Here is a 71,159-nt window from a genome sequence, read left to right as displayed (position 1 = left end):
GCTAAAAAAAAAATGTAGCGGATTTCCAAGGCGCGTGTGCAGGGATTTCAGCGGGGTTGGGGTTATAGACTGTGTTAAGCGAAGTTTATATGGGGCCATGCTCCCCCAAAAAATACATTTCAATTTTTGTTTAACCTTGGGCAAGTAAGGGTTTCGGCCTCCAATACCCTCCCCCTGCACATGCACCCGATTCCTCTCTAAGATTATATGTCAAAATTACCAAATGTTAGACATCCAACAGCAGATGGAAGGAAGGATAGGATATGTTTTATTTAACGACGCACTCAACACATTTTATTTACGGTTGTATGGGGTCGGATGATTATTAAATCAATATGCTTTATCTTTGATGTCGTTAAACACCCCCCCCCCCCCCAACTTTACCCTTTCCAAACGAAATAATATTTATTTGAATTTGTCGATTTTAACACGTAAAATTAAGAAGTGAAAACGTTCATTGTCTACTTTAGTATATTTTATTTTTAAAATATATACATGATTAATGTGTTACTAGTATACAAACTAAACTTTGAAAGTTCTACTAACACTTTATAAAATATCAATTCTGAAATAGGAAGGTACGACTGTCGATAATACGTTGTCAAGATCAAACCGGTTTTAAAGTAAAGTTTGTTTTATTTAACGACGCCACTAGAGCACATTAATTTTTTATCTTATCGTCGGCTATTGGACGTCAAACATATGGTCATTCTGACACTGGTTTTTAGAGGAAACCCGCTGTCGCCACATAGGCTACTCTTTTACGACAGGCAGCAAGGGGTCTTTTATTTGCGCTTCCCACAGACAGGATAGCACAAACCATGGCCTTTGTTGAACCAGTTATGGATCACTGGTCGGTGCAAGTGGTTTACACCTACCCATTGAGCCTTGCGGAGCACTCACTCAGGGTTTGGAGTCGGTATCTGGATTAAAAATCACATGCCTCGACTGGGATCCGAACCCAGTACCTACCAGCCTGTAGACCGATGGCCTAACCACGACGCCACCGAGGCCGGTCAAACCGGTTTTAACTAAAGACTCTAGTACCGTATCCTCAACCGAACGTTCTTCGTACAGCGCAAGATTTCTCTTTTAATTTTTTGAGACGAACCCTACAATTTGAAATCGGCAAACGCACGTGTTAACTGAAACTGACAACAGGCTGTCGTTTGTGCTTTGCCGAGCTATGGTGGCACAGGCGACGAATCAAGCGTATACGTTTGACGATATCCGTTCATAGCGAACACACACGATTTTTTAAAAAGTGCATTTGAGCTTGTATTTCACATTTGTAGGCCTACATGATGTTATAATATGGTAACCAGAGAATGTAACTTTAAAGTTTTATAATTACCGTTGCTATTGTTTTATGTACACACGCGTGCATGCAGTATTGAGTTACGACATGAATTTGCAGTATGAATTCTCTGCGCAAAACATTTGTTCTGATTTGTGCTTTGAAAAGGTCCATCTCGATAAAAGCATGCGCTGACCTGAGCGTTCTGTTTATCCATAGGGACGAAATGCCCGTGCAGACAGTATTATACATGATGAAGTCCAGTTAATTTGTATTGGGTCCTGTGTGGAATAGCCCAGATAATCCTAGCATTTATCTTGTCTTTTTCTTTTTTCTTTTCCCCTTGGGTTTTTTGTTGTTTTTTCGCCCCTACATACACAAGCATTGGCAAGAATGCTTTGTAAAACTAATAACCTTGGTGTTTTAGATCACAGCTAATATTCCGTTATTACCTTTGATGCACTAAACGTAAGATCATTATATTTAACAACACCACTGGAGCACAGTGATTTATTAATCATCGGCTATTGGATGTCAAACATTTGGTCATTTTGACATATAGTCTACATTTTTGCATTAGTAGCAAGGGATATTTTATATGCACCATCCCAAAGACCGGATAGCCTTTGATATACTTATCAGTCGTGGTGCACTGACTGAAACGAGAAATAGCCCAATGGGCCCACCGACGAGGATTGATCCCAAACCAACCGCGCATCTAGCGAGCATTTTACCACTGGAAAGGAAGGAAATGGTTTATTTAACGACGCACTCAACACATTTTATTTTCGGTTATATGGCGTCGGACATAATATGGTTAAGGACCACACAGATATTGAGGGAGTAAATCCGCTGTAGCCACTTCATGGGCTACTCATTTCGATTAGCAGCAAGGAATCTTTTATATGCACTATCCCATAGACAGGATAGCACATACCACGGTCTTTGATGTACCAGTCGTGGTGCACTGACTGGAGCGAGAAATAGTCCAATGGGCCCACTGGCGGGGATCGATCCCAAACCGACTGGGCTACATCCCGCCTTGCATTAAACGATTACCATATGTAATTGAATATATGGTATTCCTTAGACTTTATTTTGATAAATTTATTACCATAAATTTGGTGTAAAATTTTACAATTAAAAATTTGACTGTGCCCCGGACACATCTACTTGTATGTCGGACAATGTGGTCGTAAGTCGGATATTTAGAGTAAAAAGTACCTACGCTATTAATTAAATTTGAATTCATTTAGTATATGTAACATACAGGTACACGGAAAATTAATATCTAAATATATAATGAAATCAACTGTACATAAGGATTATAGATAACAAACAAATTTCCATTATAATCCCTGCCTTGGTGGTGCTTGTAAGTAATAATACTTGACATTATCATCAAACGATACATTTGAATTGTCCGACGTAAAATCAACGATGGGCCCTTCAGCTTCAAACAAAATTAATTAAGCTAGTTGGCCTACATACAAATATTTTAAAAATAAAATACCATGTTTACCCAAAATATTTTAGTGTTGTTACATATGTTCCTTACAGGACACTGGAGTAATTCCTTGATTATCATCTTAGACAGAGGAACAAAACTTAAAAAATTTAGCATTTCTCGTTTTTAAAGCTCCCGCACTTTCTTCTTATGTTAAACGAAATTTAGATTGAAATATTTTCTTATTCGGTGATTCAAACCTTTGTGTTCAATTTTTTTTATATATATTCAAATCTGTTTAGAACTTAATCCTTTTAAATAGCAAGCGTTTCAAGAACAAATCTACCTTTTGTCATCTAAACTGATCAATTGCTCATTTTTACTTTCTTTGTTCCTTATCTTCATCATTCCATTTCTGTTTCTATCTATCCTCCTTGATAACCATAGTGTAATAAATTTATTTCGTTTCTGTTATCTTGATTTACTAAATAGTAATATGTTAAATATAGGGAGATAGGAATTAACCTTGGTTGCCAATCCCAAACTGCTCCATTTGATTGCGGTTGACCCATATAAATATTGTTTAAACCGAATTTAGACTGCAAACTGCAAAAGTTCTACAGCTAATCTTTATAATTTATTTATTATAGTGTAAAACTCTAGAAATACAACTTCAAAGTTGTCAGACTTCCCGGCCTCGGTAGTATTACAGTTAAGCCATCGGGCATAAGGCCGGTAGGTACTGAGTTCGCAGCCCTGTACCGGCTCCCACCCAGAGTGAATTTTAACGACTCAATGGGTAGGTGTGTAAGACAACTACACACTCTATTCTCTCACTAATCACTAACCCACTGTCCTGGACAGACAGCCCATATAGCCGAGATGTGTGCCCAGAACAGCGTGCTTGAACCTTAATTAGATATAAGCACAAACAAAATGAATGTCAGACTCCAGATAGTGTTCCACAAAAGATCAGTTTAACCTAGGTATATTCGTCAATATAACAGTTGACAGTGTTTAAGCCGTAAAGAGTTATCTCCCACTAAGTGTGACGGTACGTACTTTGCCGTTTCTAGTAAAATGCCACATTAAAGCTTACGTCAATGTGTTATTAGTGGTTAGACCAACGGTGAAGAAGGAAATGTATATCTAGTAAAACATTTTATTTTTGTAATTTATTTAAAACAAATTCTATCCAAATATTCTTTAGCATATCAAAGGTTAGCCCGAGTACTCTGACTGTAAGAGAGCTAGACGGACATTTGGACATAAACACGCTCTCATTACAATGAGAGCGTGTTTATGTCCAAACGTCCGTCTAGCTCTCTTACAGTCAATGAGAGCGTGTTTATGTCCAAATGTCCGTCTAGCTCTCTTACAGTCAGAGTACTCGGGCTAATCAAAGGTGTGCACACATTCAGTGGGGTTTTTTTTAAATCTTATTATATTGCAGTTTTATTGAGTTGCAACACTCCTCACGGGCGTAGGAAGGCACACACACACACACACACACACACACACACACAGACATACATACACACACACACATATATATATATATATATATATATATATATATATATATATATATATATATATATACTACTCAAAAGAATTTAAGGGTCAGACGATATTTTCGACATTATTTTCTGAATGTCAATTATATTAGCTAGACCATAATGTCACGCATGGTATTGTTCCATTTGACGAAGTGGGTCTAAGCAACCCATAAATGAATTAAAATCCAATGTCATTGACACTGTCGACTAGTTCTAATGGCGAAAACATGCTTACATTTGCACGTAAATTAGGGCGAAAGCGAAAGGTCTGCTAACTGCCCATAACTTACTTTTTCACAAAGGGCTTCATTTGCACGCTTTGCACGTGTATTCCATGTTCCCAATGCTGAATTTCCGTATAATTGGAGCTTGCGTTCGTGTACGGTGCACACTCCAAATTCGATAATGGTACGACTTCAACTGACTATCGAAGATCGAGGAAGGGATATTGCTTGGCTTCAGGATGGCAATACGCAAAGAAATGTTGCTCTGAGACTTGGTGTCAGTCAGAGTGTCGTTGGCTGACTGTGGCAACGGTACCAAGCAACGAATTCTGTTCGAAATCGTCCACGTTCGGGAAGACCCCGAAGCACTACAAATAGAGAGGACCGCTACATCACCAATATGGCTCTCCGTCAACGCACAACCACTGCACGCCGATTACATGACAATCTGCGGACTGCGAATGGTACTCGAGTGTCTGATCAAACCATACGCAATCGTCTGAGAGCCAATAATCTACGCTGCCGTCGCCAGGCTGTTCGACCACCACTCCTACCACGTCACAGAACGGCCAGACGTCACTGGTGCACGCTTCATCTGCGGTGGCAACGTGTTCAGTGGGGTCGAGTGATGTTCACTGATGAGTCCAGGTTTAGTCTCCAGTTCAACGACGGTCGGGTTCGTGTCTACAGACGTCCTGGGGAGCGCTTCGCTGACGTTAACGTTAGATAACGTCACCGGTTCGGTGGTGGCAGCGTCATGGTGTGGGGCGTCATCTCTATCCACCACAGGACCCCCCTCTATGTGGTGGATGGCAATCTGAATGGAATCCGCTATCTGAATGAGATTATCCGGCCGTTGGTTCTCCCAGGCCTTCAGCAGATTGGCGGCGGGGCAGTTCTGCAGGATGACAATGCCAGACCCCACCGCGCCAGGGTGGTAACGGACTTTCTCAGACAACAAGGTATCGCCAGGATGGATTGGCCAGCATATTCGCCTGACTTGGCCCCAATAGAGCACGCCTGGGACGAATTAGGCAGGAGAGTTCGGGATAACCATGCCCCTCCAGCCAATCTTCATGATCTGGGTCAACTTCTTATGGCAGAGTGGCAGGCCATTCCCCAAGAGTTCTTCAGACATCTGATCAACAGCATGAGGCAACGATGTGTCGAGTGTATTCGCGCCAGGGGTGGATTCACACACTATTAAACGAATGTTCTAATGTGTAAAATCCATGTTTGACAACCTTCAACTTTGACAGCATGTCATGTGACTTTCTTGTATACAGTGACGTTTATTTGTGGTTTTTTGTAAATATGGAACAATAAATAAAAATTTTGGTGTAGTTTACATCATCAATCTAATACACTCTGAAACTTATTTGGTTATAAATTTTTGACCCTTAAATTCTTTTGAGTAGTATATATATATATATATATATAAAAACCACATGGCAACAGTTTTATTTACCGACACCACTTGAGCACATTTATTTATTAATCACTGGCTATTGGATGTTAACTAGTAGTATTCGGTAATTCTGAGTCTTAGAGGAAACTCCTTATATTTTTCCACAAGTAGCAAAGGATCTTTTATATACACTTTCCCACAGACAGGATAGCACAAATCACGGTCTTTGATATATCAGTTGACTTTCATGATGCATTGGTCGAGACAGGAAAAAAGCCAATCAGAAAATGGGTCTACTAAGGTGATTCGATCCTACGACGCATGTACATTATTAGGCAAGCGTTCTCCCAATTGAGTTAGAACTAGCCCTCCCCAACCTCCTCAGTACGGCAAGTTACTCCATATGGATGACCAACCGAAGGAGTCGTTTGGTGTGGTTGATTATAACTGTGATGAGGTTTCACTTCAACTAAGTTCTAGATAGTAAACACAGTATATTACCAAGTAAACCATATCATAATCTTGTACATTGTTTTACTTACTTTGGTATGTATCATTCTTATAACTTTAAAATAATACCATTTCCAGTGGTAATTAGGGCCTCCACGAGTCCAAAATATTGGACTCGAGTACTCGAGGGTCAAACTCGACTTGGACTCCAGTACCCGACACTATTAGATGATGATATTAAGGAATAAAGTTAAATAGCATGATTCATCTTAATTCCAGCGCTGAACATGGATGCCAAATCGTTATTGTATTGCATTTAGAAACAGTTTGATATGTTCAACGTTGTGAAGGACAGACGGCCAGTTTAAAAAGAGAAACTAGTGCATGATCATATAATTATTGTGTAACTATCATTGATTATCTACTGCTGAAATTATTGTCCTACATTGTCCATTGTATTATAGTTGATCATTGTAATCTACCTAGTACGGGTACTCAAGTCCTGTGAACGGACTCGAATCTTTCTACACAACCCGTGCCCAAGTACTCATGGAGACCTAGTGGTAACCAGTATTGTTACATATTTCACCTAGTTAGATTATTGCAGACATAATATTCATGCCATTTAAGTTTTAATGTTTATACTTAATATTTTTTATATTGTGTATTCATCAAAACTTTTACATTGAATAATGTTAGGGTATCAGTGTGAAATGAATAACTTGCAGCATAATTAATGTAAAACCGATATTTTAATCGGATAGTATTCTGAGCCATCAACCCGAAATATTAATTTGTTCTTTATTTAAAATTATTAAATTTAAATCCCATTATCTTTTGTGTTTATTAAAACTATCAATGTCTTGTGATAATTTTAGACCCATTCTGACAGTCTATTTAACAAATTAATTGTATCATGACCAAATAAATATATGTACATTAAACTATTTATGTTTCTTTTGTTGTTCAGTATATATATACTCAACATATCATATCTATATATATATATATATATATATATATATATATATATATGTGTGTGTGTGTATATATATATATATATGTGTGTGTGTATGTGTGTATATATACTCTTCAAAAAAAGAAACGCAAAAGGGTACAAATGGGTTATAACTCCGATTTTATGTTTCCTACCGGTTCATGCTTTGTGAATATAAGGTCATTGCATGTCCCAAACACATTCCCACGGTTACATTCAATAAAACGCAGCTACTGTACAATAAAGTTCCAAAATGTGAATATTCGCAAAAACGCAGCCACGTGCAAACCATGTCACCACTGCACGTGCGTTGTCTGCACGTGCAACATGAACACCGACAGTATAAAAATGCAGGGTGTTCGCTTGCCTGGCCTCTGTATCTGGCCGACAGTTGACAATCCAGGACATGCCATGTCTCAGTGAACCGCAGAGAAACAATGCCATCGGCCGACTAGACGCAGGTGAATCCAGAACGGCCGTTGCCAGAGCATTCCATGTGTCCCCAAGCACCATCTCCAGACTGTGGGACCGTTACCAGCAACATGGATCAACACGTGACCTCCCTAGATCCGGTCGACCACGGGTCACTACTCCCGGGCAGGACCGCTACATCTGGGTACGCCACCTTCGGGAACGATTGACTACTGCCACCTCCACAGCCGCAGCAATACCAGGTTTGCGCAGGATATCCGACCAGACCGTACGGAACCACCTACGTGAGGTAGGAATTCGTGCCAGACGTCCAGTTCGAGGTGTCATCTTAACACCACAACACCGTCGACTCCGACTGCAGTGATGCCAGATTCATCGACAATGGCCTCAACTGCGATGGAGACAGGTGTGGTTCAGTGACGAGTCCCGATTTCTGCTCCGACGTCATGATGGAAGATGTCGCGTGTATAGGCGTCGTGGTGAACGTTATGCGGCAAACTGCGTGCAGGAAGTGGACAGATTCGGCGGGGGTAGTGTCATGGTGTGGGCAGCCATCTCACACACTGGCAGAACTGACCTGGTCCACGTGCAGGGCAACCTGAATGCACAGGGCTACATTGACCAGATCCTCCGGCCACACATCGTTCCAGTTATGGCCAACGCCAACGCAGTGTTCCAACATGACAACGCCAGGCCTCACACAGCACGTCTCACAACGGCTTTCCTACAGAACAACAACATTAATGTCCTTCCTTGGCCATCAACATCACCGGATTTGAACCCAATTGAGCATCTATGGGACGAGTTGGACCGACGCCTCCGACAGCGACACAACCACAGCCCCAGACCCTGCCCGAGCTGGCAGCAGCCTTGCAGGCCGAGTGGGCCACCATCCCCCGGGACGTCATCCGTACTCTGGTTGCTTCAATGGGCAGGCGGTGCCAGGCAGTTGTCAACACACGCGGAGGCCACACCCGGTATTGACTCCAGATGACCTTGACCTTGGTGGTGTGTCCTATCACTTACTCACAATGGACTAGAGTGAATTGTGAACAATCATGCAACATTTGGTAATTATCGGACTCACCATTCAATAATTAAATCAATTCTCCAAATGTTACGACAATGTGGTTTTGCGTTTCTTCTTTTGAAGAGTATATATATATATGTCTATATATATATATATATATATATATATGTATGTATAGGAGCAGGACATAGCCTCGATGCGAGGTTGGTCTGGGATTGTTCCGTCGGTGGGCCCATTGGGTTATTTCTCGTTCCAGCCAGTGCACCACGACTGGTATATCAAAGGCTGTGGTATGTACTATCCTGTCTGTGGGATGGTGCATATAAAAAGATCCCTTGCTGCTAATTAAAAAAAAAAAAAAGTAGTTCATGAAGTGGTGACAGCGGGTTTACTCTCTCAATATCTGTGATCCATAACCATATGTCTGACGCCATATAACCGTAAATAAAATGTGTTGAGTGCGTCGTTAAATAAAACATTTCTTTCTTTCCCATATATATATATATATATATATATACACACACACACACACCCCTGGTGTACATCTCGTTTGCCAGAAGTGAAACCTCAACATGAAATAGTTTTCAGGCTTAGTAGCAAAGCGATTCATTATAAGCCATTATGTTCAAGGCTAGTAGGTTCTGGGTTCACTCCAACCAAGTATGAAGTTAACAAATTGAAGGGGAGGTGTCTAGATTCTAATTCAACTTCTCACACTAACCATCAATTCCTGTCCTGGCCAGATAGACATCCCATATAGCTGAAGTGTGTGCCATAACTTCAAGTCATTGGACATAAGGCTGGTAGGTACTGGCTCCACCCAGAGCAAGTTTAATGACTCGATGGGTAGGTGTAAAGCCACTACACTGAATTCTCTCACCAGCAGCCACTGACCCACGGCCCTTGAAAGACAGTCGAGACTACTGAGGTGTGACCAGGACAGCATGCTTGAACCTAATTGAACATAAGCATGAAAATACCTATAAATGAAAAAAAGGTTATACATGATGTGACCATTGTTGCTAACTTAAGAGTAGCTTATGCAAGTACAGTAAAACCTCTCAAAACCAGACCCTCTGTAAACCGGATACCTCTTAAAACTGGATGTTTTACTTGGTCCTAAGCATGTCCAGTTTAAAGGAGTTTCACTGTAGTTTGAATTTCCTGTCACGTTGAACTGTATGATGTCATGAATTTAAACAACAGGTTACCATTTGTAAACAAGACACAGCTTTCATGTGAATTTTTTAACAAGACCCTAGACTATTGTCAACAGATGCTACTAAAACGTTTTGCAGATATATATATATTTTTAATATTGCTTGAATAATGAAACATCAGTGAACAAATTAAGCAAATTGTCAATAGTCTATACAATGCAAACTAACAATTCAGCTAAAGACAGAAATAAAACAGAACTACATGTAACACACAACATAGCCAGTGGATCAACACACCACTAATTTTTTAAAATATAGGTTTCATAAGTGCAGGAGGGTAGGAAAGCACTAACAATATGTATTGCGCACCCCCCCCCCCCCCCCCCCCCCCCCCCACTCATCCTAAGTTGAATAGCAACTTATTTCTGACCTTCAATTGTTAGCACATTCCAACCCAATGATATATATATATAAAATAATTTCAAGCCTATATCATAACCCAAATCACATCAAAATTATTACATATATCTGCAACAGGCTTGCAGGTGTTTACTCATTATTCAAGCCATTAAAAATGTCATCACAAATATGTACCAAAGGTGATTAAATACCTAATAAATAATTTAGCAATTTTGAATATCCTGATTTTCCAGTTACAAGTTGGAAGTTAAATATGAACAACATGTAATTATTCTTACATCCATGATGGAAACCGTAAATGTGTATATTAATTAAAAAGACATCTTTGGTGAAGAAGTGTGTGATTGGCATTTTATAGCATTTAATGTATTTTTAAAACCCTCCCACAATCCTATATTACACAATCACTTATCTGAAGAATTTTCTAGAACTTTATTTTATTACAAAACATTCATGATATAAATGGAAACAAAAAGCTATATAACATTCTACAAGCACATTCACTGATAATGAAACTTAAAGAACATATTTTTCAATCTATGCCTTGTAGAAAATAATGGTCAAAAGTCACTGGCCGTCTCCCTAGTTAAGTATATATATATATATATATATATACAGCAGTCATCAAAGACATAGGCATTGGAAGATGACAGCAACTAGCGGTGGGGTGGCATTAATCTCAATGCATTCTTTTGAGAACTTCCAATGACTATGAAAGGGTAAACATGTAGGTCAGTATTATTTTTAAAAGGCAATCATCATGATACAGTTTATAGATAAAAGTAATTTTTTTAAAGTTAATCAAACAACTTCAAGCTTCCAGATGTAGTGGACAATATTAATTATTTTTACATAACTGAAGTCAGTTGCAGAATTATTGTGTATAACCTACACTACATATACAAGGGTTGTGTTTTAACCCGGGTTAAATCAGTGTTGCATCTATATGAAGTACAGGGGCAGGACGTAGCCCAGGGGTAAGGCACTCACTTGATGCGTGGTTGGTTTGGGATCAATCCTCATCTGTGGGCCCATTGGGCTATTTCTTGTTCCTGTCAGTGCATCACGACTGGTATGTGCTTTCCTGTCTGTGGGAAAGTGCATACATAAATCCCTTGCTGCATTAGAAAAAATGTAGAGGGTTTCTGATGACTATATGTCAAAATTACTAAATGTTTGACATCCAATAGCCGATGATTAATAAATCAATGTGCTCTAGTGGTGTCGTTAAACAAACCAAACTTCTATATAAAGTATTGAAATAATGTGGGTTAATGTCTGGCTTCTATCACAGAACTTTAAAATTATCTGATGACATATTAGTGGTACTCTTTTTCGGAAATAGAAAAATACCATTTTGAAACAAGAGTACCGGTGAGGTACATGATATGCCCATCAGGAGTTTGATGGAAACCATATTTATATTAATGAATATGTTACGATTATGATTCAAGTCTTAATTATGTGAAATTTTTGCAATGGGATAGGTGAACAGTTTGTTTTGGACCAACCACCATCCCAAGTTGTTCCTACATGTGGTTTGATGGTCTTGTATGCAAGATATGATCTGGACAAGGATTTACTGTTATGTGCAGTAGTCCATGAAAAGTAGGTCACAGTGACCTAGTAATAGTATGTGACACACTGTCATCCCAAGTTGTTCTTACATGTGAGGTTTGATGGTCCTGTATGCATCCGTATGCAAGATATGGTCCAGACATGGATTTACTGTTGTTCAATAGACCATGAAAAATAGGTCACAGTGACCTAGTAATAGTATGTGACAAACCACTATCCTAAGTTGTTCCTACATATGAAGTTTGATGGTCCTGTATGCATCTGTATGCAAGATATCGTCCGGACAAGAAAAAGTTAACAGATGGACGTACTGACGGACAACGCCATACCATAATATGACCCATCATAGATGGGCGTATACAAATAATTTACATTCACATATAGCTCTGTTGTTATTGTTGACGTTCCATTTCTGCAAGGTTTTAACGTGATGTAAGAAGTGTCATTCAGAACATGTAACAGTTCACTGACAGTTTACATCATTTTCAACTTGAATAACGAGGGGACAATATTTCAGAAATTTAGGTAACAAGAAGTCTGGTCATATGATTTTAGCAGGTAACTGATTGTTTGGTTACATGAATAATATTTTAAAAGTAAGCTAATCAATGACCTCAAACTTGATTAATTATATATCTTAATGACAGTATTTTTAGCTGATATGTCAAGTTCAAGAAAAATAAAAAATAAAATAAAAATATTTTTAATAAGTTTCTTTGATACTTGTAAGGTGACTTTTAGAATGATTGACGGTGTACCACGTAACCAGTTGAAGGTTCACATGAATGCAGGGAACATTTTGTTTTCTAAATCTGGATTAGCCATATTTCTGGTCAATTGAAAATCGATTAGCAACTACTGTTTAATATTTTAAAATTGTGTAGCGATCTTTGAAATTTGCATAGCGAATCGCGATGCGATACTGAACAAAATGTTCCCTGGAATGTAAAGTTGCACAAACAACGCATAAAATTAGAAATAGAATGACAATTTGCATGAAATATTGTGTCCTGCGTAACCAATATGTGAACAAAATGATGGTTCACTTGATATTTTGTGTGTGTTTAAACAGATACAGACTTGACAGTTAGTTTATTCAAGAAATAGTAGTTCAGTTCAGACTTCCACAATTTGTATTTTTACAAACTTATTAGGCAATGAACTACATGCAAAATTACAGATATATTTACTCTTCTGAGCATCTAATTATTTTCACCAAATATAGACAATGGGCCCCAATTCACAAAGCTCTCTTAAGCAACATCACATTGTCTCAGGGCTCGAACTTAACGACAGCCCTGACAGCAATTGCTGTCGTTGAGATATAAATTGCTGTAGATCAGGAGCATCATCGAACGCACTTTTGTCATCGATAAAGTTTCTCAGTGTACCTGGTGTACATTATCTGCCAGTATATACCATTTGTACATTTGAAATGTCTACATATAGCAAAATAACCGTTCAGTCATTAAAAAAAAAATTGCTGTATGCAGGCTCAAAATTGCCATTGGTGGGTTGTTTCACCTACCGCAATTTTTTGCTTACTTTGCAGTGGGAGACAAATTCTTAGGTTTGAACCCTGTCGTTTTTGAAAGTCAATTTTTCATGGCACTCCAAGATTGCAGAGTTACGACAGTTTAGTGAAGTAAGCCAGTGTTACATAGCACAATCATTCATGTTAATTTATATGTGACTGTTATATTTGTAACTATCAGGGCTATAATTTTTCTTTGCCAAATTATCTATTACCGGTAAACTTTTAAAAAATGTGTAGAAACCCAGTTATATTTCAAGAAAATATCACTCATTTACCCGAAATTATTTTGTCTATTTAAAATAAAATCTGCCAAAAAATTTTTTTACATTTATAAGTGGCGAATTTGGTGAGTGGCAGAGCTAGCCCCGACTACTATGAAAATACAATAATATATGTACATGTATTAATAAACAGAACTAACAGAACATTGTAGATAAAACTACGTACAATGAACAAGAAGCAGCATTTAAACTATCATTTGCCAGATGCAATGCCATGGAGATTGCTGCAGAATTTTTAATCCTCCTTGTACTATATATTAAAAATATTTTTCAATGGCATGTTTTTTTTTGCACTGAACATTTTCTTAATTGCAGGAGTTGTTTGTTTGTAGTTTCCTACATATCACTAACATTATTTTTGACCAGCTTAAACACTGCAAGTATTTCTAAATTAATCAACAATAAATAAAGACCAGGCATGGGCTTTTCGAAGCTATGTTAGAACTACAAAATTATAAAACCATTGTTGACTATGATGTCACTACAGCTCACGCCATAGTGACATCATAGCCTGTGATGTTTTTTACGATTTCATAATGCTAAGATAGCTTCTAACATGTTGTTATTTGAATCTAAAATGTCATTTAGATGTAAAGCTTGACAAAGTGTGACAGATTTTCACAAAAAGGCATCACTCCATTCTTTAAGACATGTGTAACAGTCACGCTGCTGTTTGGCATTGGCGCCAGTGATTTCTTTCAACCAGTCTTGAAACAATTCTTCATTTTTCTTCAGGACAAGAAACTGTCCCAGTACCACATAAGCCTGGAATAATAAATAAATATATATAATAAAAGTTAAAACCAGCTTAACAATTTTTTATTTAAATATCACAAACATAAAGCTTTGCATCAAGTAAGGCACAGTTTTTATAAAACTGGATCCAGGGTACAGTATCTCAGTTCTGTTCATGTATCAGTTATGCAAATTCAAATTTATGTGAATTGCTTATCGCGTTTGTGGTAGATCTGTGTTTTAAAATTAAAAGTCACAAACTTAAGGATTATGAAAACTTTATTTATGTGTTCCAAAAATGCACATATTCTGTACTATTGTAGGCTGAGATTTGGAGGTGCAAAACATTCAGTATTTGAAATCAGCACTTGTCCATTTGTCCTGACAAGTGAAAATCTGCTCGGACAAGCCAAATGATATCTCAATGGTTGTCTAGAAGACAAGAAAATTTATATTTGTGGTTTCATTTTGTGCAATCAAAGACATTATCCTTGCACTTAAATAAAACTAACAACTTAATTGGACCAGTAAAAATACTGGTGGACAAGTAGATATCTACATGTACTTATCCGGTGGACTAGTGAAAAATTCTGTTTATTTCTATCGCTGACATTAGTTGTCAAATTGCAACTTACCAGATACGTAAGTGTAATTTACATAACCAAACACTCAGTTACAGGGCTCACCCTGTTCATTGCCAAATTAGCTAATTGCCCAGTTTTATACAAAATGGCTACCACATTGTCATTTAGTCTTTGGCTAAAACAATATTCCTTAAATTAAACACATTTTAAGAACTTTCAAGGAAATATTCTAGCTATCTGAAAACTGGCTCAACCAAAATTTGTTTCAGTGTGACCGTGAGCCCTGCATTTACCTATGTAAACTGACTTTGAAATGTTGTCCCTTGTGGATCACGACATTATGGTTTAATGGCATTAGGGTATGTATACCACATTTACATTTAAAGTTTTGTAAAGTTTTACATAAAGTCTAGTACAATTTACACAGATAATAGTATGGTCACAATACAAGCTGTTTGTACACATGTATATCGGATGCAAATTACTTATTTATAAACAATTTTCTATTAAGTTTAGGTTGGGTTTCCATAATTCACTTTTTATGTGTAATGATTCACATTTCACTATTCAAGTGTGAACAAAAACAATTAACAAGTAATTTCCAAAATGCATGCTCCATATGTGTTTACGTTTCACTTTTGCACCTTCATGTCATAGACTATGAATAAAAGAATAAAGGAACGAACATGCTTGCTTTTTCTGACATGAACAGGCGAAATGACAAGTACAGTAAGATCTCTGTAAATACCTTGTCAAAACCTTCATCGCTGAGTCGTTCTCCAAGTACTTTACCAATTCCTGCCAACTCTGTTACAGGCTTATCACCCATTGGCTCTGCCACAAAATTTCTGTGTTTTTGTGATGTTGACGACATTTTTCTGATAACTTAGTTCAAAGCTGAAATGTGATGGAACATAGATTAAATTAATGCCATACAAATAAAAACACTAGATAACAAGGCGGGTGGGACGTAACCCAGTTGTAAAGTGCTAGCTTGATGCACCGTTACTCTAGCAACAATTGGCTAATTTTATTTTAATTTGGCAAAAACTTATCATGCCATGATTGATATTTTGTTGGAAAATTACAGGTTTTAAAAACATTATTGAAGTTTAATTGGCCAAATGTTCTGTTCTGTAACATTACCATGATTAATGAAAAACATAGGTTCCAATGATCACAGAAAATGGAACTGTAAACATTTTTCCTAAAAGAAATTGGAAATCCTAGTCGAAGAATCAGTGTCTGACAAATAACACTAATTAGGCATCAGAGATGTTTTAGCTAGTTTCCTAGGTATTATAGTAATTAATACAGTTGATAATTTCCACTATCCCAGACCACAAATTCACTAGCTGGGACCGAGGGCTAGAGGATTTGTTGGCAACATAAAATTGATAAATAGAGAGTGAATCCAATTGACTGTTACATTTAAAAAGTGATTATTTACTTTCTTTGTTCAGATATTTATCATTAGTTGTCTAAATAACATTGTTAGGGGACTAGTGGGAACAGATTTCCGCTTGTTACCCCCTCCATCCAATTATATTGATACATGTATCATGAAAAAATGTCAACCGGACTACCTCATAAACTGGTCTATTTACATACTTTTTTTTAAGGAATCTACACAGCAATGAACCCTGACATTGGAAGCTTTTCTTGAATTAAGAAAATGTTCCAAAAACAAAGTGCACAAATGAGGAAAAGACAACTAGACATTCAAAATATTTTTATGCAATGGGAAATATATACACGACCACCATTTTTCACTGTATGCACTATATTAAATAACATGTAATATTAAACAAACTTAAAGAAACAACTGTTTTACACCACTGTCAAAGTCTTGTCTGCTTCGCAGATTCATTGCATAAGAGTTTTGGTGTCACTCTTGAAAAATAATAGCCCGGTTTAAAAGTGTATCTGAAGAATGTCAACATTAGATTACAACATGCATTTAATCACTTCACAATAGAAAGTGGCATGAATATATATTTTTTTAATTTGATTTTCATTATAAATTGAACAAGGTAAAACATTATTTCATCAAACTGATTCACCCCTCTTGAAGAGTATTCCAAAAACAAGTAAAATGGCAGACGGCAGAAAATTGCATGTGTTTTACCCTATAGATGCAATCTCAGTAAAGTCGTTATTGGGGGTCAGCCTATTTACAGCCAGAAGCCAAAACACACAACTCGTATGTTAATGCTGATATGCACATTGTTCATATTTGGCATGAAGATACCCCTCAGTACGATGTATTTAAATATGTTAAAAAAATTAAAAAAATAAAACATGTAGGAAAAATTACATTGTTAGTCTCGTATATGGAATTTTAGAGCAACGTGCACATTAAGTCAATACTTCTGTTAATATGCAGGGCATATTGCTTCCCTTTATTTAGCAAATTTTAAATGGCCGAGATATTTTTGAAGGTTGTCATTGGAAGATTTATTTTGTTAATAATGAATCAAGTACTTCAATCGGGATTTAGTGAAAATGGTAGGATAAAAACATTTTTGGTTTGTGTGTCCATTTGTTGCACTATTTCGGTTAAAAAACAGTTGAAACATGGTACCACAAATTTTAATACCAGCTAGGCCTATATATAGGGTAATGTACAGAGTTCTCACTGGGTAAAAATTGAAAGACGAAAGCCGCACAGCACATCCTTCAAAAAAACAACGAAAAGCAAAAAAAAAAAAAAAAAGATTACTATATATGGTTGTGTGTTGGTTGACTTTGTGGAAAGACATACTCCTTATTTTGACTCAGTATTTCGTACAAAAAAGTTGATATATAATACAAGCCGACTCATCTTTTAATTGAACCGGAGATGTTGTTGGTCTCACATTCACAGGCAGTTCCCGTTTTGCTGATCCGGAGTCCGGAGTAGACAGAATCCGGATTAGGCCTAAGATTTATACCTAACAGATAAACAGTAGCTAGACGGGACTTTAGAAAAGGACTGGTTTACCCAGAGATCCAGATTACACAGAATCCTGCTTTAGACAGTCTACTGTATATGAAAAACAATAAAGATCTTTATAAAGTGCAATCTAATTAAAATTAGCTCCACTATTACATGTGGATCTAAAGACAGCCAGTTGGAGCTCATGTCCACCAATCAAACCCTTACTTGCAGAATCCTGCCAGTGATTTAAAACTAACAACACTGCGTAGTCCCCAATGTCCAGGTAACATTTCGTCTGTAAATAATAATTTAAATATTGACCAATCACACTTCGCCTTTTATAACGTTATTTGGGAGTATACAAATTCTAAAAATATCGGGCGAGTCTATTTTAGTGGCCGCAGTACAGCGAACCATACCAATACGTACGGGGTGGGTTATCAGTCTTCAATTTTACATTAAAAATTATTTATTTATTTATAAAATAAAAAAAACCTAAATCAGTCTTCAGTTTTACATTACAAATTATTTATTTTATAAAATAAAACATGTTTTAAGGCATTCGTAATTCACACGAAACATGTCGTATACCCTCAGGATAATTCGGAATGTTTTCAAATTATTTTTAAATCACTGGCAGGATTTTGCAAGTAAGGTTTTGATTGGTGGACATGAGCTCCAACTGGCTGTCTCTAGATCCACATGTAATAGTGGAGCTAATTTTAATTAGATTGTATAAAGTGATCCCCTAATGTGGGATAAAAAAAAATGTTCATTTTATTTCCATCTTCATCGAATGAATCGATCGCTTTGATATCGCCAGCTGATAAAACGTAGTTTCATTTTTGTAAAGGCGGTGTATATATTAGTTGGCACTCAAAATAAATGATTTTAATGATAAACACCACCGCTTCTGTTGTTTTTATAAGTGGTGATATTCCTCCAAAAATTAAAAGTTTATAATATTTTATAAAGAACTGCTGAATAAACAGAATGACAGAAAGTAAAAATCATAAGTTACAACCAATTAAATCTGCAATTAAGGATAAAATATAAGACAATAATTAGTGGAAACAAAAGACAGAATGACCATTCTCATGATTCTGATCACGTGACAAATTTGGTGCCAAATAAGTGTTTTTCAGTCTGAGATTGCCGAATCCATAAACAATAAAATGTTTTCATTGTTCAAATAAAATATAACTTTTATTGTGTGTAACAAACATACAAATGAATATGGGATAAAATGGAGGAGCAAAATACTGTAAAATTATGTTACAGTAATTGTTGTAAGCTACTGAAGTTTTTTGTCAGTTGCTTTTTTGTACACACAATGAGGGGAAAGAGTTCGACCCAAAGATATCAAAGGCTCTAAAGACGGATCGTAGTCATAACGGCACCAGTACTAAACGGCCTTAACAATAATTGGTCAAAATGGCCCTAAAAAAGTCAAAACGGCCCTTAACAAAAGTCAAAACGGCCAAAGTTAAAAAGTCATAACGGCCCTTGAAAAAAGTCAAGACGGCCTTAGATATACTTTAAAAATGTATTTCATCTACACAAGTGTCGAGAAATGCAGGAGAGTCTTGATGCGTCCTTGTGACGGAACATGCTCTTATCTTTTTCGCCTGTGGCGATGTTAATTGTTTTAGAGGGCCGTGTGCAGCTTGGTTACGTAATACCTCCGCGTGACCGTACCCCCTAATACACACCCAGACCAGGTGTGGAGGCTATGTGGCCAGTAGTTACGTAATACCTCCGGTATTGCGGTTTTATGACCGTGGTTTCTGGCGAACTAGGCGACAGTAAGTCTGGCCATCTAAGAGAAAATACCGTCTCTGGGAGTTGTGGGAATATCACATGATAGGTGAGGGACCGCGTTGTGCCCCCAGGCGATATTCGCTGTCTCTGAGAGTTTTGAATAAATAGCTAGGATTTTAGATATATCGGGGAGAAAGATTGGAAGTACCCTCGGGAACGGACGTCGTCCACTGAACGAAATATATAAGTTCAGTCCGGACGTGGTAAATATATTTTTCTGCTCTGTTGTATAACCTTGATGTGATTGATGTGACTTTAAATATTTTAATACTGTATTATACCAATATTATTTAGACAGTGTTTCCGGTAATCTGACGAAGTAAACTGTAAGCTTCACTGTTCTAAAAATATAAAGCTTAGCCGGTCATCCTAGAGGACCTAGGTAAACTGTAGGTTAATGTCTTTATTGTGATAGGTACCAGTATTAATTCTGTATTACAAGGTTACTGAATGAGTAGTTAAGGGTTAATTAAAAATTAACCAGTTAGGAATAGAGTTGTAATTCCTTTTTTAATTAAGTTCCCCTGGCAGCGTTTCTCAATTATCACACGTGTGCATGTTGTATCACGGTGAAGTGATTAGAATATTGTGTAAACTAGACACCTAGTGATTAACTAATTAAGTGATTAGTTCTGGGTTGTTATATTTGTTGTTGTTAATTAACTACTGCGGCAAGTACATTTGTCAGCGTAGTGTTAATACAGATTCCAAAGTGTATTGTGTTTTGTTGTGTTTTCTAGTGAACTAAACGTGCTACATATATACTTTATATAAGATCTTATCTCTGATATTACCTAGAGCCGAGCCACTCGGGTATTGGACTGCCCGATACAGGGAGATCTAATAGATATAGTTAGGAGAGATATTTGGATAATCGTGTTTTATTCAGTTACTGGTATTATAGGATCCCCGTGACAGTCCTTCAAAATAAGGATGTGTGTTGATCATGACGGTATCAAAGATCGGTCTATCGGTCTTTTCAAATACAAGGTCAATTGGTGGTCTTAATTATATTAGTAAATTGGGGAACAGGCCCGTTGTGGCCCCCGGGTGAGCAGCGCCACTAGAAACTTGTTCAGACGATACGCACTCACCCGGAAAGCCTAGATGGTCCACTACCCTCCCCCCCCCCACCCCTTCCCTTTCTGTGATTGAATTATTAAAATAATGAATTACAGGGCGGGCACACACGACACCCCGACGAGTAGCGCCACATGGAACTCGTTCGGGGGGCACGGCCGTGTTGTTAAATAAAATGTTAATTGGTGGTCTTAATTACAATAGTAAATTGCGTTGTGTAGGCTAATAAATTGTTACCAGGGCAAAAGTACCGTATTTTCCCCACCTCTATTTTAAAGAAATATTTCTTGAAATTAGTTTAGGGTTAGGGTTAGGGTTAGCGATAGTTATATACAATATATTTTAAAACAATTTGTTCTGTAAAACCAACATGAATTTTATATTTCGTAATCCAGTATCGCTATGTTTTGCCTTTGAAAAATTAGACATTTTGACTATTCTGTACAAAATGTCTTCCACACGGGTGCTTTTGGAAGACGTTTTATTCCGTACACATTCGGTTCATTCCGTCAAAATACACCCTATGAGATTTATAAGTATTAAAATGCAGTTTCACTTGTTGATCCACTGCATGGTCGAGTGGCTACAGTCCCGATGGTCTGGAGTTCGAATCCAGGCCTAGCACTACATCGTTTGTAGTGTTTAATGCAATACCCAGTTCATATGGTTAATTCAATACCCCAATAGTGGGGAAAATACGGTACTCTTTCCACTAATTATTACTAATGGGAATTAATTTAACGTGATAGTACCTATTGGCCGTTCTGACCATTTCTTTTGTCCGTTTTGACTTTTTTCTTTGGCCGTTTTGACTTACATGTTCAGGGCCGTTTCATCATGGGGCCGTTTTGACCGCATACCCTAAAGACTAACCCTAACAATTGAAAAGAGAAATGTAGGTCTAATTCATGCCATTTTTTCTACGATTTGTGTCTGGACAAACTTAGGGGTAAATCTAACGGTAGTTTAACGTAGGATCGTAATTTATCGTAGTTGTTAGCATTTTGGTTTGGACTTTAACTAAGTAAGAGGTTTCGGTTTCTTTTTTTGCTGTTTAGTTTCATAATTTCATGACTTACTCTTAGTCATATCTTCTAAAGTGTGGAGATTTTTTTACAAAAGTACACATGTATGGCTAGATATACAGAATAACAATGAGAAGCGGAAATACAGAAAATTAAATGTAAAGATGAGATCACAAATATTCTTATTTTACCTTTATGACAATTTTCCTCAAGACAAATTGGCGGGCACTGACGGAAGTTTAAAAAATGTACTTCCGCTAGTGGTAATTTGGGTTACGTTCGAGTCTCTGTCTGGATCGTCTCTGAATGAAACATTCTGCACTTCCGTGGCTGTCATCTCACTCCCGTAAAAATTTGTCCTGCAAAAACAAAAAGGGGGGGGGGGGGGGGGGGGGGGGGGGTGTCTTTACATATTATATACGATTCTTTCCGAGTTTGTAACCGATACGTTTGTTGTTGCTTGAACTTGCTTCAGTTTCACAACCAAACTTTTACTAAAAAATATTTATTTAAACAATTTTTAAAAGGGACCATTTGTACATGGATTACAATTAATATTTTAGGTAGAATGATGGAAATACATGGTAAAATGGTTTCAAGCAAGCTCATTTTGCCTTAATATTTCTCTCTCTCTCTCTTTTTTTGGTCCGAATTTGAGTATTTGCTCCAGCACCGGGGAAGGGGGGGGGGGTCTCTCCCCCCACACACACACACCGTACGCTTATGTATTATTACATGGAGTAGGGAGCACAATTTGTAGTGAGGACATGGTCTCTAATTGGGGGGGGGGGGGGGCAAGTCATATTTTTATGTGGAGGGGGAGCTGGAAAACATCCACATTTTGTCATCAGCAGCAAGAGATCTTGTATATGCACCTTCCCACAGACAGGACTTCACATGAATGCTGGTCAACTCGCCACAGCCTTTGATATACTCAGTCGTTGGGCACTGGTTAGAACAGGAAACTCTAATGAGTCTCCCGGGGAGGTTAATTTCTATGGCTCAAGCACGTCAGGCTAGCGTTCTACCAACTGAACAAATCGAAATGGAAACCTTCGTGTCCAGATCGTAAAACACTACGTCATAATAAATGGCGTGTATCCAACATAGGTGTCATTCTATATTATATCTTCAGTAGGCCTATACTCTGAAGATTACCACCCACCCCCAGATTAACCAGTTCAAAGGCGAAAGAAAGAAAGAAATGTTTTATTTAACGACGCACTCAACACATTTTATTTGCGGTTATATGGCGTCAGGTTAAGGACCACACTGATATTGGGAGAGGAAACCCGCTGTCGCCACTTCATGGGCTACTCTTTTCGATTAGCAGCAAGGGATCTTTTATATGCACCATCCTACAGACAGGGTAGTACATACCACGACCTTTGATATGCCAGTCGTGGTACATTGGCTGGAACGAGAAATAGTCCAATGGGCCCACCGACGGGGATTGATGCCTGACCGACCGCGCGCTTTACCACTGCGCTACGTCCCGCCCCCTTTCAAACACGAATAAACGTAAAACTAAAAGACGAATGAATATGTAACTGCGTTCGATTCATGACACAGGGAATTATATTAGGTGGAACATGTTCAGGAGAGTAGACTCGAACGCACTCATTTGGCGATCTTTGACCCGGGCACTGAAGTTCTCGGCCGATTCCGTAATGGATAGAAAAGCACACGGTCCGAAACGAATCTGAAAAGTACTTACACGTTTTCAACATTCAACTTGTAAACATTTACCAAGACAATTAATAATATATTTGAGTTGGGCTGTTTATGTGTTTAAAAAGCTGTTTCAGGTTTCTTTAACTCTTTTTTTTTTTTTTTAATTTTACAAATAATTCTGTGTTTAAAATACTGAAACCTAGAAAATAATTGTGCAATATTTGTGGCCACAGATGATGTCAGTGTCCCGTTTTCGTTATAGGAGAATAGCCGTGGAAAGTAGAATCTAGGACCAGGGTTTCTGCCAGAGGATAAAATTGGTATGGTGCCATACCCAAATCGGCAAATGTTTTGCAGATTTTATTTTTTAAGTTGACCTTTTGACAAATGAATGACTTATTACTGTATGATTTTCTTAACCCTAAACCTAACCCATTTTCTTTCTGGGGTAGATCCTCATACCCCCTGTTGACTGGTTGCATTCAGTACATTCATTGTAAATGTTCACTTTCATTGCACCATACCCAAAAATGTATCTGGCAGAAACACTGAGGATATATTTCGACTCCGATATTTATTGTGTACAAAGCCATAACAAGGTTGCAAAATGTGACTGTCAAGTTCGAACCAAATTGTTAATAAGGACAATAAATTACTCTCCTACTTTTAATTACCATTAGTGTCTCACACTAGTCACAGTTTATCCAAACACAGATTGTGAAATAACCATCACAATGACACATCCACATGCTAGATTATAACCGATCACTGAAGTCGAAAAAAGTCGACTTCACACATGTGCTTGAGTTCCTGTAGTTTCATTATGGGAGGAAATGATGTAGGCCTAAACTATTATTTTTATTTAGCTGTTAAAATCACAGTAGCATGTGTATAATGAGAGGGCATGTCGAAAATCAACTTTATATTGAGTTTAAAAACATCTCTCTTTGCACCAAATTTTGCGATAATAATTTAAATCAGTGGTATTAAAAATGGGTTCCAATGACTTGTTTTCATGGAACCTAATTTAAATACAGTTTCCGATGGGTTCCCATGATCACAAGGCACGGAACCAAAAAAGTGTTTCCCATGAAATTTGAAATCCCAAGGCTTGCAATGGGGATGTGTAATGGGGTCGTTCCGTGTCAAATCACCCAAAAAATTTAAACCCTACCCTCTCCAATTTCAATGAAATCTGGTATATAGAGTTATTGTGGCCAAAAAACCTGAAATTACAAGTTTCAGCTCAATTGGACCAACGGTTTTCGAGTTATGGCCTTTTCCTTTTTTTAAATTTTGTCAAAAAAGGGCATGGCCGCCCTTTTTTAAATTGCCATAACTCAGCAACCAATGGTCCAATTTTGACAAATGAGGTATCATTGGAAAGGGGGAATTACAAGGAATCCAAATCTGGCATTATTCCTGAAACTTGGGTTACTTTTGGGCTGATGACCTTTTGACCTATATTTTGACCTTGAAATTGACCTTGTGGGACACGTGACTTTGAGATGACCGTTGATTAAAATTATAGCCCAACATGTTATCTACAACATATAAACAAATTGGAGGTGGAAAATGTTTCATTAGTCAGCAATTTCAGATTGAAATATGTTTACCTGCTGTTCTATGCTCTCTGTATAGACTGCATGCATTTCACTATTAAATATATAATATATGCATCAACACTGTAAATATCATGAATGTTAATGATACAATATAGTGTGGCAACTAGGCAACCATTTGATTAAGGAAAATAGAATCTATAAATCACTACTGGTAGTTTTCTTCATCTTTTGTTAATTTTATATATTATTGTATTTCTGTTTATTTGAGGAGTCTGACTACTTGATTGAAGTCACAAGCTTTCTAGTCTTTAACTTGGAAACTGTTGGTCCGATTAAGCTGAAACTTGGAACCTTATATACCAAATTTCATTGAAATTGGAGTGGGTAGGGTTTAACCCATTGGGTGATCTGACATGGAATGACTTGTCACTATATCTACTACTTTCTCATTTAAACTAACAACTAACTAGGGCCTCCACAAGTCCAAAATATTGGACTCCAGTATTCACTTGTGTAGGAAGCGGGATGGAGGGGGGGGGGGGGGTATATGGCCCCCACTTTTTGCATATTTTGCTTTGTAGTAGTGTAAAAGTGTGTCAATATAACAGTGTGCCCCCCCACTGTTTTGCACCTTCCTATGCCACTGAGTACTCGAGGGTCAAATTCAACTAAAATTCAGAAATTACAAACACCCAGTTATTTTCTAATAAAACAATAATTAATACATGAAATTTAATTTGACAAATTAAAATAACATTTGCCAATTATTTTTTTAATTTGCAATTAGCAAAGTTGGCAAGTGTCCGAGCTAGCCCTGTAAACTCTGAATACGGATACTGTATGATGTCACACAAAGAAGCAGCAAACGAAGCCATATATTATAGGTTCCATGGGCATCAATTCGGCTTTAAAAGTGGGGGGGGGGGGAGACGTATTAGTGTTTGTGTGTGTTTCTTACGTCAACAATGACGTTCATACAAAACTATGATAAAAGGGATGACTACTTGCCATTTTAAATAAATTTATAATTAATATAGTAATTAAATTTAGTTTTTTGTTTGTTTTTTTGTTTTTTGTTGTTGCTGCTGCTGTTGGTGGTGGTGGTGGTGTTGTTGCTTTTGCTAAACGAAAATGTAGGGGAGGACATTTATATAGATTGTCCCCCACTGTTGAAAAGTGAGGGGGACGCGTCCCCCCTGTCCCCCACCGATCGACGCCCATGATAGGTTCTGTTCTGACAGACGCATGGAATCAAGTCTATTCCTGAAGGCACTGGCCATTGTGTGAGGTGGAAGTAGACTGATTTTTACACCCACTCAGTCTCTGACATTAGCTTTTTACATGTTATATTGTTCTTTGCAAATAAAAATATTATATACTACTCAAAAGAATTTAAGGGTCAGACGATATTTTCGACATTATTTTCTGAATGTCAATTATATTAGCTAGACCATAATGTCATGCATGGTATTGTTCCATTTTGACGAAAGTGGGTCTAAGCAACCCATAAATGAATTCAAATCCACTGTCATTGACACTGTCGACTAGTTCTAATGGCGAAAACATGCTTACATTTGCACGTAAATTAGGGCGAAAGCGAAAGGTCTGCTAAGTGCCCATAACTTGCTTTTTCACAAAGCGCTTCATTTGTACGCTTTGCATGTGTATTCCATGTTCCCAATGCTGAATTTCCGTATAATTGGAGCTTGCGTTCGTGTACGGTGCACACTCCAAATTCGATAATGGTACGACTTCAACTGACTATCGAAGATCGAGGAAGGGCTATTGCTTGGCTTCAGGATAGCAATACGCTCTGAGACTTGGTGTCAGTCAGAGTGTCGTTGGCCGACTGTGGCAACGAATTCTGTTTGAAATCGTCCACGTTCGGGAAGACCCCGAAGCACTACAAATAGAGAGGACCGCTACATCACCAATATGGCTCTACGTCAACGCACAACCACTGCACGCCGATTACGTGACAATCTGCGGACTGCGACTGGAACTCGAGTGTCTGATCAAACCATACGCAATCGTCTGAGAGCCAATAATCTATGCTGCTGTCGCCAGGCTGTTCGACCACCACTCCTACCACGTCACAGAACGGCCAGACGTCACTGGTGCACACTTCATCTGCGGTGGCAACGTGTTCAGTGGGGTCGAGTGATGTTCACTGATGAGTCCAGGTTTAGTCTCCAGTTCAACGACGGTCGGGTTCGTGTCTACAGACGTCCTGGGGAGCGCTTCGCTGACGTTAACGTTAGACAACGTCACCGGTTCGATGGTGGCAGCGCCATGGTGTGGGGCGTCATCTCTATCCACCACAGGACCCCCCCCTCTATGTGGTGGATGGCAATCTGAATGGAATCCACTATCTGAATGAGATTATCCGGCCGTTGGTTCTCCCAGGCCTTCAGCAGATTGGCGGCGGGGCAGTTCTGCAGGATGACAATGCCAGACCGCACCGTGCCAGGGTGGTAACGGACTTTCTCAGACAACAAGGTATCGCCAGGATGGATTGGCCAGCATATTCGCCTGGCTTGGCCCCAATAGAGCACGCCTGGGACGAATTAGGCAGGAGAGTTCGGGATAACCATGCCCCTCCGGCCAACCTTCATGATCTGGGTCAACTTCTTATGGCAGAGTGGCAGGCCATTCCCCAAGAGTTCTTCAGACGTCTGATCAACAGCATGAGGCAACGATGTGTCAAGTGTATTCGCGCCAGGGGTGGATTCACACACTATTAAACGAATGTTCTAATGTGTAAAATCCATGTTTGACAACCTTCAACTTTGACAGCATGTCATGTGACTTTCTTGTATACAGTGACGTTTATTTGTGGTTTTTTGTAAATATGGAACAATAAATTAAATTTTTGGTGTAGTTTACATCATCAATCTAATACACTCTGAAACTTATTTGGTTATAAATCTTTGACCCTTAAATTCTTATGAGTAATATATTTGAATTTTCAGTAGAAGTACTTGTGAGTGGGCTTGTTCATTTTGTTCAGTGTCATGTTTTGAATTTCTATGCAAGTTTCAGATATTGCTACACAATCTGTAATGTTAAATAATAGTTGCTGATCAATTGTATAACCAATAGAAAATGTTGCTAACCAAAATTTTCAAAATGTCCTCTGATATACATGTATACGAGTGGAGTTATGTGTAGGTGGAGTTATCAGTGTGGGGTTATGTTCATTTACTGAAAAGTAAGTGGCTTTACTGTGCATTTGACAAGAGTTGTCATTTGTTTTGTATCACTTAATTTTATATTCTCTTTTAACAATAACAGGACTGCTAATTAATTAGATGTGTATTTGTATGTACATTGTATGAATTGTAATGTATTGTATGGAAGACGCTGTGAAATGATCAGCAATCCAAATATAAACATATTTGTATTATTGTAACAACAGTCTTTTTATTTTGGAAAACTCATGAGCAGAAAAATCATGAGCACAAAATTGTACTTCCAAAAACGTTTTCAAACTGGAATTATTAATAAAAAAAAACCCCATTTAAAATGAAATCTGGTACCTGGGTATTGATGGTCTAAACTTCTATTGTAATTATATGCATGAAGCTTTGTCTAATTTAATATACCTTATGAATTATTTTAGGTTGGTTCAAGTTTTAAGTCACAGAATAGTTTGCTGATATGTCAAAGGCAACAAAACGGAAGCATGTAACCAGAGAAGTTCTCAATGAATTTGTCACACCACAAGGAAACCAAGAGATTGTCAAAGTAAGCATTATGAAACGGATTGATACAAATTAACTGTTTCACATTTCATTTGCTATCCAGTGATTGGTAAGTATATATTTTCTTGATGTTAATATTCATGACATGTATGTCTGTCTGGGAATTTTTTATGTTAATATACATGTATATGTGTCTTTTGTGAATTTTTTATGAATTCATTAATAAACTGGACAGTCCAGCAGATGTCATTAGTTTGTTCCTTCGATTCTTGAGCCAAAAGAATCAAAGTAGAATGTGTTTTTTCTGCCCCTTCCCTCATGTTTTACAAGCACCAAGGAAAGCATCACTTTTTTCGTTACCTGTAGTCTCATACCGGTTCAACCAGAAGGGATTATAGGTTTTGTCTCCATCGTTTAGTCTGTCTGTGTCCCAAATATAGTTTTTCGGTCTTTTCTTCACCATGCTTTTAGTTTTCTGCCAATGTAACATGTTTACAGCTAAAAGAGTCTTTCTAATAATTAAATATTTTATAAATACTAAAACCATTTTTTTGTTCAAAAGATTGGTATCTGTATATTCAATGTGTTTCTGACTGCCATCATGTCTATAGTGAATAGACTGGATTTCATGCTCAATAATACGAAAACGTACAAAAAGATCAAGTTTTTAACAACTACTACAAATATTAGGTTCATCAGTTAGAAGTTTGTTTTGTTTAATGACACCGCCAGAGCACATTGATTTCTTAATAATCGGCTATTGGTCAATCATTTGGTCATTTTGTGATTTAAAATCTCACAGAGAAAACCCGCTACATTTTACCATTTGGAGCAAGGAATCTTTTATATTCACCACCCAAAAGACAGGATAGCACTAAGCACATACTGTGGCCTTTGATACACCAGTCATGATGCAATGGCTGGAATGAGAAATAGCCAAATGGTCCCACCGACAGGGATCGACCCTAGACTGACTGCATATCAGGCAAGCATTTTACCACTGGGCTATATCCTGCCAGACAGACTGTATGTAACAGATACTAATATCTACACAAGAAACTGTATTTCCTGAAATATGTAATTTTACTCGTTTAAAGGGTTCTGATAGTCGGTAATATCTTAATAATGACAACAAACACAGGACAATTCCTTTAACATGGATATAAAAAAAAAAAAATTAAGTTGTTAACAGAAAGGTATTCTCTTTATTATAGGTGACTGCTAGTCGTGGAAACAATCTGCATGAAGTTGAAACTGCTGAACAAAAGAAATATCTTGTTTCTATGCCAACTAAGTTCAGAAAAAATGTTTGGATAAAAAGAGGTTTGATATATTTTATGCTAATACTGCTGTATGTTCTAGTGTAAAATTTGTATTAATGCGTTTCTTCTTTACTTTTTTTTTTTTTTTTTTTTAAGATGGGTGATATACCACATATACTGTAAGATAGCAATATTGTGTCAGTACCAATTTACACAACCAAGCAAATCTCAAAATACTAAAATGTTGGTATTGAAAAACCCTATAAAATATATATGGCAACATTTCACTAACACAAACTGGCTGACAAGAAGAGTGTATGGACATCATATTTCCAATGAATTGACAGGAAAGCGAATGCAAATGAATGTGTATGAGACAGGAGGGCAGTTCTGGCACAAATCCTCAAATTCTAGCAAAAAATTATGAGATTTTCAGGCAAAATGAGGTGGTCTGAAACCTTTTCACCATGTTTTCCCATCTTTCTACCCACAATATTGGTTTTAATCCATGTGAAAATGCACAGTGTTTCGTTTGCAACCTTATATATAGCTGTTTGGCAGTAATGCCAATATGAATAAATGTTATTCAGATTCAGGCATTTTCGTTGAATTCAGACAAAAAGCAGCCGATCATGTCAATAGAATAGCATATAAAGCTCCTAGGGACAAAGGGAGTATTTAGAGAATACTCAACGATAAGGATGTAACGAATGCACATGGTGGTGAATACAAAGAGGATAATAAACAAGCTTCCAGTTATTATTAAATTTATGTCCCGAGTGAAATAATTTTCACTTGTCACGAGCTTTAGTGAGTGACAAATAACAATTATTTCACTCGGGACATAAATTTGGTAATAACTGGTACCGAATTTGTTATTCTATTAAATATCTGAGCTATTTTTTCTCTAAAAGCCTTTATTTTCGACACACATGCACGTACATGTATAGAAACGATATAAACCACTTTACGCACTGTTCTTAGTATTGCTCTAACTTTGTTATTTAATCACGTTCATAGATAATATCAAAAACAAAAGTACTTGTTTTTTTTATCTGGTACAGAATCTATAATGAATTGCATTAAAATGACATTTTGTTATAAATTTAGCACCAAAAACAGACAGCCATAAATGCAAACTCTTTAATCTACATGACTTCATTGTGTGTGTTTGCCAAATCGTGATGACGTCATTTTTAGTACCAACAAGGTCATTGATTTGTAAGCGTCAAATCATCCAATAGTATTGTTTGTTAGACCAATGCATGATAATTGATATTTTTATTTTCTCCGTTATGGGTGCCTGCTGGGGTAATAAAATATATTACATATCACGGAAATGAGGTGAATAATCCGAATATTTATTCAGCTCCTTGAATATAAAATTGAAAAAGTTTTGGTGAAAGGAAGAACAGTATTTATTTTAGTTTTTAAAAGTAAAAACCAATTAATCACGGGAGTGTCTATTGTCTGGTCAAGAATCACGTTGTTTTTAAGGAACAGTAACATATCCACATTTGCACAAAAAAGTGCAGTGCACAGTTTATGGCTGTTTTGTTATTTGATTTGTATTAATCAGTTTAAAAAGCATATTTGTATTGCCAGAGTTCTCGTTAAGAATTATACAAATTTATTAGGCTTTAATCAGCTAATTAAACACTTGAATATTGAAGTTACATTGCATATACTAATAAAATACTCTCATCAAAACAATCAAATTGTTATTGCGTTTTGGTTAGTGTGAATTGGAAACCTAAATTGTATTACATATATATGTATTCATGTATATCGTTACACCCCTACTCAATGAGCTACAAGGCAATATTAATTATCTTGCACAAGTGAATTAATGTTGTCCATTCCGAGCCATTGGTGAGGGAAGGACAACATCAGTTCACTAAAGGAAATGTTTTGCTTAACGACGCACTCAACACATTTTATTTACGGTTATATGGTGTCGGACATATGGCTAAGGACTACACAGATATTGAGAGAGGAAACCCGCTGTCGCCACTTCATGAGCTACTCTTTTCAATTAGCAGCAAGAGATCTTTTATATGCACTATCCCACAGACAGGATAACACATACCACAGCCTTTGATATACCAGTCATGGTGCATTGGCTGGAACGAGAAATAGCCCAGTGGGCCCGCTGACAGAGATCGATCCCAAACCGACCGCGCATCAAGCGAATACTTTACCACTGGGCTACGTCCCGCCCATATCGGTTAGCTAGTGCAAGATCAACAGTATTGCCGAGTAGCAAGTTAGGTATTCTCTTTATTACCCATTATCAATCTTTATAATTTTTTGAAGATTTTCAAATGATACTGTTATTGAAAACAAGTTTGCAAGTTGAGAAAAAGAGACAGCGTTGCGCCATAGCTGTGACGTACATATCTCTGATGATGTAAGCTAGTTGTTGACATGACTGCCACCATGGAAATATTTTTACACTTAATTAACCGTTGCACGCACTAAAATTATCAGCTGACGTTGTGACGTCAAAGCCTTTAGTGAAGCACTGATTATGACGTCAAAATATATCTAGTGGAAGACCCGTTCTCTCGCCACTTTTTTCTGCCCATATGAGTAATAAGATGGAATGAACCTAATGTGTTACGGAATAGCATGAACAATCCTTTTTTTTTTACCAAAAAAAATCCAATATGTCCAATTTTCTCAGAGGAATTTGATATTGGATTACGAAATATGAACATCATGTTGGTATTCTTGAACGAAACCTAACCCTAAACCAGGAGAAAGCCCTGTGCATGGAATTCTGTATAAATATCAGTATTGTGTCAATACCAATTACAGTACCAATACCAAGGTAAATCACCCCAAAAATACCAATATCATGCATTGAATTTTAATACCACGTACGTAGCTTCTTCTTTTCTTTTTTCTCTTCTGTTTTTTTTCTTCTTCTTCTTTTTTTGTGTGTTTTGTTTTGTTTTTGTTTGGGTATTTTGTAAAAGAAGAATATGATCATACCTTTAATCAGTTTAGATACTAAGTTTTATATTTATTTTAACATCTAGTGTGCATGTTGAGACTTTGTTATTGAAAAGATTACATTTTGAATTGATATTTAATAAGTTAAAATTTAATTGTTTTTAGGTGATTTTGTGATAGTGGAACCTATTAAAGAAGGCGACAGAGTGAAAGCAGAGATAGTCAGTATCCTGTACAAGGATCAGATCAAATATATCCGGAATGAAGGCTTGTGGTAAGAGTGACAATGAACCATTCACATTTATATAGAAGCATAACATAATTTAATGGCAGAACATTCACCCAAAGTGTGATTGGTGTGGTCTCAGCTGGACACAGAATTGCACAGAAATCGGTTAACTAGACAAGTGCAAATTTAGGTGTTCAACTCAAACTACATGTATTGATTAATGTATTCAGATATATTTTTTAAAAGGTATTTTTATTAGTTTCACAGCTGCTGACTTGTTTTTATTTAGTTGACTTTGGTTTCATCTCACATTGATTTAACCTTTCTCGCTCTAGCCAGTGCACCATGACTGGTATATCAAAGGCTGTGGTATTTGATATCCTGTCTGTGAGATGGTGCATATAAAAGATCCCTTGCTGCTAACCGAAAAGAGTAGCCTATGAAGTGGCGACAGCAGATTTCCTCTCTCAATATCTTTGTGGTTCTTAACCATAAGTCCAACGTCATATAACTGTAAATAGAATCAAATTTCCTTCCTTCCAGATTTAACCTTTAGACTACTGGATTAATTTTTGACAAAAACCGTGTTGAATGGGTACAAGTTTATAATTTTTATTGACATATATTGACTTAAATGTTTTAGAAATACATAAAATAAACTTCATATTTAAATCAGTAAGTATTTTTATGATATTTTAGATGAGTTATTTCTATAGACATTACCTGTCCTCAAACAAGTGCACCTCCCCCCCACGCAAGTGGTCTGGTCCGAACATCCCAACAGCCAATGGGATGGCCTAAATTCTTCTACTGCATACTGCTCTCTAGTTCCGGTCACATGACTGTAACTTCCTTCTTTTTCTCTTCGCTAAAGGGTCTGGACGTCCTTTTGCTTGGCTCTGTTTGGAGTCAACTTTTATAAGACCTTTGGTTTTGTATTAGTGTTTGGGTGAAATGTTTTTCACCTTCGTTTTCATTAGCTTTCGTATGTTCTTTTCGCGTATTTCACTTGACTTCCAAGCGTTTAATTACATGAAATGTTGTTTTATATTGCCGGTTGTCGTGTCGGACGCCATTTGCAAAATGGCGTCTGTGTTGACTGGCTTTGTGTTTGGGTGAAATGTTTTTCACCTTAATTTTCGTTAGCTTTCGTTAGCTTTCATATGTCTTTCGCGTATTTCGCTTGACTTGCCAAGTGTTAATTACATGAAATGTTGTTATATCGCCGGTTGTCGTGTCGGACGCCATTTGCAAAATGGCGTCTTTATTTACCGGCTTTGTATTTGTGTTATGGTTGGTTTTTCTTTCTTTTCACAGATTGAAAAATTACTATTATCATATCTGATAATGTTCAGGCGACTAGTTCGAGCGTGTTACGCTGCAAGAAGTTAGCCGGCGGCGACCCAGGTTGTCGTGTTCGTGTGGCCTCACTTCTAGATGCGACCTTTGTGCGGGCTTGTCTGATGTCGAGTTCGCGGCTTACCTGAAGGTGGTGTCAGCGAGGACCAAGAAGGTGGAATCTTCGAGGACCAAGAAGGTGGAATCTTCGCCTTCGATTGCTGACTCCGTGGCGGAAGAGTTACGTTCAATTCTACCGACCATGCTGGAAGAAACAATGGCGTCAATGGCGACCTTACCTAAATCGGCGAGTTCGGGGTCAGGTCCGGTTCCAGTCCCCTCTTCAGGGGGTGCGGCTTCTTCAGCTCCACCGTTACTTAAGACTTCGGATGACAGGCCTGCGGTCTCTACGCAGCCCTCTAAGAAGCCGGCTCATTCAGATAGACGCTCCACGGATTCCAAGGCTCACCGATCTTCGGCGGGGAAGTCCCCTTCGGCGCATCGGAGCCGGGACCGTAGCCGTTCCACATGACCTGTATGGCTCCCTACGGGTTCCACAGATCGTCAGCGCCAACCTTCATTTGATGTGGCTTCCAAGGCCTCCGAGGGCTAGACGGGACCATCCACGGTTCGGTTTAACCAGCGGCTTCCATTACGGTACATCGATTGGCCTGTGCTCGAGTTCTACGAGACTTTGGTGATGAAGCGCCTGCGGCATCTGTCATTGAAGAGCCCGACTCTACGGACCATATGACTATGAGGGATTGCTTGGCGGCTGTCTACGACATGTTGCCGTCCTTGCCACATCCAACGACGATGTGGTCATCCGTTCCTTGGTATCCACACGGGACCGCCCACGGTCCGGTTCTCCGGTATCTCCATCGGGCCATGACCAGAGCGACTGGCCTGTTCACGGGTGCTACGTGACTTTCTGATGATGTATCGGTTCATGCGGTGCTGGAAGATCTGGATGCGGCGGACCACTTGTCACTGAGGGATTGTCTGGCTGTCATATCTGATATGCTACCGCCGCTGGCCCATCCACCGGTTTCAGCCAAGAAGGGTCCGGGTTCGATGATCGCCACGGAGGTTCCACCGGCAGATATCGGCATTCGATCGTTGGCTGCCACAGGCCCCCGTCGGTTTACACGGCTACCAGTAACTGGCCCGTGCGTATCGTTGTTCCAGCAAGCAGACGGAGCCCTGTAACGAATTGGAAAATTGCGTCATCGGCTCACCGTTCGGTACCGTCGTCCCGTGATCGATCGAAGTGGTGCAGTGTCCAGGGTTCCACCGGCTCCTGCCGGTCCGTGTACATCGTACCGTCCACACCAGTCGGCAGCTGATTCGGCGTTCAGGGTTACACCGGCTCCTGACGGGACCGTCCACGGTCCGTGTTTCCGATGCAGCCAGTACATTGGATCGAAGTGCCTGTGCCAGGTTACTGACCGATTTTCCAGATGATGCGTCGGCACCTTCCGTTATAGAAGATCCGGACGCAGTGACCCACATGGCTGTGACTGTTTGTCTCGCTGCGGTGTATATGCTTTCGTCACTTCACAGTCCACTCGCACCATTCTAGAAGGTTTCCGTTTGAGGACTGATCCGATGTCGGTTTACTTGAGTAGACTTCGTTTGTGCCGTTCCCCATTCGTCACAACGAACGTATCCCGTCTTCAACCTATCCTTCAACGGTGTGACGCCGGCCTTGGATGACGCTGTTTCCGGCGGGACCAGACGTCTTCCTAGAACTTACAGATTGGCACGTCCTGTCGATGGCTTCAGTTCAGCGTACATGTTGTACATGGCGACCATAACTCCTCATGTGCAGGATGCCAGAGGATATGCCTTGTTCTAGCCGTCGACTTTGATGTTGGTCTACCTTATATCTTCCGTGACGTCGATGTGCACTACGATTGCACACTATCGTCAACCGACTTGCCTGAAGCGATCCATTCTTGACTTTCAGCACAAGCCGGTAATCTTGGCAGACCTGTGGTCTACATACGGCTCTTTGCCGTGAAGGGGTCGACGTTACAAGCGTTCCGGGTTGGTGACGAAGAAAGTCTACTGGTCCGGTCACTTGTGTTGAGATCCCGTGCACCGATATTCTCTTGTTCGAGGAAGGTTCAGCGACATTCGGCAGATCGTTCTCTATATCCGGTGGCGATGCAAGACAGTCGCTACTTCCGCTGGTTCCGGAAGTTATCCAGTTGCCATCACGTGGTACGGGGGTTTTACCGTCACCGTTTTCCTATGGTTCATTGCGGCTTATCAACTCACTGACGTTTACTGTTGTTACCGCCAGAGTTCGTGACCGATGCTGTCTAGATGGTCTCTGCTGCTGTTTCGCACCGGGTGGTGTGACGGCCGTGGATTTTAGCCGGTTGCTGTTTTGCGTTGCTTCACTTCCAGGTATATCGGGCATGTAGCGTAGCGAGTTGCTACGCTGTCTTGGCTCTTGCCTGTATCACGGGGTCGCTGTTTCCGATGTCTTGATTCCTGAATCACTCTATTACTGTTTCATGAAGTATCATTGCAAGAGTAATTTTGACGTCGGCGCAACATTTTATGCTTAGAGGTCGCGGTATCCAGTTTGTTTCTGAATCCATGCATTCAGTACAATAACGCAGATTTGCTGATCCGGTTACCAGTCGCCTTGCAGTCCAGTCCCTGTTGGTGGCTGTGGTTTCCAGATGAAGCCGATCTACACATCAACCTGTTGGAGATGTTGTCAGTTACGTCATCTTTCATTGGCGAGAGATGCTGTCAGGCGCCTCTCTCATGGTAGCCACAGACAGTACTACCGCGGTGGCTTATATCAACCGTCAGGGCGGAACCCACTCCAGCAGTCTGCTGCAGTTGACTTATCGTCTCTACAAGCTGGTTGACGAGATTCCGTTGCAACTTCGGGCTCGCCATATTCCAGGGGTTTCCAATGTACTAGTCGACACACTGTCTCGGCCGTCGTCTCCACAGCCGACGGAATGGATGCTCCATCCCGAAGCGTTTCGATGGGTGTGCGACAGACTTTGGACACCAAACATCGATCTCTTCGCCACACGATTCAACCATCAGCTGAGGGTTTACGTGTCTCCGGTGCTGGATCCCGAAGCTCTGGATCTCGACGCCTTGGCCATCAGCTGGGAACAGATGGACGCGTACGCTTTTCCTCCACGAATCCTCCTTCCATGGGTGCTTCAGAGGTTTCAGCTGTACCATTGTCGCCTGTTACTCATTGCTCCAATGTGGCCATCCAGGATGTGGTATCCAGATCTAATACGTCTTGCCGATCCACATCCTTTACCGCTGCCAGACTGGGATCATCTGTTGCTGCATCCCACGTCAAGACTATACCATCCACGTCCGCAGTTGTTCCAACTGCACGCGTGGACTTTATCGCCAAGAGTTTGAGAAAGAAAGGTTTTTCTTCACAGTCTACGGCGGCCATTTTGAAAGCGCACAGATCATCTACTACTGTGGCTTACAACGTCAGATGGCTTTGCTTTCACCGAGGGTGTGTCCGGCAAAACCTCAAACCTCAGACGATCCAGATACTTCGTCTTGCTGGGTTTTTTGGCTGTATCTGCGGACCACTTTACGATTAAAGGGGTCTACCATCGCTGGGTACGTTTCGGTCATCGCTACTGTTCGTGATGTCGCTACTGGAACGAAGTTATTGGGTATTCCTGAGATCCATAAGATGATCAAAGGGTTTCGCCTTGATGATCAAGTACACTGGTTTCGGCCACCAAGATGGGACCTGAATCTGGTGTTACGAGCGTTATCGACCGCACCTTATGAGCCGATCGAATCCTCTTCCCTGCAAGACTTGATGCGGAAGACGGTGTTTTTACTCGGTTTTGCCACGGCTGCCCGTGTCTCAGAACTCCATGCTCTTGATGTAGACTTGGTACGTTTTCACCAAGATCGGCGTGCAGTCAACTTGGGGTTACTCATGAACTTTGTTGCAAAGAATCAGTTACCAGACCAAGCGCCTCGTTCGTATGTTGTGCAGGCCCTCTCCTCTATCGTTGGTCCGGCGGACGTTGAGGACTTGGCGTTGTGCCCTGTCAGAGCCCTGCACCAGTACATCGAGAGGACCAGATCTTTTCGACAACATCGCAAAAGACTTTTCCTTTCCTGTAACCAGAGTCGGTTGAGGGACCTTACCAAGAACACGGTGGCCACCTGGATCCGGTCTTCTATCCTGACCGCCTATCAGAAGGAGGGTTTTACCTGCTCCGTCTGCTTCTAATCCGCATGAACTCCGTGCCTTGGCTGCCACGATGTCCCTGCACTGCAACACACCCATTCAGCACATTATCACTGGTTGGTTCTGGGCTACGGACTCCATCTTCGCCAACTATTATCTGAGGGATGTCTCCACAGAAGACGTTGAGGGGTTCCATCATCTGGGTCCGGTTGTTGCTGCACAGACTCTGTTGAATACAAGCCGTCCTCGTCGCCGTTGATGTCTGTCTGATTCTGGGCTGCATACCGAGATGTCCATCGAATAGACAGATGAGGATTGCTTAGACTTTTGTTCTTTTGCACAGTTCACGTACTGGTGCCGGAACTTTTGTCTCGATAACCTTTACCCTGCACTGCATGTGGTTATTGGTTGTCGTTATTGAACTAACAGATCTTTGGTGTACTAGACAGAAAACACTCGGGGGTCTGTTTTTGTTCAATGTTCTGACGGATGCACCTCATTAGGTTGTCGCTTGTTATTGAAAAACTATAACACTTCAATACGTGAGGGTTACCTAACACCTGCATCCCTGGTGGCTACGTCTTCCCACCCTGTCAGAACCAGCATGAGATGTGGCTTCCGCCTCCTGGTCCATGTGTTCTAGGAGCCGTACCTGCCACTGCTGACGGATGCCACCATTCTGGTTGTTGTTACTAACATCACCTGCATTGGTCTGTGACGGGCATCCCTAGGATGAGGGCTTACCAAGGTTGGCCTTATTCTTCCACTAGTCAGCCTCTTTCCGGTTGGGGAGTTATCACAAGCATCTACGGATCTCGGCACCCACCACCATCTGTTGAATGCTGCACTTGTTTGAGGACAGGTAATGTCTATAGAAATGGAGAAAACTTGAGTGTTTTCTCTTTTATAGATACATTACCTGTCCTCAAGATTCATCCCGCCCGGGCCTCCCCGCTTCCTGTTCTCCGTGCGATGCGCTCAGGGAAAAAGAAGGAAGTTACAGTCATGTGACCGGAACTAGAGAGCAGTATGCAGTAGAAGAATTTAGGCCATCCCATTGGCTGTTAGGGATGTTCGGACCAGACCACTTGCGTGGGGGGGAGGTGCACTTGTTTGAGGACAGGTAATGTATCTATAAAAGAGAAAACACTCAAGTTTTCTCCAATGTTGATTAAAATTAGGCAAAACATCTAAAATGTGTTTATTTATGGGCATTTGTGCCCAGCTGTCCAGTATTTATGTCCATTATTCCCAATAACAGTGGTTTTCTGACCAGAATTGTTTTTTTTAAAAATGAACTACGATTCATATTCCAATATTTGGTGATTTTCGCAATGAGCTATTGAACCCTGAAAATTATCGTGACATGCCGCAATTGTTGTCAAGCGAAAATACTTGTTGAAAACCACTTTTTCAACTCAAAATTCCAAGGTATTTTCCTTTGAATTTTTTTTTCTAACGATACAAGAAGCCGAGTTGTCTTCCGTTTCCTGTTATCCAATTTTTCCCCGTGAGTGTTGTGTGCAAAACGGCTTGAAATATGAATTGGGGGAATGCACTGTATACAGTGTATAGTATGTCGACTGGCGTGACGTCGGGCGAGATATCTCACCTGCAGTAATCAGAAGGTTAATGAGAATCCAGCTTTATTTTTTAAATCACCAATAGATCCAGAGTACCACACAGATGAAACAGTGTGAAGCTTTTACACTGCATCTGCTTGATATGAACAACAACTCATTGATTTCATTTCAATTGTTCAAAATACATGTCTTTTAATAGCATTGCACACCTGACCATCAGTTCAGTTGGACATCTTAGAATTCCTATAAAAAAATTAGGTCACCTACAAAGAATGTGTTTTTTCTCAAGCCAGAAATCCCTCCAAAATAAATAAAAACTTTATAATTTTAATAAGTAAATAATTAATAAGTTATTGTTAAGTATCAAAATAAATTCTACATTGACTGTGATTTAGATCCAAAACGTTATTCCACCCGACATAATTTGTGTCTCCTCTCACTACTCCATTTTCTAGCCACAGTCCAAATATCATAAATTTCAAATCGTAATTGCTACGAAAGTAATGCGTGGAACGTCATGAAATTTTCTGACCAATCGGAAAAGAGCTAACTATTTGCTCCGCAGAGCTCAGTAAACTTCGCAGGGGAAGGGAAAGTTTTAAAAACTATTTCAAAGTTACCACACAATTCCCGTTTTATTTGTCCAAATTTCGCAGCATAAACAGGAAGTGCACTTAATTAGATCGAGTAGACATTAACCAAATAAGAATTTATTGAAAAACTTTGTTTTTAATTGCATGAGAGCAGTTGAAACCGCTGGCACCGGCAACTTTTGACACAGCTGATTTAGCATGGAAGATCGGGCAAATCTATTGGGAACTGTATGGAGGGGCGTTATTTTATCGACATTGAAATTGTAGTCACGTGATCGGTTTCCGTAATTTTTCAGCAGTGGTATTGCCCAATTTGAGGGGAGGAAGGGTATTTGCAATAAAATGAAGTTTCCTATCCCAATGTTTACTTCATTATTTTGAATCGGAATTTATATACCTTTTCAATTTTTTTTTTATAGATTTTGATGGTGATGAACAGTAGGATAGTGCAAAATATAGGAGGTTTTTGTCAATGTTTCATGCAGTGGGTGGGTTTGATGACATTGAATTGTCAGGCGGTAATGGATTATGGGGGGGGGGGGGGGGGAGCTACAGAACTAAATTAACAGAAGACAGTTATTGCTGGTGAAATGGGATAAACCAGTAGCTTTTCCTGCCAACTATGTGGATCATATGTACATTTTATTTACAGATCAGTATGGTAAAATTAATCACTATATTTATTATTTATAACTGGAAGGAAACTCAGGAGAAATTCAAAACTTATGAAACATTCTATTTCTAGCTGCTTGCCTTTACTTCGTATTCGCTTTCTTCAAGTAGTAACATTTCCTTCCTTAGTTGAAATATGACCTGTGCTCCCAGCCATATTATGGAAATATTAACACTTTTCTTCTGAGCAGCCATCTTGGATTTTAGTGACCAAACCCACTTTACCGTGGGTTAAAATGTTTATTTTCTTTCATTTGATTGTGCAAGTGTTGGTTCTAGGTTGATATTTGAATTGAGCTCTTTAAGAGCTTCAATTTGATATGCTATGTGCCATATAAACATTGAATAAACGATTTTTCATGCACTGCAATGGCAGCATTCCATACGAGGTGAAGCGGCCATCTTGGATGTTGGACAGTAATGCCCTCTTTCCATTGGCGGTAGATATTTTTTACATAACCCAGTGGAAAGAGCATATAAAAATATGTTTAGGGGAGAAATTTGGTGCTTCTAGGACGTAACATAATTAAATGGCGAGAGGATACATTTTAAAAACAATAGGAAAAGTGCTGAGATTTTGATTATGACTTCTGCCCAATTAGCTAAAGACAATGTCCGAATGGTAAAATTCTATAAATATTAATAGAAATTTCATTCAAAATTTTAAATCCATTTTTCTAGTTAAAGTGAGCTCTTTCAGGGTGACATATGTCATGACTTGTCAGACGAAAAACTCGGACCGAGTCATAAAGCATGGATTCTGGGGAGGACATTAAAGAGGATGAAGGAGACAGGCCATACATGTCATGACTTGTGTCTATCAAACGAAACACTCAGACCACAACGTATATACTGCAGTCACCACTGGTTCATTACAGTATGTGGTTTGGAACATTCCAATTCACTGCTGTATATGAGCTAAAACATTCCAGTTCACTGCAGTATATGGACTGCAAAAATCTAATTCTAATTGTGGTGTATGGACTGGAAAACCAAATTCACTGCAGTATATGGACTGGAAAAGTCCAATTTTAATTGCAGTATGTCTACTAAAAAGTCCAAATTTACTTCACCTAGAAAAGTCTAATTCTAAAAAGGTCAATTTACTGCTTTATGTGGAGTAGAAATTCCTAAATCATTGCAGTATAGTGACTGGAAAGTTCGGTTTACTGTCCAGAGCGGATGGATTGGAAAGGTTCCAATTCAGTACAGTACTTGTCAAACCCAGTTTATTGCAGTCACAATGCTAGCTGTTTTCAAGTAATTAATGTTTGAATTTAAAAGTGAAAACATCAGAAGTTTCTTAATGCTTACTGTTATTTAACATTGTTTTCAGCAAACCCTTGTGATATAAATACCTGTATAGTTAATATTTAACACTTAAAGTACATTGTTATGAGAAACGTTTCAAATTAAGAATCGGAGATCATTTGGTGCAAACTTCATTGCCAATGCTAAACGTGGCTCACACACCACTGACTGGTAATTATGTACTCTGAGACTCAATATTGGGCTGCAAGACTTCCCAAACTGAGTGTTTGCTGTGGATGTGTCACCATTAAATAAAGATTTTTATGAAAATAATGTTATTACCATTGTTCTAGACTTCTCTTAATGTTTATTTTGTCCCAGGTCAAGTCCCTGGCTATCCAGAGACAGGACCCGGGACAAACATGCCTGAAACCTCAGTGGTATATGGGCATGTTAAAAATGTTCAAGCTCAAGCTTACTGTTTATAGATCTATATTCCTGTTATTTGGCTGTTAGGATTGGTCTCTCTCTGTTGGAGAGGCTTGCTTGAAGTTTACTCATTCCAACCAGTACTTGTCAATGTTATATTTTTTCTTTGGGAATGTCCATATTATATATAATGAACACCAAAACAAATGCAAATATATTTTTCAGCTGTAACAACAAAAACGATTTTAAGAAGGGATTAACACATGATATTCAGGAGAATTGCAGGTTGATATACCGTTTATCATTTCACATAATTGAGCATTTGTAATCAAGTAAAACTATTCAAATTACATGAAGGGGCTTCTACAATTTTTATAAAATCCACTAGCCATGGGATCAGTGATTTTAAAAATGTACTAGCCACAATTAAAAATATACTAGCCATACTTTACTTTAAGTTGATACAATTTTACTAATTAATAGTAATACTCAGATATGTCACCTAAAAAGGGAGATAGATTTTAAAACACTAACATTGGGTGGTGGTGGTGGTGGTGGGGGGGGGGGGGAAGGGATATTCATATTTACAAAATAGACAACTGCAGCATTTGATGTTTTTCACTAGCCGTCGGGCATAACAATAGCAGTTATTACTAGCCCAACATTGAATATCACTAGCCATGGGAGTGGGGCTGCCATACTCTAGAAGCCCTGATTACAAACTAACAATAATCTTGATTTGTCTGTCTTTTGGTGTCCAGCTTATAATTGGTATGTGGCAGTACAGACCTCAACAAACTGCAGGAAAAGGTGTTTTCTTTGTGCATTGAGTGTGGGATTTTTCTTTGCTATAACTGATTTGATGTTTGTGTAGAAAATTTCATGGTGTTTGTGTAAAAAATGTTTGTGCATTAAGTATGGAATTTTTCTTTGCTATAACTGATTTGGTGTTTGTGTAGAAAATTTCATGGTGTTTGTGTAAAAAATGTTTGTGCATTAAGTATGGAATTTTTCTTTGGTATAACTGATTTGGTGTTTGTGTAGAAAATTTCATGGTGTTTGTGTAAAAAAAAATTGTGCATTAAGTATGGAATTTTTCTTTGGTATAACTGATTTGGTGTATTGTACTGTCAATGGGAAAATGAACATAAAGATTGATGTGAGGAACAGCCTTTGTGGCGGGTTTCCTCTTTCAGGCTAGATAATAATTATTACATTAGACATCAAGGTTTCGTTAAAAACAGATATTGGTTTTATTTCATTTCTAATATTGCTGATTACATTATACCCTTAATAGTATGTTAAGAATTAAAATTAAAAACAACAAAAAACCACTCAGTGGTACAAGTGTGTTCCTGTGTTTTATTGCATTTTCTCCATGTTATAGTAATGCGGCAGTTAAAATGCTAAAATGAATACATTTTGTGTGTACAGTGTGAATTTTTAAAAATCAAAAACATTGACTGGCAAACTAATAGCTTTACAGTTACACTATGATGTTGTGTATTAACCAACCGGCCAGTTCAATAACCTGTCGATTGAAATCCTTGGCTTTGGTCTCTGCAGCCACAAATAGCTTGGTACTGACAAATCCTTGTGTGCTCTCCAGCCAACCACCTGAGCCGCTGTTTTGGGGAATTTCTTTCTTCCTTCTTCCGATGTCCGAATGTTTTTGATAGGTGGAAGATGAATATTACCATTGACAGTCCAGGCCAGTGCTTGTTCCTCACTCGGAGTCAGTTTCTGTCTCGTATCTAGTTCTTTGTTCAGCTGATGAAAGAAATGATTAAAAGATAAATAACCGATTCAGGTGATGAAATAACCATTAATTAAAGTCACTGTCCCTAGTTAATAGGCTGTGTAAAATATATTTGGCTATTACAGATTTTTTTCTTAACCATTAATTTAAATATAACATTAACAGTTGCTTAAATATTTCATCATCAATTTAGGCGTAACTCCATTATATTTTATGCAAAAATAAAAGAAGAAAAAAGGTCGGTGGCTTCATGAAAGCCCCTGAACTATATTATAATATAAATAAATTATTCAAGTTGACGAAAAATGACCATGAAATAAGAACCATAAGTATTCCATATAATAAGTAATGCAAGTAAATTACGTATTCCATCATAAAACATATTTGGGTGGAAGGTGGGGGGGGGGGTCACTCCAAGAAGATTGAAGCCGCTGTAACATATATTAAGTATGCTCCAGTTAGTAAAACAAAAAAACTCCCCACTTTAATATATGTTTAAAGAGGGTGGCTGGAGTTGTCCGAATTAGATATGGGCCTGGATTCAGTTGATTTAGATTACCATTAAGAACAATGAATATATGTAATATAAATACATTTTTTTTAATTCATGTGATGAAATATCTTCTAATTTAGAACCACATATATGTGTAATATAAATAAATTAGTGATCCAGCTTATGAAGATAATAATTAAGAACCATATGCCTATTTGTTTGCATAAACATTGAGTTCATTAATTATATTGTATGTACGTTCTTCTTTTTTTTAATGTTTGAAATGTTACCTTTGCATATTCAAGGATCAAAAAGCCCCACTTTTGTGGCCATGTGACTAGCTGACTATTCCATTCCATACGAATATGGTCATTTCTGAAATTATAACAACACATTTACAAAGGAAATTAAAAATAAATAAATCATATTAATAGACCATCAACAGCATTTAGAGCTGTCACAGGTCATCGGGATGGGTACAAAATGACGGTATTTGATTTACTACAATGCCTTTTTGAGGACTTGTGCAGGCGCCAGTGCGTCCTGCCCTATTGATCGTAACTAGAGCAAGGATTTGAAATTATGTCTGTGTTAGTTGCAGTTATAATAACAAGTCCTAGCATTTGTAAGTATCTCTCATAATATGCACTTGAGAGAAACAGTGCAGGCACGTGCAGGAATTTATGCCTGGGACGTTCTTACACTGGCAAGCGAAGTTAATAGGGGGTCAAATCATGCTTCTCAGGAAAATATATTTGGGGGGGGGGGGGGGGGGGGAGAAAATTTGCTTGAGCAGTAAGGTATTTCAACCCCCAAAAACCTCCCTCTGCACACTCGCTTGACAGTGGCAATTTTAGTATCCGTTACATTTTAAAAGACGGGTTTTTCCAATTATCGCCCAGCAGTTTATGACGTTGTCGAACCGTACGGCCGCCATTAAGGGAGTGAAATTCACGCAACAATAACGTGACGGCATTGCATCTGGGCGCAATTTCAGTATTTCGTCGGTGTTCTTTCAAAACATCGTAACTACGTATTTTGAAATTTTACAGGAGCTACGAAAAATTATTTTATCTAATGTCGGCCTAGCTACAAACGTAAGCTCTGGCTTAAACATGTTTCTAAAAGGTCTTTAATGGTGAACATGTTCAATAACACTGCAGCTGTGCTAAGTAGGTCGGGATGGCAGTTACGACTTTTTGATTTTATAATAATGCTAAAATTCATACTTACGATATTATGCAACTTACATTGGGGCATACGATGCACACATAAAGTGGATACCAGGGTTACTTTTAAGCTTTTTTTGTGACTGAAATATGTAGCTGATTATTTAAAATGTGTTACTAACAATCAATGAATTTACCTTAACCCCTTATATGTTGAGTCATTTAAACTAATAATTTTCAGACAAATGACAGTCAATCTGCTGTAATTCATATTTACCAATGAAACAAACCAGGATAAAGAATACGAAGAATAATGGTTTATTAATCAAGTAAAACAGTACAACACACACACATTTAAACACTCAATCAGGTCTAACCAGTTGACTAACCAACTAAACCATACTCACGGTCGGAGTATGATTAATACAATCGTTACTAGCACCCAAACTTGATTTCAATATTTAAACAAATGAACTAAATTGCAAGTCATGATACTTAGTGTGGTATTCCAAGGGTGTAATATTATAATAAACAAAAACATTTAATGTGATGACTAGACCATATTGTGTCTAAACACAGCAGTTAGTTTGAAAGATTCTTATTGTTAGTGATGAGCCAACGAGTCATAGAACAAATGGTAGTCTTGGGGAATTACAGACTTGAGTTCCTGCAGGTGGTTGTATTTAGTACCACTGATCGGAACTGGTCCGCTGAGAAGTTGTTGCACAGTACATTCCTGAATTCCTTCAATACTCAGGCGTGATCTTGACCTTCTTGGAAGATCCCGGAACTCGTCTGTATACTGAAGTTTGTACTGGATGGTTCCATCAGGTGTATATTTTCAGGACCCGAATATCTGTGACAACGGGATCACCTGCTTTTGAGCCTGGTCGAATGGAGTTGTACATCCAAGGATGTCTATGATCTTTAAAAAAATCATATGACAGATACTTCACAGTGTATGTCTGTCTTGGTCTGGCAGAGTGAAGAACATCTATATAATTTGCTGGACAGTATATTGGCCTATGTTTTAGTTTTCCTTCCACTGTGCTGTGCACAGAGTCACACTCCATTTGTGTGTGACCTTTTTCCAAAATCTTTTGGTAAATCACTATATTCTCGTCAATGGATAAACGCAGCAATGCGTTAGCCATATACACATTTCTATTCTGGTAAGTACACCCATCACTGTACATGATAAACGGATCCTTGTTTCCATCTACAGCTTTGATATAGTCGACTACACAAGAAGCAAATGTATTTGCTGACAAATCACCTTGACCCTCATGCCAGAAGTAGCAAGTGACGTTCTTGCTGGTCAAGTCATAAATTGTGAAGTTATGGCAGGCTAACTTAGTTTTGTAGTACATGGCACTTGCAGTCACTCTAGGGGACAGGAGAACGGCCTGCAGGTCCATAGTCACCACATGACCCTCATTTCCTTTTTCTGCCCGGTCTTTGTCTTGTATCTTTTCACGTCTTGCTTCATCTTTTCTTTCTATGTGTCTCTGGTATATTTCATCTGAAATATTTTTATTTTCATGTGCACAACAGATATCGCATTGATCTTTTTTTGGTTTAAAAAGCGCTAAATTCATATCCTGAAAAACATTACAAAACGTTTTAATCTTAACTGGATCTCGTGGAATATCATTTTCTTTGCAATAGCCCAAAAATACGTGGTAAAGTTCCATCATATTCCTAAACACTGGTTCCAGGTACAGTTTGTCCGAAGTGGACCTGCAGTAGTGAGAAGGCATTTTTGGAAGATTATCGAAAAATTCTTTGACATCATTTCTATGTGGGTCATTTGAAAGTCTCTCTCTCCTTTTAACACCTGGTGATATCATTTCCTTATCTTTTTCTTCCTTGTCTTGGCTAATCCACCCATAAACCATTTTCTCACCCAAACCTAGTGTTGTTAGGAACATTTGTTTACAGACCTGGATTAACATGTCACCTTTGTTTAGATGATACGTCCAGCTGGTTTTTCTCCTAGATTCTGTCTGTTTTGATGTCTTCCTTTTTGGGAAAGATGCTGTCATTAATGTTTTAACATAAACCTTCTTTTGATCCCAGGTCATCTCATCCCAAAATGTATTAAATATTATCTCTCTCTCATTTGAATTAAATGCATTGCAATGTAGTTTTGTTGATGTTGATGTTTTACTGTGATGGCAATTACATGGTGGTCTAATGCCTCTCTGTTTCACTTCCTTTGTCTGTGTATACTTTCCTTCCACTCGTTCCTGCCCACAATACTCTTTCCCCTTCATTCTAAGTGTTTTATTTCTCTCTCTTACCCAGGTACTTTTATCACTCTCCCCTTTCTTTGCACGTCGCCTTTTAACTGGCGTGTTACCATCTAGAACAAGACCAGCATCACCCAACACATCTGGAGAATTATTACTATTACCACTTGCTTCACCCCATATCGAATTTGAAACATCATTTTCCTCTAATTCTAAATCTGATTCGTGACATTCAATATCTAAATCATTTCTAAGTTCGGTAACAGTCGTGCCTTGAATTCGTATATGTAAAACTTTCCTATTGGTTTCTGGGGGTATAGTTTGCGTGTTTGGGGTTAAAGAGTTGATATCATTAACGTCTGTATTTGGTTTTGTTAGTTTGATTAATGGAGCTACTTTCTCCACTTAGACAGTCTGCTGCTTTATGCATAACATTTGTAGTGTTTGTTGTTGTTGCGTCCGTTTGTGATATTTTGGAAGCATTTAATGATAACTGAACACACATTTGCCCTCGAGAAAACTGATTAAACTTACTAGCATCCATTTTTACAGTATGGGTGGAATTTCATTTCTATAAACTGATATTCATTTCCTTCTTGCTCTACTATAATGTATCTTGGGGCAGTTTTCTTAAACAGGGTATAATATGCATGCGTTAGGAAATTATAATGCATTCCTTTAAATGCATTCTTCCCCAGTTCCCTTTGTGAAAGAAGGTTTACAATGTTATTTGAGAATTGTTGATCATCAGGTAAACGCAGCCACTTTGACGACATAGTACACTGAGCTGCTTTCATTCAGTTGGAACTTTGTAGTCTGTAATTAATAATAAAAAGTACCATCAGTAAATATAAATCTAATTAGACAGAACATGATATCACAGACTGCTACTAAAGGAAAATATAGCGAGTTTTCTCTAAAGACAAACAGAAGACGAAATTGCCAAATGTTTGACATTCAATGTGCAATTATTAATAAATCAGTGCGATCTAGTAGTGTTATTAAACAAAACTAATTTGATTTTTAATCAAATTGTATCTGAATAACTCGTATTTGCTTAGTAATAACAAAAACAAATTAACAATTTATAATATTGTGTAATGAAAATTGTGGATTTAAAACATCGTAACTGCTATACTAATTACTTTTAAAATATCGTATAATTTCGGTAATGATAAAATTCGAGTCCCTGTAGCGTATTACTGATTGCCGTGCTAACACGAGTAAACGACGATATACAAAAACATTATGCAAGAAAAATATACCAAAAACATAAATTATTGACACAATAAATCCGGGTATGTGCTTTGCTGTTAATATTATAAGTCCCAAATCACTAATATTAATAATTATCTATTTGAATACTTAAAACAATAATTGAAGTACCTTTTATGAATGACATCTGGACACTTCGGACACAATTTAACTTCTGATACAAAAGACCGAAACTGTAAGAAAAATGTTCGCACATACGACATTTTGAAATAACAAAAATGTTGCACATGGATATACGAGCTTTTAAAATTACTGCACACAATATGTTCCCGCCAGTCTTCACGTATTACTGTGTAACACACGGCGTATTAGGAACCAGAGATTACGATTCCAGCAAAAAGTGGTTTTGGCGGGAATGTGTAGTTACGATGTTTTGAAAGAACACCGACGATTTATGACTTTCTTGGAAAGTTTTGTAAAAGCAAAACCAGTCTCTCGGATAATTCAACCTCATTTACAGATTGTATATTCATATTAATGTCGGTGGAAATCTGTGAATGATTAAAAAGATAAATAATAAAGCACCTATACACGCCAATACAAAAGTACAGCGAATAAATTAAACGCGCAAGTATACTACTCAAAAGAATTTAAGGGTCAGACGATATTTTCGACATTATTTGCTGAATGTCAATTATATTAGCTAGACCATAATGTCACGCATGGTATTGTTCCATTTTGACGAAAGTGGGTCTAAGCAACCCATAAATGAATTAAAATCCACTGTCATTGACACTGTCGACTAGTTCTAATGGCGAAAACATGCTTACATTTGCACGTAAATTAGGGCGAAAGCGAAAGGTCTGCTAAGTGCCCATAACTTGCTTTTCCACAAAGCGCTTCATTTGCACGCTTTGCACGTGTATTCCATGTTCCCAATGCTGAATTTCCGTATAATTGGAGCTTGCGTTCGTGTACGGTGCTGTCACGGGGATTCTATAATTCCCGTAACTGAATAAAACACGATTATCAAAATATCTCTCCTAACTGTATATCTATTAGATCTCTCTGTAACAGGCTGTTAAACCCTAGTATGGCTCGTCTCTAGGTATGATCAGAGATACGATCTTATATAAAGTATATATATTTATAGCACGTTTAGCTCACTAGAAACACAACAAAACACAATACACTTTGGAATCTGTATTATCCTACGCTGACAAATGTACAGCCGTAGTAGTTAATTAATAACAGCAATAATAACAACCCAGAACTGATCACTTAATTAGTTAATCTCTAGGTGTCTAGTTACACAATATGCGAATCACTTCACCGTTACACAACACCTACACGTGTGATAATTGAGAAACGCTTCCAGGAGAAGTTAATTAATAAAGGAATTACAACACCATTCCTAACTGGTTAATTTTTAATTAACCCTTACTACTCGTTCAGTAACGTGTGATAATTTAGGAACGCTTCCAGGGGAACTTAATTAATAAAGGAATTACAGCTCTATTCCTAACGGGTTAATTTTTAATTAACCCTAACTACTCATTCAGTAATCTTGTGACACAGAATTAATATTGGTACCTATCACAATAAAGACAATAACCTACAGTGTACCTAGGTCGTCTAGGATGACTGGCTAAGCTTTATATTACCAAATACTCGTATAATGTTAGAACAAGAAGTCTACGATTTACTTCGTCAGATGACCGAAGACACGTCTAAAGAATATTGGTATAATACAGTATTAAAATATTTAAAAGTCACATCAATCACATCAAGGTTATACACAGAGCAGAAATAATATATTTACCAGTCCAAACGGACAACGTTCCCGCGAAGCTTCCTTTTCGTTCTCCTCGATATCTCTAAAACACTAGCTATTTATTATAAATCAGGATTTTGCCTGGGGGTACAAGGCGGTACCTCGCGTATCATCTCATATTCCAACTCTACTAGAGTCGGTATATTTCTCTCTGATCGTTAGACTTACTGTCGCCAACCGCGAGCAATCTCCTGGCCATAAACAGCACTACCGGAGATATTACGTAACTACTAGCCACATGGCCTCCGCAACTGGCTGGGTGTGTATTAGGCGTACCGATCGAGGACCGTCGCGCAGAAGTATTACGTAACAAGTTGCCCATCTGGGCTTAAGTGCAATGAAACTGCACACGGCCCTCTAACACAAGTAAAATCGCCACAGGCGAAACAAATTTAAGAGCATGTACCGTCACAGGTGCACACTCCAAATTCGACAATGGTACGACTTCAACTGACTATCGAAGATCGAGGAAGGGCTATTGCTTGGCTTCAGGATGGCAATACGCAAAGAAATGTTGCTCTGAGACGTGGTGTCAGTCAAAGTGTCGTTGGCCGACTGTGGCAACGGTACCAAGCAACAAATTCTGTTCGAAATCGTCCACGTTCGGGAAGACCCCGAAGCACTACAAATAGAGAGGACCGCTACATCACCAATATGGCTCTACGTCAACGCACAACCACTGCACGCCGATTACGTGACAATCTGCAGACTGCTACTGGAACTCGAGTGTCTGATCAAACCATACGCAATCGTCTGAGAGCCAATAATCTACGCTGCCGTCGCCAGGCTGTTCGACCACCACTCCTACCACGTCACAGAACGGCCAGACGTCACTGGTGCACGCTTCATCTGCGGTGGCAACGTGTTCAGTAGGGTCGAGTGATGTTCACTGATGAGTCCAGGTTTACTCTCCAGTTCAACGACGGTCGGGTTCGTGTCTACAGACGTCCTGGGGAGCGCTTCGCTGACGTTAACGTTAGACAACGTCACCGGTTCGGCGGTGGCAGCGTCATGGTGTGGGGCGGCATCTCTATCCACCACAGGACCCCCCTCTATGTGGCAATCTGAATGGAATCCGCTATCTGAATGAGATTATCCGGCCGTTGGTTCTCCCAGGCCTTCAGCAGATTGGCGGCGGGGCAGTTCTGCAGGATGACAATGCCAGACCCCACCGCGCCAGGGTGGTAACGGACTTTCTCAGACAACAAGGTATCGCCAGGATGGATTGGCCAGCATATTCGCCTGACTTGGCCCCAATAGAGAACGCCTGGGACGAATTAGGCAGGAGAGTTCGGGATAACCATGCCCCTCCGGCCAACCTTCATGATCTGGGTCAACTTCTTATGGCAGAGTGGCAGGCCATTCCCCAAGAGTTCTTCAGACGTCTGATCAACAGCATGAGGCAACGATGTGTCGAGTGTATTCGCTCCAGGGGTGGATTCACACACTATTAAACGAATGTTCTAATGTGTAAAATCCATGTTTGACAACCTTCAACTTTGACAGCATGTCATGTGACTTTCTTGTATACAGTGACGTTTATTTGTGGTTTTTTGTAAATATGGAACAATAAATAAAAAAATTGGTGTAGTTTACATCATCAATCTAATACACTCTGAAACTTATTTGGTTATAAATTGTTGACCCTTAAATTCTTTTGAGTAGTATAAATAAGTTTGATGGTTATTAAGTGAAACTATACTGAATACATCCTAAAATATAGAAAAAAAATATTTCAGTTATGTACGTTTGTAGAAAACGTGGTTTACCATTCTAAAAAAGAAAAACTAATCTTAGATCTAGACGTCAATATTTAGCTGTTACTATTATTAGCTCTGGGATATTCCAGACGTGATCACATGGGGTTGAAGTGGGAAGCAGTTCACACGTCCAAATATTGTTCTTTTATTTTTTTTAAATTTTTTTTTTTAAATATGAGTTATGGTGTTAAATGTGTGCAAATAAACTGATAAATAAATAATTTACTGACGTAATACGCCTGCAGGCCACACCAAACATCGCACCCCCACCCACTTCGTCAAATTTTATTTTTTAATTATTATTATTATTTATATTTTTATTATTAATTAATTAATTAATTTTTTTGTTATTATTTTATTATTGTAAATATTTTTTCAATAATAATTTTTTTGTTTCCAGGAAAACAAATTAAATTAAATTAATCATCCACAATATTCAACACTAAATTACCCTGAAAACGCGCCTCTGATTAGTCATTAAATGTTCTGTATACTAGTTAATTACAAAACGAACCCCTCTGACACTTACTGGTGATGCCCAAGACAATTATAAATAAAACAGGAGCATAGGCTGGGGTGGTGTGGGGTGGCGGTCATCTGATTCCCCCGTCCGCAGAGGCTAAACTACTGTCTTAAAGTTCAATATATTAGGCTATACAGGTGTCCAGGGAAATTATATTTGCTTGCATAAGTTTAAATTATTCGTTATGCTTTTGTATTCACGTATATATATATACATGCTTTATTATTTACGTTTTTAATTATTAACACATTTCTGCCAGCTTTTATATGAACATACAATCTTTAAATGAGGTTGAATTATCCGACATACTGGTTTTGCTTTTAGAAAATGTACTAAGAAGGTAATAAATACTGAAAATGCAACCAGATGCAATGCCTTCACAATTGTTGTGCAAGTTTCACTCCCTTAATGGCGGACCGATCACGTGATTCTAAACATGGCCGCGCACAGTACTTTGACGTCACTGGCCAATAAATCCGTCTATAAATGAAACAATTTGCAGGTCGATTTTTCAGTCATTGAAGTGTATCCAAATGGGTGTATCAAGTTCAGTGTGCAGCACAGAAATTAAGTTCTAGTGACAGTGCTGTGGTATGTACTATCTGAGATGTCTGAGATGCAATGAAAGATCCCATGCTGCCAATTGAAAAGAGTAGCCCACGTGTGGTGGCAGCGGGTTTCTTCTCTCATCTGTGTGGTCCTTAACCATGTGTCCAAAGCCAGATAATTAATTAAAATGTGTTGAGAGTGATGTAATGCTAGGACCAGGCTACCTACTGATACAACAAAGTTGGTAAACTTTCTGCTCTCACGACTTCTACGTCTGTCCATTTGCTAGTTTGAGCATTCTTACAACTCGATTCTTGTATAACCCATTAATTGTTAATCTGAGTTGGTGAAATTACAACGCATTCGTCAAGTTGGCCAACTTCGTCGTGGCAGTTGACAGTCTGATCCTAACATTAAATAAAACTTTCCTTTCTTCCTTCTGTAAGTAGTTATTTCATTTCATCAAGCAATATGTAATGGCTATAGTGTTAATTATTCATAATATATACATACATGTATTTACAAGTCATACATTGTGAAAAATGCATTTGAAAAGTGTTGCATTTATCAGCATTTTTCATGAATTGTACTTGTAGAAGGAAGGAAATGTTTTATTTAACGATGCACTCAACACATTTTATTTACGGTTATATGGCTTCGGACATATGTTAAGGACCACACAGATATTGAGAAAGGAAACCCGCTCTCGCCACTTCATGGGCTACTCTTTTAGATTAGCAACACGGGATATTTTATATGCACCATCTCACAGACAGGATAGCACATACCACGGCCTTTGATATACCAGTCGTGGTGCACTGGCTGGAACGAGAAATAGCCCAATGGGCCCACTGACGTGGACCTATCAAACACCGACCGCACATTTTACTTCTAGAATGCAGGAAATAGCATGTCAGGACATCTAGTTTTCAAAATTTTCGGTGGGTAGACCCGCACCCGGTCACACCCAATAATAGTCGCATTGCCAGCACGGAGGGTCCCCTCTTTCATCCACCCCAACCCTTTTTCTGTCCTGGACGGAGGAGCCAGCCAAAACCGTCAACTGCGCCCATAACAAACGTACGCTACAACAGCTTGTTCTGAATGTACACGTAAACTCTATGACCTGATGTGACCTGACCTGACCGCCTATATGCATTTCTGGACATCTATTTTTCACAATTTACCGGGGGTGCATTCCCCCGAATCCACTCCTAGAGTCTTGGTTCGTAATTGTTTCACTTCATCCAACAATTCGGCACCAGTTTGACTGTGGTGTTTATACATGTATATTCAATGTAGGCTATACATATGTAGGCCAGAAATTGTACATCGTGGAAAAAATGCATTTACAAAATTGGTGCATTTACCCTCATTTGTCATAATGAATTTCACTTGTAGAACGCAAGAGATTACATTTTAATACATCTAGCTGGGGTTTTAACCCCCCCCCCCCCCACCACACACACACATACGGTCAGGCAGCGTGCCCTTAATCTGTTAGTCAGCCCCAACCCCCAGTATTCACCTGCATGTGCCTACACACGTACGCGCATATATACATAGAACCATAAGCGTACAAGACAGGTTGGCAACTGCCCACCTAGTACTGGAGCAAATCTTCCAATTTGGAAAAAAAAACCGATAGCGATAAACGGGCCTCTGTGGTGTCGTAGTTAAGCCATCGGACATAAGGCTGGTAGGTACTGGTTTCGCAAAATCAGCTGACCAGTCTGCAACCTTTTCACCTACACTATCAAACCTGCTTGGCAGTAATGATAATATGAATAAATGTTGTTATTCAGATTTGGGCATTTTCGTTTAATTCGGTGACACCCCCCACCCCCCCCCCCCCCAATTAAAAATTGGGAACCCGTAGCCTACGCCTATGCTTAAAACAAAGTCACTTGAAACGGCTTATCGTATATATAGTATTTGGTATGTTTTGTTAAATCTGGTGTAAAATATATTATATTAGCCTTAAAAATCTGATTTTTTTTCACTATACCTGCGTTGATTCACTTTTGGCATTGTTTAACGTCACATGTATTATTTCTTTATGACGTAATTTCGTTTCCCCACAATACCACATTGAACACATTTGTAAGAATGATTCTGATTGGGTCTCTACTAAAATTTGAGGGGTAAAACCTGCGTTTTATCGTCTCAAACGTTTAAAGTTGTTGACGTCAAAACTTAAGCAAAGATAGTTGTAGAAACTTCAAGCTTCGATATTTCATGACAATTTATGCGTGCAATGTATGATTCCGTTACGACAGAATTAATGAAGTATAGTGAAAATATATCAGATTTACCAAAATCAGGGCTCACCCCGAACAAAAGTAAAAGTAAAATTTGTTTTATTTAACGACGCCACTAGAGCACATTGATTTTTTATCTTATCATCGGCTATTGGACGTCAAACATATGGTCATTCTGACACTGTTTTTTAGAGGAAACCCGCTGTCGCCACGACAGACAGCAAGGGATAGCACAAACCATGGCTTTTGTTGAACCAGTTATGGATCACTGGTCGGTGCAAGTAGTTTACACCTACCCATTGAGCCTTGCGGAGCACTCACTCAGGGTTTGGAGTCGGTATCTGGATTAAAAATCCCATGCCTCGACTGGGATCCGAACCCAGTACCTACCAGCCTGTAGACCGACGGCCTAAGGTCTCACTACACAGATCACTTCCGGGTGAGAGTTCATTCATCACGGTCCACTATGGTTCCTAATTGTGACACACGTTATGGTTCACATATTCACTTCTAGGAAATGGTGAAGAATTAAAACAATATGTATGTTTAATGGTAAGCCTTCTGGCTGTATTTTGCCCATGTTATTTTGTAATATTGTGCATCGACCTTTTGGGACATGGGTATATAGCGCAAGTGACAGCCGGAGTGAATCGGTTAATGAACCACCTGTTCGGACCGGTACTACAGCCAGATGCGGTCATATAGCAAAAAACTGAGACGGAAATGTTCTCAATTTTGGAGTGAAAATAAATGCTTATATAATGTATGTTCGCAATGGTGTATGTTGTTAGTGCCAACGAGAACCCGTTCTATGGGCAATCTTCGCTTGAAATTGGGCAGTTTAACATGGGTTTCAATGGCAGATGACATCTGTGTAGTGAGACCTAACTACGACGCCACCGAGGCCGGTCACCCCAAACACCCCGAACATTACCAAATTAGTCAAAATTGCTTATATTTATACAAAGTTGCTATATAAATGTAGTCTTTGGCTAACAAAATGTTCTTTACATTAGCGACTTCTGGATAATTTTCAAGGAAATACGTCTGTATACCAATCTGTCAAGTGCCGTAACACAAAAAGCCAAATAGGCATATAATTTTTAGCACATTAAAATAATAATAATAATAATAATAATAATAAACATCTTAATATAATTTAACTTAAATCGAAATAATAATAATAATTATCATGGTAATAATAATAATGATAAAATAAAAACCAAAACAACCCAAAGTATATTCTTGTTATTTCCAAAAATGTTCTCTCGTCTACTCGAAAAGATAGACGGCTCAATACACCCCAATCACCCTAATTTTCTAAAAGTAGCTTACCTTTTCTAAAACTAGCTGTGGCATGATGACCACTCGGCCATTATAATTGTTAACGTAAGTAAGAGTAATACAAACATAACACAGCTGATATCGGTTAGCAAATGTCATTCACAGATAACCTACCCAGATTGTGTGTGGGGCAGACAGTTTCTTTTTTCTTTTTCTCTTTGTTTTTTCCACTGGCGTCGTGGTTAGGCCATCGGTCTACAGGCGGGTAGGTACTGGGTTCGGATCCCAGTCGAGGCATGGGATGTTTAATCCAGATACCGACTCCAAACCCTGAGTAAGTGCTCCGCAAGGCTCATGTGTAGGTGTAAACCACTTGCACCGACCAGTGATCCATAACTGGTTCAACAAAGGCCATGGTTTGTGCTATCCTGCCTGTGGGAAGCGCAAATAAAAGATCCATTGCTGCCTGTCGTAAAAGAGTAGCCTATGTGGCGACAGCGGGTTTCCTCTAAAAAAAACCTGTCAGAATGACCATATATTTGACGTCCAGTAGCCAATGATAAGATAAAAAAATCAATGTGCTCTAGTGGCGTCGTAAAATAAAACAAACTTTACTTTTTCTGGGGTTTTTTTCTCTTTTTGGGGGGGGGGGGGGGGAGGGGTGTGAAGGTGAGGAGACTATTTTCCATATGAGGCTGAGAATAACCTAACAATATTTTGAACCACGCATATAATATATACATTGTACTTTGACAGGGACGTATGCCAGTGGTAAAGCGCTCGCCTGATGGGCTGTCAGTCTAGGATCGATCCCTGCCGGTGGGCCCATTTGACAATTTTTCGTTCCAGCCAGTGCACCACAACTGGTATGTATCAAAGTCCGTGTTATGTGCTCTCCTGTCTGTGGGTTGGTGCATATGAAAGATCACTTGCTACTACTGGAAACATTTAGCGGGTTTCCACTCTAAGACTATATGTAAAAATTACCAAGTGTTTGACATCCAATAGCCGATGATTAATAAATCAATGTGCTCTAGTGGTGTCGTTAACAAAACAACTTTAAAATGTTTGAAACTTATTTCATCCTCCCTGGCCTGACCGCCGCCTAATCAAGCTAACATCCAAACGTATGTTGGTACTGTTGACCTATCAGTGTTTGGCTTCCATATGTCACGTGCAGCTTTTGTCTGTATTTCTTAATCCGCTACAGATTGTGCTGGATTTATTGTATGTGGTAAATCCGCTAACGAGCGCCATTATCCGCTTTGACATTCCACTCAAACGAGCTGACAAAATTGAAATTAACTCGAGAGCTAAGGATTATAACCCTGTCATTGGTCCGATTAGACACTTATACGAATCACCTGCAAAAACTTAATCGTCATTAGAGCGATTTTGTGCTCTGGAGTATGAAATCGTAAAAAGACATCAACACCTTTGTCACGTTACGAGAAAGCATTTGCCAAATGTTATAATGTAGGCCTAGGCATATGCATGAATGGCATAATTTTGGCGAGAAGTAGCCTAGGAACTAATGCAAGTGTTTTGTAGTCGTCGAACGAATAAACGTTTAACCACACCTCAGCACGAATTCAAAAACATATATGGGGATTTTTTTTTTTTTTTTTTTTTTTTAAACATAAAACATCAATATACTTTTTTATTCTAAAATTATCAATAAACACAATGTTATTAGCTGTGAAGAGTTGTATCCATGAAATATCTAATGATGCAGACACCAACATATAGTACAAGGTGTGCAGACAGAATGTAAAAAATCTCAGCGGTTAAAATGTCAATAGACAAAATGTAAATTGTCAATATGTCAATGGACAAGATGTCGGTGGACATCAATGTCTACCATTAATGTGGTACCTGTGTGTGGTTTTTGTTTGTTTTTGGGTTTTGTTTGTTTGTTTGTTTGTTGTTTGTTTGTTGTTGTGTGGGTTTTTTTGTGGGGGGGGGTTGTGGTGTTTTTTTTTGGGGGGGGGTGCTTGTGTGTGTGTGGGTGTGCGTGTGTGTGTGTGCGTGTGTGTGTGTTAGGCCTATCATGGGAAATGCTTCTCAAGTTGGAAATTGTTACGGTGTTGAAAGAATCTTAATAGTCAGAAAATTAAATTCTTTGCTCATTACAACATTTGGAAAACTAAAGGGTGTTCCATTGTTGGTTGTATGCCTCATTAGCCAGCCTGTCTTAAATGTGAACAAAAATAGGTCCTGACATTTAAAATATAATAATTCATCAGCCAAGTACTCGGTTAGTGCTGTCAAATGTATGAAAGCAGTGTTTTGATTGGCCAAATGGAGGGGTTGGGGTTATACAATAGAACGGTGTTTGTTAGTATAATCTGAAAGTTGACATTTTGAACTGGGTACCACTTTAATAGTTGACATTTTGACTGTTGACATTTTTTCCACTGACATTTCGACCATTAACATTTAACCCTACATCCATAATACAGTATAAAAGTAAAGCCAAAAAGTAAGGTTCCCACCTATTTATTAGAGGCTATTCGTTTCTTTGTTGTTTGTGTTGTTTATTTGTATTTTGTTGGGTCTTACACATTTGAAACGAAACCAAATCCGCCAGAGATCAGCTGTAAACGGTGCGTATGCATGACATCTCGATCCGGAATGCTGTTTGTTTTTAAAAAAAACTAATTTATTTGGTAGTCTTGATAGTTCAGTGCTGTGTTGTTGTTGTTGTTGTTGTTTTTGGAGGGTTGTTGGATTTGTTTGTGGGTTTTTGTTTTTGTGTGTGTGGTTTCGTTGTTGGTTTCTCGTTCCAGCCAGTGCACCATGACTGGTATATCAAAGGCCGTGGTATGTGCTATCATGTCTGTGGGATGGTGCATATAATAGATCCCTTGCTGCCAGTCGAAAAGAGTAGCCCATGAAGTGGCGACAGCGGGCTTCCTCTCTCAATATCTGTGTGGTCCATAACCATATGTCCGACGCCATATAACCGTAAATAAAATGTGTTGAGTGTGTCGTTAAATTAAACAGTTCCTTCCTTCGTTGTTGGTTTGTTAATGTCATTAGATCATTTGCTTTGTATCCTCCAGTTCCAAAGGCTTACATCGTCTTGATGGTCTGACCATGTTTTGTTGGTATGCGTCATCTTTGTGGATGTCAACTCTTCACAGCAGGCCTCTGAAAACTGCGAGAACGACCGTTTCGTTTGCGCGTCGTTCACGTAAATCTAACTTTGCATTAACTATTTTTGTTAGGATGTTAAATTAGGATATCATTTTCATGTACATGATGGGTTGAGCAAAAAAGGAAATGGGTTACCTCAAGTTGTTTTTCGTAAGACTCACGCAAAATTAGTTTTTGGAGGCTTCTTATTAATAATACTGAATTGGGGGTATATTTACCTTTGTTTGACACCCTATAGGTGAATGATAATGCAAGTATCATTTTAGTATTATGATATCAACCCAATCGTAGCCTGGGCACATGCACACTTTTCAAGGGAGATGTTATAACGTTTAAACATTAAACCTCCAGTGCACCTACAGTATTAAAAAGTACACCAACATAAATATTATTTCAGAAATCGAGTTAACCACTAAAAACTGATTTTTCGAGTCTTGTTTTCGTTTCATCATACACCTCAATATAGCTGTATCAAAATGTTCAGCTGATATATGATAGGAATTTAGCCCCACCCCACCACACCCACCCCTCTCTCTTTCAAAGTGTGGGGGGGGGGGATTTAGCTCAGTCGTTTGACTGCTCGCTTGAGCTGCTTGCGTCGCAGGATCGAACCACCTCGGTGGATCCATTCAGCTGATTGGTTTTTTTTCTCTCGTTACAACCAGTGCACCACAGCTGGACAAAGGCCGTGGCATGTGCTTTCCTGTCTGTGGGGAAGTGCATATAAAAGATCCCGTGTTGCATTAGGAAAAATGTTGCGGGTTTCCTCTGATGACTACGAGTCAGAATTACCAAATGTTTGACATCCAATAGCCGATGATTAATTAATCAATGTGCTCCAGTGGTGTCGTTAAACAAAACAAACAAAATCTGAGTGGTGTGTGTGTGCGCGCGCGCGTGTTTGTATGTGTAAGATTTTGATTTCAGTTAATGTCGTTAATTTAACAGCAGGTCATCCAAATTTTAAAAAACACGAAAAAAAACAATCGGCAAATAAATAATTTTAAAAAGCGTATAAATGGCCGGAACTCTCACATAAAGAGAATACTAAATCTGTAGAAGTGGTAGGTTTTATATAAATCAGTGAATCTCCGCGGGTGGTTAATGTCAAGTGTCATTTGTCATTCATTTGAAGAATACACCTTTTTCTTTCAGCGAATGGTTTCCGGTATAGGTTACGACATTCTATATTGCTGATCAGGAACAGAACTCTTGTCCTCGACTAATTACGTCTTAATCCCTTGGTATCTTATTGCCAATGTATGTAATGTGTGTCAAGGGTCGTTTTGCCTCCTACGGTGCAATAAACAGTAAATGAGATGTACAGAAAATGAAGTTCGTGCTCTTGGTCGTGTTAGCCACATACGTGGACATGGTAAGGATTTGTTAACGACATTACATAGTGTTATAGCAAACTGATCTTCGTATTTATTTATTTTTAACTTGATTTTCGTGCTTACATCCAATTACGGTTCAAGCACGCCATCCTTGGCACATGGTTGTCTGTCCAGGACAGGTTAATAGTCGTTAGTTAAAGAAGTCGGTATAGTGACTTTTAAACTCATTACGTCATTAAAGCTCTCATTGGGTGGGAACTGTACTGGGACACGTAGACTTGCGTTAGTGCCGTAAAGATCGCTACACGTCCTTGTGGTGTTAAGTTCGATGGTTTACCCACAGCACCACTTGGTCTTGAAAATAAGAGAAGAAACTGCTTGCCGCCATCCAGGCTGTTCTTTCAATACCAGGAATCTTGATGTGCGAGTGATAGATACTAATACTGTTTAGAACAGGACATAATTCAGTGAGTCGTCTAGAGGGATCACGAGGGGTTATTGTCTTAGTGTGGAGTTCTGTTCCTCTTTCTACATCTGATGCACTTTTACATTGTGCTAATATTGTCATTTCTCTGTTATGAGGTCAGTCATTTAATATTTAAACTCATATGTCCTAACAATTTTGTGTTAAAACGGACTTTTACATTTACTAAAATGATATATACCAGATTTTGCACCCATTTGATCTACTTTCAAGCCCGACATGTCACCGTCTGTCGTTATAATGCCTAACCCAAAACTTTTCTTTATCTACCTGAGGAGGAAAATTGTTTACTGCTTTTCTTTACGTTAGTGACAATTTCATTCATACATCTCGAGAAGGCATTGCTCTTGCGCCACATCTTACGTCACTACGCATAACACCGGCGCACCTACCGGATGTTTAGTATCGCCATATTCAGACTTGATTTCCATTAAACAATATTTGTCACTAAGAAAATGAAAGTTAAAGTTTGTTTTGTTAATTAAACATCGGCTATTGGACGTCAAACATATGGTAATTCTGACATATATTCTTAAAGAAACTACTTTTTTCAGTAATAGCAAGGGATCTTTTATATGCACTTTCCGACAGACAGGAAAACACATACTACGGCCTTTGACCAGTTGTGGTGCACTGGTTGGAACGAGAAAACTCCACATCAGTTGAATGAATCCACAGAGGTGGTTCGATCCTGTCGGAAAATGAAGTGTATTCATTTACTGTTGTCATTTCATTTTTTTAAAAATATATTATTTTTTTTTATAATTCTACCCTGTTGATATTACATTTAATGGAAATTGTACATACGAAGACCTATTACTACGATGTAGTCTATATTCGTTGTTGCTCATGCTGGTATCAAAACAGCTGCAGTTACTGCTACTGTTCCTTTTTTTTTTTAAAGTCTGTTTTGTTTAACGACATCACTAGAGCACATTTGTTAATCATCGGCTATTGGATGTCAAACATATGGTCATTTTCACACAGTCATAGAGAGGAAACCCGCTACATTTTTCCATTAGCAGCAAGGGATCTTTTATATGCACCATCCCACAGACAGAATAGCACATACCACGGCCTTTGATATTCCAGTCGTGGTGTACTGGCTGGAACGAGAAATAGCCCAATGGGCCCACCGACGGGGATCGATCTTAGACCAACCGTGCATCAGGCGTGTGCTTTACCACTGGGCTACGTCCCATTTTGTCATCACCGAGCCATCGAATATCATCACTTTTATTAATTATTAAATTAATGATAGTAAAATGCTACTTTTAAAACTGTATTAAACAATATCAATATTATGATGTCACATAATCTGTCACTTTAACACAATATGGCCATAGGACTGTTGAAGTTATTTATTGACGAAAAAAAAAAAATCATTGGGCTTAGATTTCAATTTGACATAAAGACGAAAATATGTTTTAAATCTTAAGTAGGCGGTAATAAATACACACATTTAAAACTTTCAATAAAACATTGGCTAAAATGTATACCCCTTTAAATGGGCCCGAATTGCTTTTCTCTACGACCATTATTGTAAAGACAACAAAAATACACCCACCATCACTTGCAAAATAACCAACATGAGTCTAAAATTGTGAATGTTCTTGGTTGAAACTTTGCAAATAATACTGTTAAAATATTTTCATTATATGATCGGAACTTTTATTATTTTAAATTTTAATTATATACAGAAATAATTTATGTGCAAAGAGCTGAAATAAAATAGTGTTTCATTGAAAGTTCTAAGTTGCAAATGTTATTAACAAAATCATGAACGAAATGGAAATAAATAATGTTCCATTCCAGGCCATCAGCTGAACTGGTTATATAGACCAGCGAGCTGATTTCAGCTAGAATGCATTCCAGTGTAAGTACTAGTATATTGAACAGGTGTGGCCGTGGATGTTTACTTAGCACGACATTTCCAATTTATGATAAAATTATATGGCCATTTCCGTGCACGACTACGACAGATAGACCGCGTCTTGGCGTCCACTGTACCCCACACACACAGGCTGAGGTGTCGAGTGGAATGTGGGTCTCTTACAGTCGGCCTCGCCAACTTCCGGCTACCTTTCAATTTACAAGGTGTGAAATATTTCAACAGTAAAGGAGTGTCAGTGTAAATTGTGTTCTTTTTAGTAGTATCAAGAGTTTGACTTAAGATACAGAATATCCTGATATCTGCAGAATTGTAATTTATTGTAAAATGTACAAGGCTTTTAAGTGTGTGGGTATATTGTGACTCGGAATGATGCAGAATCAGTATGTCACACACACACACACACGGACACACACACACATACACACGGACACACACACATACACACGGACACACACACATACACACACACACATATATACAAACACACACACAAACACACATACATATATATACACACACAAACACATACAAACACACACATCTACATACATATATATATATACACACACACACACATATATACACACACACACATACACACACACATACATACATATATATATACACACACACACACATACACACACGGACACACACACACACATACATATATATATACATACAAACACACACACAAACACACACACACACATACATATATATACACACACAAACACACACACATACACACACACACACACACACACACGTACATACATACATATATATACACACACACACACATATATATATACACACACATACACATTACACACACACATATATATATATATACACACACATACATATATATACACACACACACAAACACACACACACATACAGACATACATACAAACACACACACACACACACACACACACACACATACAAACACAACGTCACCCAATACATATACATGCGCACACATGCATATGTGGATATGCACAGGCAGAAATACAGGCGGACGGACATACATACATACACAGTACGGGAAAATATCATAATATGTTATATATATGTAGTAGAAAGTCAGTAGAGTATGAATACAAACTTGTCTCGCATATTTATGGATCAGTTAACATTTTTTAAGACCTTTTAAAAGTCACCACCATCTACGGAGAGTTTGGTGGCATTCTAAAATTACAACCACGGGCTACAACGGTCAGCTGTGACTTCACCTTTCAATTATACTAGTGGTGAGAGTCGAGCGAACACACTTTGACCGGCCAAGCCGTACAATTAACAGCAATAAAAAGATGGTGGTTAAACGAGATAGGTAGCGCCGGCTCGTTCTCCCTTTTCAAGTGACTGATTGTTTTTGGCCATTGGCATGTCCACTTTATAGTCGTTTTTCTCCGCATCATTGTTCATTATGAAGGGTAGCTGGGCACAGCGCTCTAGGTATACAAGATGTTAATGTGGGCTGTCTTTCCCGGTGAATTGGATCGTTACGGACGAGTTATCACAAGCGACATCTCCGCCGCGGGCATAAATTAGTAAAACCAATTATTATTAACAAGTGTTATCAGATGACCAAGATTGATGAGCTAAACTGCAATATACAAGACTTGATTAATGATGGTGGGGTTTATTTATTTTTTTATGAATGGTTGTTAAAAATTGTATGTATTTTTTGTACTTAAACTTTGGGGTGGGGTTTTTTGTGTTTTGTGGGAAAAATTTTTTTCATAAGTTGTAATTTAAGCGAATATTAATGCACAGATTTTGACATATAGACTAGAATCTTTAAATATAAGAATGTAAAGTACTTTTGCAAATTATTTACAATTCGTCTAGACCGATCGCGTATAAAGCTAGCGGTTTACCACTAGGCTACGTCCCGCCCCTCTGCAGCAAAATAATTAGTTTTTGCATAAGAACAATATTTAACCCTGCACGAAGGTGGTACTTTGGGTGTCCCACCTCTGTAAGCCTCACAAAGAGGAAAATCCACAAGCCTTTTTTAACAGTTTCCGATGGTTCTAACCGCTTCTCCTTTTGATTTGTATAAAAAATGAATTCCATAAAATTTATTACAACCCTAATGGAGGCCGCCATCTTTGTTATTTACTCACGACGGCCGTCTATATAAACTTCTTCTTCTTCTTCTTGTGTATACAGCACTCACTTCCCTTACCCTTCCTGCCCCGGAACTGGTCACTGGCGAGGTCAGAGACTAGGTCCGGGGTTTGGCGTGCCCGAACCTTTAAGGATATGGGCACGTAACTAGAGTTCCCAGTCCCAGTGTATACAGCCTTTGCTAATGATATGGGGCTGCCTATCTACACGGCGGTTATATTTTTTGGGGAAAAGTCCAGTGTAAGGCCAGCACACCCCATTTAAAATGTGTCTTGACTGAGGCACTTTAATAATATAATACACCCTTCTCTCCATTGTACGCTGGTAGGGGTAAATAAGGGACACCATGCTCGTAAAACCATGTTGTGTCTCCCTGGACCTCATCACAAGAATTGGGGGAGGTTGTAATATGTTTATGCTTGGTGGTCTTGATTTGGTTATTTTTGTTTATGTACGGTTGGTTTTAATGTGGTTGGTATTTATATTACATATAGGTCTACATTCAAATATATTTTTGAATGTTTGCAAATTATTAAATTCTATGACAAGATTGTACCTAATAAGTGATTCGAAAAGAAAGTTTACAAAGCACGTTAAATGTTACACTTGCTACCGCGGCGGCGTATAAAACGATTTACAAAAGAGCAATATAATTATAGGAAAGCCTGAAAGTCGGATCTAAGTGTTGGTTACGGCCGTTGTTGAAAAACGTTTCCCTTGAAATAAAACAATAAATGTTACATTATTCCCCAAACGAAGCAACAAACGTGTTTCGCCGGACGAGTCGCTTTCAGTCATGTTTATAACGTGTTATTGTTTCCATCTATTTTGTTTATAGCCTTTAGTGTTCATCACTTAGGTCACAAACTAAAATACCTGAAAGTGTATACGATAGGTGGGAGTTATAAAAGCTCATAAAAATAAAAGGTGTCTCAGTAGATGAGAGAAACATAATGACCATGGACAGTACGGATGATGAAAAACACCTGAGATTCTTTGATAAAAGTTAAAAAGGTAAAGTTCGTTTTGTATAACGACAGCACTAAAGCACATTGATTTATTAATAATCGGCTTTTGGATGATAAACATTTGGTAATTCTAACATATAGTCTTAGAGAGAAAACCCGTTACATTTTTGCATTAGCAGCAAGGGATCTTGTATATGCACTATCCTACAGGCAGGACAGTACACACCACGGTCGTGATGCACAGGTTGGATCGATAAATAGCCTAATGGAAATTAAACATTCTTTGATAACATTATCGCCAGTGATTGCAAATATCTTAGACACATACACTGTACGCAAGGTTTTATTTCATTGTCCAAATATTACCAGAGTTCCATACAAACGACATATTTAACATGCCATGTTAACGCAAGTTCAGTTAAATTATTCTATTAGGGCCCACGGAGTATATTTGAAAGTGGGGAGTTGGGGCAATGTCAGTGCAATATGAAAGTGTGGGGATGGGACATTATCTGTCCGATATTTCTGTTTGTTTAATATATTTTTGAACATAATGAAATATTTGCTTGTTTGTGTCGCCACTTAATGTAGTTCTACCGTTTAGTACAAACTGGAGGTTTATTGGTACAAATGTACTTAAAGAGTCTAATAGATGTTGTCTTTGCTGGGTATAAAGTTTACACTGAAAGAAGTAATGGAAGCTGCTCTCGTAATGATATCCACATTTGCAGGATGGATCCGTAACTAGTCCACAGCGATATAAATCAGCATTTAAGATACTACTAGAGTGCCTTAATCTTGTATGTAAGATATTTCCATTCGATTTCCACATAAGTGGAACGAAGGCACCTTGTAACTTTCAGGTGCAACTGCTTTTTTAAAGGTTGAAATTTGCTCAAAGTTTCTAATTTCTAATGGCAAGGTGTTCCACTGAGCAATAGTCGAATGAAAAAAGAATAATTTTAATATATTAGTTCTGGCAAACGGAATAGATATATCGTTTTGGTTTCTTAGTCTATATTGAACACGTTGTTCTACCCTAGGCGAAATGCAGTTTGTTAAAAAAAATCAGGAGCCATACCATTAAGCATTTTAAACATAGTACATAATTTTTTTTAAATTAATAAATAAAATATAGTTTAATAAATGATTAGATAAATAAATTGACTCGATAACAATATATCAAAATGTGCGGAATCTATCGACCATCCCACGTTAGAAAGATAAACTACTTTAGTTTTCCGATTTTTATTATTATTATTATTATATATATATATATATATATATATATATATATATTATTTTTTTTTTTTTTTTTTTTTTTTATTATATATATTTTTTTTAGCACTTTATTCACACTACAAACCTATTTTCTATGTTCTGAATATTTATTGTAGTCTTTCTTCCGGTTTCACCTTACCTGTACTGTTAATTTGTCTTGCTTTATGTTTTATGTATTTACTTTGTTTCAAATATTTGTAGTAATAGAAGTCACCTATAATGTTATAACATTTGTAATTAGGAGAGGGCCTCGTAAGTTGAATAACTTGTGCCCAATCCTTTTGTGTATTATATAAAATAAAATATGTTTCAAACAAAATCTGTCCGATGGCCCGGGAATGGAATTTTTTTTTTTTTTTTTTAGTTCCAAGTGTTCAAATACGACATTTCCAGTATTCTGAGCGCAATAACAGGAAAACGTTGAGGGGGAAGGGGGCGGGGGACTATGGCTCCCGGGGACCCGTTCTGCGGCCTCTGCAAAAAAAAACCTGATTTAATGCAAGTTTAGTTACTGTATTAACAGAAGTGTCAGGGTTTTTTGTATCATCTCTCAACTGTGTTCAAATCTGGTGACAAAAGGACGTTCTGAAGACCAGCTGATGAACAGGATATATATATATATACGGTGTGACATTCGAATTCAAATTCATGGTGAATTTTATAATGAATTATTTATTTCCCCATAATTCCTTATATTAGTTCCACATTCTAGCTTTCGTTTTTAAGCGTAGATAGAATTGTATGGTCTGTAAGATTAGGTTGGTCTTTGTTTCAGCATTATAAGAGTATTTTTCTAACTTATTTTGTCATATTCTATGTATTTGAATCCATTTGCATAGTCTAAAATTTTAACATTTAATAATAATAAATCAAAATTTAAAACCCCCCCAAAAACCCAGTTATTAACCGAAGTGTAATAAATTATTTATGTCTACCAGTTCAGAAGTATTTGCTACTGTTGTGGGAATATCTAATGAGGCTAATCATCGTTATTCTGCCATATACAGCCAATGTTCACCACTGAAGACCCAGCCCTTAGCAGCAAGACAATTCTTTGTCTAATCTCCGTCTTATCTATAACGTGTCCACGCTAAATACTCTTCTTGTATCGGGCACACAGACATGGTGTCACCAGCGCCAGATATGCGGAAACGAGTATAATTTAATCCGGGTATGTGTGGGTGGGGGAAGTAATTTGTCTAGTCTTAGAAAAACCTTTATAGAAAAACTGACGAAGGAAGATATGATACTTGAATTGCTAAAATAATTTATAAAGGCGAAATATAAAAAGAAGGTTTATGCGTATAATATATGGTGACATTACTTGATGTTTCGA

General features: G+C 38.4%; 3 protein-coding genes across 7 annotated transcripts; 1 reads left to right on the top strand and 2 right to left on the bottom strand.

Annotated features, from left to right (window-relative positions):
• Positions 1–12,018: 12,018 nt before the first annotated feature.
• LOC121371352 (barrier-to-autointegration factor A-like) lies at positions 12,019–22,291 on the bottom strand. Its single transcript, XM_041497175.1, has 3 exons — positions 22,177–22,291; positions 15,888–16,036; positions 12,019–14,585 (listed from the first exon to the last, which is right to left on the bottom strand). The coding sequence occupies exons 2-3, from the start codon at positions 16,011–16,013 to the stop codon at positions 14,439–14,441; spliced, it is 273 nt and encodes a 90-aa protein (XP_041353109.1). The 5' UTR covers positions 16,014–16,036; positions 22,177–22,291; the 3' UTR covers positions 12,019–14,438.
• Positions 22,292–23,613: 1,322 nt separating this feature from the next.
• On the top strand, positions 23,614–63,125 carry LOC121371351 (probable RNA-binding protein EIF1AD). 4 transcript variants are annotated; one of them, XM_041497171.1, is made up of 5 exons: positions 23,614–23,694; positions 28,847–28,971; positions 30,143–30,251; positions 33,314–33,422; positions 62,873–63,125. In XM_041497171.1, exons 2-5 carry the CDS (start codon positions 28,885–28,887, stop codon positions 62,889–62,891), a joined length of 324 nt encoding a protein of 107 aa, XP_041353105.1. In that variant the 5' UTR covers positions 23,614–23,694; positions 28,847–28,884; the 3' UTR covers positions 62,892–63,125. The 4 variants fall into 4 exon arrangements, with proteins under 4 accessions (XP_041353105.1, XP_041353107.1, XP_041353108.1 ...); XM_041497173.1 differs by having other exon boundaries at positions 23,683–23,793; XM_041497174.1 differs by lacking the exon at positions 23,614–23,694 and adding an exon at positions 23,696–23,722.
• On the bottom strand, positions 44,808–57,093 carry LOC121371350. 2 transcript variants are annotated; one of them, XM_041497169.1, is made up of 3 exons: positions 57,022–57,093; positions 46,002–46,086; positions 44,808–45,229 (listed from the first exon to the last, which is right to left on the bottom strand). In XM_041497169.1, exons 1-3 carry the CDS (start codon positions 57,042–57,044, stop codon positions 44,966–44,968), a joined length of 372 nt encoding a protein of 123 aa, XP_041353103.1. In that variant the 5' UTR covers positions 57,045–57,093; the 3' UTR covers positions 44,808–44,965. The 2 variants fall into 2 exon arrangements, with proteins under 2 accessions (XP_041353103.1, XP_041353102.1); XM_041497168.1 differs by lacking the exon at positions 57,022–57,093 and adding an exon at positions 50,519–50,780.
• Positions 63,126–71,159: the final 8,034 nt, after the last annotated feature.

Source organism: Gigantopelta aegis, chromosome 4, assembly GCF_016097555.1.
Source record: "Gigantopelta aegis isolate Gae_Host chromosome 4, Gae_host_genome, whole genome shotgun sequence".
NCBI lineage: Eukaryota > Metazoa > Mollusca > Gastropoda > Neomphalida > Peltospiridae > Gigantopelta > Gigantopelta aegis.
Note: the sequence above shows the minus strand (reverse complement) of the source record. Positions and strands in the feature narration are given on the sequence as shown.

Bases quoted from the DNA above. Each gene is read 5' to 3' on its own strand.
- LOC121371352 (XM_041497175.1), bottom strand. From the start codon at position 16,013: ATGTCGTCAACATCACAAAAACACAGAAATTTTGTGGCAGAGCCAATG. The intron at 14,586-15,887 runs GTATTTACAGAG...TTATTATTCCAG, and splicing joins GCGATGAAGGTTTTGACAAG to GCTTATGTGGTACTGGGACA.
- LOC121371351 (XM_041497171.1), top strand. From the start codon at position 28,885: ATGTCAAAGGCAACAAAACGGAAGCATGTAACCAGAGAAGTTCTCAAT. The intron at 28,972-30,142 runs GTAAGCATTATG...TCTTTATTATAG, and splicing joins GAAACCAAGAGATTGTCAAA to GTGACTGCTAGTCGTGGAAA. The intron at 30,252-33,313 runs GTTTGATATATT...AATTGTTTTTAG, and splicing joins AAATGTTTGGATAAAAAGAG to GTGATTTTGTGATAGTGGAA.
- LOC121371350 (XM_041497168.1), bottom strand. From the start codon at position 50,610: ATGTCGTATGTGCGAACATTTTTCTTACAGTTTCGGTCTTTTGTATCA. The intron at 46,087-50,518 runs GTACTTCAATTA...TTATAATTTCAG, and splicing joins CCAGATGTCATTCATAAAAG to AAATGACCATATTCGTATGG. The intron at 45,230-46,001 runs GTAACATTTCAA...TTCTTTCATCAG, and splicing joins TGATCCTTGAATATGCAAAG to CTGAACAAAGAACTAGATAC.